Source organism: Python bivittatus, unplaced genomic scaffold (genome assembly GCF_059951505.1).
Source record: "Python bivittatus isolate LINGU-HERP-01145 unplaced genomic scaffold, Pbiv_v1 ctg000080_np1212, whole genome shotgun sequence".
Lineage (NCBI taxonomy): Eukaryota > Metazoa > Chordata > Lepidosauria > Squamata > Pythonidae > Python > Python bivittatus.
Genome location: NW_028277035.1, coordinates 54,833,302 through 54,886,813, shown reverse-complemented (window position 1 = coordinate 54,886,813; position 53,512 = coordinate 54,833,302). Strand labels below are relative to the sequence as shown.

Here is a 53,512-nt window from a genome sequence, read left to right as displayed (position 1 = left end):
TTTAAAAAACATACACAACTTCAAACCATTAAGATGATTTCATAGGGGAAATATGCTGTTAGAAAGAAATGTTTAAAAGATGAATGCACTTCATGTCCTGTAATCTATTGAATGATGTAGACTCAACGGTTCTCAAAGCGTGGTCTGAGGACCCCTGGGGTTCCCCAAGACCCTTTCAGGGGGTATGTGGAGCCAGTAGTTTAACATTTCTCAGTTTTAATTTCTAATACAGTACATATTGCTAGATATAACCCACATAAACAAAAGCTTTTTGGGGTCCTCAGTTATTTTTAAGAATGTAAAGGATTCCTAAGTCCAAAATGGTTGAGAACCAATACTGTAAATGAAGGCCTTTGCATATTCCCTTTTGAGAAGGGGTGCTTTTTTGATAAGAGATTCTAATCTGAACAATATTTTAGCAAATGTCAGCAGAGTTGTGTTCTGGCTGGAACTACATCAGATTTTGACTACTGAAGTCTCTTAGCAATTTACTATAAGATTTTGAGCTCTGAACTGTTGGAACACTACCAACTTGAAAAATCCTGAGATTGACATGCATCTGCCTTGATGTTTTCTATAACTTTTTAAAATAAATCTGACAGTAATCCTATACGAAGATACACTAGATCTAAAAATACCCTATAAAGTAGGAGAGAAAAGCTGTTGAAAGAACTGGTATGTTCTTTGCTTTTAGTATTTGTGTCTGGTTACAAAATCTTAATGTAGAGTTATAGCCATATAGAAGTCAAAACTAAAAATGTCCATTTCCAAGACTGGATGTGTAGGGTAGTAATCCTGCTATCAGTTGAAGTTTGGAAGCTGAAGATGTAATTTAAGAACTTGAAGAGGTAGCAGGAGGTGACTGAGAGAAGCTTGTTTTATCTTCCCTGAAATCTTATTGGCTCAAGTTTAAGCTAAAATTATTGCCCGCTTAAACTCTCAAGTAGAAGTCAAAGACATGTCAGTCAAGAGCAACAGTGTAGACTATTCCAGTGTTAGGAAAGTAATCTGAACTCAAAGCTACGTTCTATTTAAATATAAGTGGAAGGGCAATTTGTTCTTCAAATGAATTGAATCTTAAATTTGCAGCATGGTCTTGCATTTTGCCTCATTTGTCAATAAAGTAAAATTATCTCTAAAGTGATTATCAGTCAATGTGTACACAGGACAATGTATATTTTTCATACTAATAACCTAGATTATTCCTTCTGATCAACTGTGGAGGTTGGGAGTTCTCGAAAAGCAGTGTAACTTTGGATAGCCATAATCAAGTTTCTCTATCTTGCAGTTATCCTGAAGAAAACTATGATATACTAATTCAGGAATATGTAATAACCTTCGGCTCAGGGTTTCAGATGGCATATAGGCATGATGTGGACCCAATTTTCCTAGGTTTGGATGATTTCAAAGGGTGAAACAGATGCCTTAAGTCCCCACAAGGTTTAAATCATGCCGTTTACTCAATCTTACTAAAACAAAACCAAAAAAAGAGGCTGAAAACATTGGCTCTGCTTATTCTGCAAAAAGGATGCTGGCAAATCACATTCCACACCTGGGCTGTATCTTTTTTGCATCCTTTTTGCATTTCTTCAATAACATCTTTTAAAATCTTCAATTAAAATTTCAATAACATTTGAAGTTCTAAATCAGTGGTAAGGAAGCTGCATATGTTCAGCAGCATTTGAAGGACCACAAACGTGGAACAATATTTAATAAATTCTCTTAATAAATTACAGTAACAGCTGTTATAGTCTTCAAATAAGTGTCATGCTTGGGATGGGGCAAAAAGTGACACCAGTATCCATTGGCAAAGAAGCAATTATTGAATCTGCTTGGATATTTATCTACAATTCATCTACCAGTAGCTGACTTCTGAATAATGAGTTCGTGGCTAATTATCAAAGGTACCACCAAGGACTATTTTATGAGACTGAGTATCTGGCATTTAAAGATTCTTGTAAATATAAACACACAGCCATTGTCTGAGAGAATGAACCCACAACATACCCATAAAACTCCAAACATGCTCCTGGTAGAATGGGCTGCCTGCTCCTGTATTAGACAAGCAAGCTAGACAGAGGTACTAGGCTTCTTCATGGTACTTATACCATGCAGAGGCCTACAGGATTCATCTATTATTTCCCACATGCTTTCCCAGTATCTACACAATTCCATTTGTGACAGCACTTTACATGGTGAGGTGTTGAATCAATGTCTGTTGCTAGTAATAGACAGTAATGGCCTAAAAGGCTAATAGTTGCCTCAGCAAAAGGTAGCTGACTTTGGCTCATCTCAGAATGTAAGCAGGGTTGACCATGATTAATACTCTGATGGGGGACTACCTGGGAATTTTAGGGCTTTATGCTAAAGTGAGGGGGGGGGAAGATTCCAGAAAGCAATAGCAAATCACTTCTGTAATGCTGCCAAGAAAAGGAGAAGTTTCTGTGGTTACCAGGAATACAGGACAATGTTTTTAAGGGCTATTAAAGTTCAGTTAAGGCTGCTTCAATTTTGACACGGGCTACACTTTCCGTACAAGAGCAGATTCAAGACCCAGAGAGTTCTCTGTATGCAAATTAGTACATGCAGTTCAAGTAGTCTCTGTTCTGCTTAACTTCTACCACTTACTTCCACCCACTAGCTGGACAGAGCTGAGTCACATTTCTCCATGACCCGCTAACCTCCTATGTAGTACAGTATCTCTGAATGCTCTGTTTTTGAAGGCTGGACAGTGCTATTAATTGCTTCTACTAACAGGATTAGGATAAGAGAACATCTTAAATGACTGAACAGCTTCTTGATTTCCAGGAGAGTTTGGTAGTGCTTTGGATGTGAAGGCAAAAATGTATAGCATCCAGGAAAAGATGCAGCTGCTTGAAGGAGCTGCAAAACAGTGCTATGTGAGCAAACCTGCCTGCTCTCAAACTCTTTTGCTTCTGAATTTGAAATGCCGCATGGTCCTAATTTTCAGGCATTGTTCAGACAGTGCTAACTTCTAAAAGTCCTACATTAAATTAAATCGTGTGACAAAGCACCAGTATTTTAGCAATGCCTATAATGCCCATGTATAGATTTAACAGGTTTCTTAGTTCAATATTTGAACTTAGGCATATCGGAACCAAATTATTTCTGAAAGGCCACCCCTCACCTACTTGGAGCTAATTAACAAAGGAATTCTCTACTTATATACAAAATGAATATTGGTTATTGCCTCCAAGAAAATCAAGTAACTAGCACGAATTTTTTTACTGAATTTTCATTCTTAGATATCTCATTACTACAATTAATCTTAAATGGTGGCTACTTCATTGGATTAAAATGGGTACAATTTACAGGAGCCAGGAGAACTGCAGCACAGGTAGTGAAGCCAATGTTTAAATAACCATGCTGCTTATGAAATACATTAACGCTGCTCATGCCCAAATTTTAAAGAAAAGATCATTTTTATTTTAAAAATTGGTCATGTGCACTGTTACAAAGCTTTAGAAGATGGAATAATAGAGCTCATTATTTTTTGTTAACCACCCTGAAAACAGAGTCTGATAATATTAAGCCACACTGATATATTTGACATGGGTAATTAGATGTATTTTTCTTTTCTTTTATTAAGATGTTATGATGATCTTAAAAGACAACCTCCAATTACTTGGATCTATCTGAAATCTTAGAATAGCAAGCTTTTTTCAATAAAATGGGAGTAAATATTCTCTTAAACTAAAGAACATACTGCTCCCTTCTAATAGAAAAGTTCTTCTCTTCATGATTACATCTATCATTTTTATTCCAAGCACTCATTTTATGATGTCTCAACACTTGCTCTACAGTGACACTCATACTAGAATTTCACCAGGACCTCAGTCTCCATGGCACAATAATTCTAATATTGTGGTACAAAGTTACTGAAGAAACAAAGATCAAAATATGGAAGAGACACAGGAGAGATCTTGTGGCATTCTAGGGAGGAGGAGCAGCAGATTCAGCATCTGTGCCAGAAAGATGCATAAAAAGCTCTCCAATCTCGGATACATCATCACTGGCAACTGGTAGCGTCCTGTTTTCTCGGTCTTCAATAAAATCCCACAGACGAACAGAATTGAGGAACTAAAACAGAAGGCATGAGTTACTCTTACTAATATCTCTTATATTTAAGGCACTGTTTGGACCTATGACTACAGCTTTTTTTTACCCCCCTAAGGCAGCATCCCAACAGCATCCTCCCCCATTGGGATCACAGGAGCTGGATTTTTCACCCACAGCATGGTAGAATCAACTTCTTCAAGCAGGATGGAGGGGGCTGAGGATGTTTCTATCCCTATCTGTTGTAGATAAAACAGCATCCTCACTGCTGCGTGAGCTGCACTGGCTTCCAGTTGCTTTCCAGGTGCAATTCAAGGTGCTGGTTATCACCTTTAAAGCCTATGTGGCATGGAGTCAGATTACTGTGGGACCACCTCTCCCTGAGAGTATCTGCCCATCCTACTAGGTTAGATAAGGTGGGCGTGCTCCAGGTCCCCTCCCTTAAATATCGCCACCTGATGGGACCTCAGAGGTGTGACTTCTTGGTGGCTGTCCCAGCCCTTTGCAACAGCCTCCCACCTGAGATCAGAGGGATCCTTCCAGAGGGCTATGAAGACCTGGCTCTCCCTGCAAGCATTGGGCTAGGATGATGATTGAGCTGCAAGGATGCTTGGTCTGGCACCTGGGGGGGAAGGGTATTTTTGTTTCTAATCATGTTTTTAGGGATTGGTATGAGCTGCCTAGAGTCATTATACGGTAGTCCTTGACTTATGACTATTTGTTCAGCAACCGTTCGAAGTTACAACGGTGTTGAAAAAAGAGACTTACGACCAGTCCTTGAAGTTGCGTCCCAGCACTCCTGCAGTCACGTGATTACGATCTGGGTGCCTGGCAATACACTTATGACCAATTGCCAAGCGCCCTGTGATCACATGAGGGCCATCTGCAACCTTCCATGCTGGCTTCCCCAGAAAGTCAAAGAGGAAGTCAGCAGGGAAGATCACAAGTCACTGGGGTAAGCCTCCCCCAGCTCCTCTGTGCTCGTGCCAGCCACCTGGGCACTCTCCCTGTCCCATGCTGCATCCTTGCACACTCTCCCTGACCCACACCCCCACGCAGCCTTCCCAAGCTGCACACTGCCTCTCACACACCCCTGCGCAGCATCTCTCGCACATCCCCACAGACCCTGACCCATGCTGCACCCCCACGCACCCTCCCCTACCCATCCTACCCCCCCCATCCCCTTGTGTCCTCCCCCACCCAGCAGCAGTCACCTACCTGCCTGTGGGCCTGGGACTTGTAATTTCCTACTGGCTTCCCCACTGACTTTGGTTGTGCGAAGCCGGCAGGAAGTTGCCTCACCTAACGACCATGGGATTCAGTCAACGACAGCAACTGGGACTGCAGGGATTGCTGTCACTAAGCAAGGCGGTTACACTTAGAACTGCATCGCTCAGCAACAGAAATTTTGGTCCCAACTGCTGTTGTAAGTCGAGGACTACCTGTATGAGATAGGCAGCCATGTAAATCCTATAAATACATACATACATACATACAATCCTTAATTTAGATTTTTTTTCCTTCCTAAATTACCTCATTGCTCAGAGTAATTGGGTAATGTTAGCTCAGGACTCTATGAATCGCTATATAATTTTGATAGACATGTAGAAGAAAGCTTGAACCACTTCACAGATCATTCCACTTCATTTTCACTACCTGAATCTGGACCCTCCTATATGTTAAGTGTGTCCTTTATAACTAAATTATGTCCTGTTTCTTGACAGTGGACAATAACCTAATATAAGCTTATGTTTATTGTATGTCCCTTGCTGTATATAGGTAGTCCCCAGTTTAAGAATGAGTTGCATTCCCAAGGTCTGTCCTTCAGTCGAATTTGTATGTAAGTCATAACAGTATTATTGTATAATACTGCATAAGTAGTATTATGTAATTAACTCGAATCATTGTGTATTTAACTCGAATTTTACTATAATAGGCTCCGTCCTTAACTATGGGTTGTCTTTAAACCAGGCATTCTTAACCTGGGGACAACCTGTATTTATCTGCAAAATGTCTTTATCTACTTTTTCTATTTTAACGGAGGGCATTTATTCTTCTTTGGATTCTACAGAATTTTTTTAGAGACCTTTATTCTCTAAAATGACTCTCTGCTGTATGTTCCATTGTAAATATCTCTGCCACACAAGCTGTTTCTAAACCACTAGATCACTGGCTCTCATCTCAAGTAGCAGAGCAGATTGATCTGATAAATTCCAAAACTGGAATCAACCTGGCCATACCATTCTCTCTCCCAAATTAGTCACTTATTAACTAAAAGGGACAGGTCCATAAGATACACTGTCTCCTGGGGGGGGGGGGGGAGAGATAGTTTAGCACACCATATAGAATTTACCTAAAGATTTGGTTCTACCTATGTCACCATTTAGTGGAAAAACTGTGCTGAATTCTCATCGTAATTATTTTCCCATGTATAATAACTGATGTTATCAACTCTGCAAATCAAGAACATGGATGGGATGAAACAGACAGAGAGCACTTATGTAGGAACTTAAGACTCCACAACTGCATAATAAAAATCAATGATCACCAGGCACAAAGTACAAATCCACAGGTGCGGAAGCCAACAGCAGCATTACATGACTGATGGTAGCAAGTACTGCCACAATGCCAGTTGTGGATCCATACAGTTTTGACAAGTAATTTGAGGTTATAGCTAGGGACATAGGCAACAGCTATACTAATGCTAACATTAACAAATGTAGCAGTTCTCACTGGAAGAAAGTAAAACACAAAACTTCCTACATCCATGCCCAAAACTAATACATGTAGTCCTCTGTACAATGGCAGTTGGGACCCGGATTGCTGTTGCTAAGTGATGTGGTCATAAAGCACGACATCACGTGACCACATTGCTTAATGATGGCAACCCAGGCAGTCCTGGTTGCCATTGTAACCCCAAGATGCGCAGGTTGTTAAGCAGAAGCAGCAGGAGTCCCAGGTAGAGTGGGGGTGCCACAGGGGGTTGGGGAGGCCCTGGGATATCCAGCGCAGGCCGCGAGTTGGGGGAGGTGGTGCTGCAAGTCGGTGCGAGCACAGGGAGGCCAAGGGAAGGACTCAGGGCAGTGCACAGGAAAGCTGGGGGGAAGGGGACACTTCTGAGCTGCCCAGAGTCACCCTCTGGGGAAGATGGGTGGCATACAAATTTAATGAATAAATGAAATAAATACCAGAGCAACTTGCAACCTTCCCTGCCGGCTTCCCCAATGACTTGTGGGAAGCTGGCAGGGAAGGATGCAAATGGCGATTATGTGACTGCGAGATCCTGCAACCATTGTGTGAGCTGGTTGCCAAGTGCCCAAATCACAATCACGTGGCCATGGGGGGGCTGTGACAGCCAGAACCTTGAGGACAGATTGTAAGTACCACTCATTCAGCACCGTTGCAACTTCAAACGGTTGCTGAACGAGTGGTTGGTAAGCGAGGACTACCCGTATATAATTTTCAAAATTGTTTGGCACCACAATTGCTTGGCAAACAGTTCCACATATTCTTAAATTCAAGAGTTTTAAAATTATCAAGGCCAATTGGTTCTAAAATAGAAACAGCTAGATTGTCAAATGTAAGAACTGGGTTTATTGTGTGGGGATCACAGACAAAGTGTTCCTCCTATGCAAACTATTTAGTTTTGTTCAAAATGGTATCTGCTGCCTCAAACTTAAATAAATACACACACACACACACACACACACACACACACAGTTTTGTATCATCTTACCCGGACTGTCCCCTCAGAGCTGAGCTGCTTTCGTGGCTTTTCTGGCTCAGCCCGTCTTCCGTCTGGATAAGCATGGAGGTACAGACACTTCCCCCCAAATGGGCACGTCCCCTTTCCTTGCTCGAAATACTTGCAGGCTTTTCTCCTAGAATATGAGGGAGAAGAATGCATATCAGGATTACTCATATGGAGGCTGACAATTTAGTTTATTACTAGAAACTTAAGGAGTTTAGTGGCTCTAAACAGAAAGAAGCAAACCAAATACATAGGGAAAAGATTAATCTTAAAAGCAGCTGGGAGGCACATTTTTAGGATGATTTCAGAAATGTGAATTGAGATGACAAAAGTATAAAAAAAGCAAATCAGTATTTAAGACTTTGGGCTGTATTTGTGTGCTGGAATAAACATCAGCACCTTTTCTTCTCTCTCTCAAATATTAGCATAACCCATGTCAAACAATCTGTAGATGTACAAACAAAACAAAACCACTTCTTCTCTGATCACCACTGTCAAGTGAAATGTATCCAGATCTTTGTACCTGCTTGTTCCCTCTCTCTTCAATTTTATTCTATTGTTTTCAGCCCATTTCTCCAATATATCAAGATAATTTTGAATGTTATTTATGCCTTCTTGTGTATTAACCATCTCACCCAATTTTATGTAATCTGAAGTATGACAGACATTCCCTCCAGCTAGTCAACCACGGAGTTAATAAAGGCACTGAAAGGCCCATTTGTGGTACTTCCCTTGATTCCTCGATCCAGCACTTCTTGAGTATGATTTTCAAGCCAACATTTAACTGTCATTGCTACCCGGCCCTCCTATGATTAGCCTGCTAGTCAAAACATCATGGGGTACTTTGTCAAACTCTTTGCTGTAACTGAGATATATTAACTCTAGAGCATTCCTATGTTCTACTAAGGAAACAGACCAATAAAAAAAATGAGAATAGCTTGGTAAGGCGACTTCTTAGTTCTTAACTAACTACTAACCCTCATTGTTTTTAGGTACAGTGGTACCTCGGGATACGAACGCCTCTATGAATGAACTTTTCGGGTTACGACCAGCTCCGGCCGCAAAAATTTACCTCGACGTACGAACTCCGCCGGTCATTTTTCCGCCCTGACACGTGGTCCGCGGCCATTTTTCCGCCCCTGACACGTGGTCCGCGGCCGTTCTCCCGCCCTGCCGCGCCGCCCGGCCTTTTTCCCGCTGCGCCGTGCGGCGCCCAGCCGTTCTCCCGTTGCGTCGCGCCACGCCTGGCTGTTCTCCCGCCATGCCGCGCCTGGCCTTTTTCCCGCCGCGCTGCATGGCGCCCGGCCGTTCTCCCGCCCGATGCGTGTTCCGCGGACGCCAGAACGGATTAACGGTAATTACATTGAACCTTATGGGAAAATTTGCTTCGGGGTGCGACCAAATTCGGAGGGCAGAACGGATTAACCGGATTTACATTGAACCCTATGGGGAAATTTGCGTCGGGTTACGACCAACTCGGGATACACCCAGAGTCACAGAATGCATTAAGTTCATATCCCGAGGTACCACTGTATACTGAAAGCCAGTTTAGTGTGGTGGTTAAGGCATCAGGCTAGAAACTGGGAGACTCTGAGTTCTAGTCCTGCCTTAGCACAAAGCCAGCTGGGTGACCTTGGGCCAGTCACTCTCTCTCAGCCCCAGGAAGAAGGCAATGGCAAACCACTTCTGAAATCTTGCCAAGAAAACTGCAGGAACTTGTCCAGGCAGTTGCCAGAAGTTAACACTGAGTCGAAGGCGTCAAAAAAACAAAACAAAATCTACCACAACAACAGATTAATATTTTGACAATCTGCTCCAGAATCTTCTCAAGTATAGATGCCTGCATGACTGATCCTGCTCTCTCCCATTTTTGAAGATAGGGGTAATATTTATTCTCCAGTCATCTAGTACTCCATCCATTCTCAAAGATTTCTCAAAGATAGCATTAGTATACATTCATTTATAGCAAATTAAGGTGGTTAACTGTACTTCCCATTAATCAGGTGCTAAGGAGTACTATTCCGACAGAGAACTAATGATTGAGAGTCAACAAAATAAATTATAGCATGAGAGATCTGACAAGTATCAGAGTCAAAGATGTTAAGCATTTCATTTGATATAGTGCCAAGAAAAACAGAGGTGAAGGAAATTACATTCCCAATTAGGGTAGACACACAATTTGAATATTTTTCAGTTATTTCTTTGTAAGATAGAAATTCATAGGGTCTTTTTGTGTCTGTGTGCATGTGGATTTATTCCACAGGTTACCTGGAGACGATAAAGAGATTAGTCCTGAATACTTTTTCCTCTCTAATAATCAGTTTTAATATAGTCACACTTTAATTTCCATGGGAATGTATAAATTGTAGCCTTCAAACACAAACCACAGTAACCAAAGTCCAATTTGTGTGTTCTGATCAGCAGCTGCAGATTTCAGTTCTAGATTAATAGCACAGCTCCTGATGTGACTGATAAGCAAAACACTGCATAAATAGAGAGCAATGTAATGTAAACAACAAAAGCTCAGCTTTCTTAGAAACACATGTGCAACTTTTTAGAGACCGGCAGTGAAGGTCACAGAAATACAAATATGTCATTTTCTTAAACATACACTTTTAACCAAATGCTAGGTGGATTAGTATGGTATATACTGATGACTGGTTTTTCAAATAAAACCAAGCACAGTTGGGTGCAGTTTTTCATCAGCCCCACTTACAATTGCCTTGACCTACAAGAAAAAGCACTGATCAAAATATTGTTAGTTTCTAAAACCTACTCACGTTTTCATTCTGAATTTCCTACTTGTAGAACGTATTTGATGGTAACTTAAATAAAGCAATTAAAGATGTCCTAGCAAAAGAATATGATTAGAAAATACAGTTCTACATATATGCAAAAGAATATAGATTTGGCTTTAGGAAAGAAAAAGGGGGCAATGAACCATTAAGGGACAAGAACAGAGAAAGAAACTAATCCCTGTCTTGATTTTGTTTGGTATAAGATGGGGCATGGAGAAACTCTGGCAGGCTTTCAAGATACTCATATTCCCCCCTATTACAATGAAGAACACTCCTGGAATCCCTGATGCTTGTTTCTTGACCTGGCTTGACAACAATCTTGGAAGCCTCCCTATTGTCTCATCAGAGAGGCACTGGATCTCGCCTTCCAGATCTAGAATATGGTGACAGACCCTTGAGGCACCCTGCTGTCTGCAGAACAAGCGGTTGAGGCATTATTCCAGCATCAACAGCAGCAATATACATAGATAATGAACTGTCAAACACTGTGATACAGCTAGCACAGCATTTGGGTCAAGGCTTACCTTAGCTGGAAGCAGCCCCACAAGTTGCTGCATAGCCAATGTTGTTCTGGTCTTCTGGAAGTCTACCAGAGAAGTCTGCATAGGCTCAAGATCAGTCCCTGACTTTCAGAACTCAGTGTGAATTGTTCATGGCAGGCTGACCAATAGGATTTCCTACAGGTCAGACCAAGGTCACCTTTGTTCTTAGTCTGCTGAAAGAAGTGGCAGCCAGATGGGGCAGTCCTACTCACTGAGAGCAATGATGCATGATCAGACTATGGAACTTCATGCAAAGATTTAGAGATGCTTTTGATGACCACTAATCACTAACTGGGAGATCTGCAAGCTAAAACAAGGAAATTGCGAGTTTCGGAGCATGTGGCTAATTTTTAGTTACATGCAGATGTGCATTGAATGATCTTGCCCTAATTCAAGAGTTTCAGAAAGAGCTTTCTGATAAACTGAGGGATGAATTAGTAAGAAAGGGTACACCAGAGAATTTGGAAGAACTGTGTTAACTGATGGGTGATTGGAGGAGTTGAGGCACAGAGGGAATAACAGAGGGAGATTTTATGGCATTTTGTTACCCCCACCCCTATTGCCACCTTGGACTCCAGCACTGTAAAACCCATGCAAATAGGAGTGGTGAAGAGATTCTTGTCTGCAGTGAAGAAACACAGACCTTGGTTTATGTTTTTGCTGTGGAGCACTAGGACACCTAGCCATGGCTTGTCGTGCTAAAGTTCCTTCCTCTGAGTTGGCTGGAAAGTGCCACAGCAGTTGAGCCGTGAGTCATCTCATGAGAAAATGCCCAAATCACTCCATAGCCTCATCTTTAGGAAACTTCACAGGGTCTTCTCCCAAGAGCTCAGCAAGGAGGCCCCAGGCAATTAAAAATGGCTTAGATAACCAACAACAGGCAAGTGCATTTTATTATCCCTGTTACTCTACACACACCCATCAGTACAGAAATACAACTCTCTGCTCTTTTAGACTCTGGTTCAGCAGCCAATTTCATAGATAAGACTAACTATGGTTTGTTGAACTAGTCATCCTGCTGCTTCATACATAGTGTTAGGCTACCCATTATGGTTAACAAACCGCAAAAACCCAATGCCTTAGCATAATGCAGCAAAGAAATCTGTGTGTGTGTGTGTGGGTGCGCGCATGTAGTGGGAGAATTCTGCCAGAATTTGGAGGAAAAACAGAATTTTCCACACAAAGACACTAGGATCAGTTTGGAATTCTGCCAGGAATGTGTAGGATTTTTGATCTACAGGAAAACACTGGTTACCTACCAAATTAAATTACTATTTGCACAAAACGAGAGCAATTGTGGAGTAGTGGTTGAAATGTTGGGAGTATCACTGGGAAGACACGGGTTCAAGTCCACTCTCAGGCATGGGAGTTCACTGGATGACTCTGGGCCAGGAATACTGTCTAAGCCAAACGTACCTCACAGGGATGTTGAGGAAAAAGGGAAAGAGGGAGTGCAATGTAGGCTGCTTATGGTCCTGAACAAAAAGCGGGCTACAATACTAACTAATTAATTAAACTAGAGTTTACCTCCAAACCAGAATTGAAAGGGGAAAAAACCAAGGAGAAGAGCAACATTTTTGCTCAAGACTTCTCCATGTAGTACTAAACTGGCTTATTGTTATATTTCAGCTAGATCACTGATATGCTTTAAAAAACCACCACTGGAGGTCAGTGGAGACATAACACTGGCCTGAACTCATAATCTACTCATTCTCCACTGATCTCATAAACAAAGTATTTCGTTGTAATAAGTACTCCATATGCATGTGCAGAGCTGAGAAAACTAATTGACTATAGCTAAATTATACATAAAAGAAATCTTGATCAAGGTCAGGGCATTAACAAATGTTTTACAACTGGTCTTAAATGCTTGTAAGTATACTTACCCAACTCCCTGCTTAAATGCTTCAATTAGTTCATTCTTTTTTGTCTGATCTTCTACCCAGTACACACTGGGAATTACAAACTCTGATATCACACGGCATTCTGGACAGGACCTTGAGTAGCAAAAAGAAAAGCTGGTATTTTTCTTGTTGAAGAAGCTATTTTACCTAACTCAAAAGCAGAACGAAGAGCAAAAAACCCCAAAGGTTCTCTGAATACATTACCCTTGCACTTGTCATAATTTTTAAGACATCTACCATTTAATTTTATTGACCCTAAGCCTTCTCTTTATTAAGAAAAGTCCATCATATTTGTGCTTTTCAGATCTAATTTTTCATTCGAGAACTTCATTTTCCTAGAATCTTCAATGATTTACCCCTTTGTTGGTCTCCTTTGAAACTTTTTAGAAAAGTGGCAGGACTTGAACTTAAGAAATATAAACTTGTGCAAGTCCAAAATTAAAAACTCAGCTCAAACAACTGTCCATACTATATATAACATATATTTTTAAATAGTTTCAATGTATCCCACTATTGAAACAAGTACTTCAATAAAAGTCTAGTAAGCATGTAGACTTATTAGAAAAAGATGGCCAAAACATGAATCTGGTCTTGCAAATATGCTACCAAGGTAAAATTAACATGTTACTCCCCAAGTCAGCAAAGCCATTTTTTCACACACCTTTAGAGCTATAAGCTATAAGCACCTTGTATGCTCCCATTAAAACATCCTGAAACTATTCAGTGGAGTTATACCTTCAAAAGGGAATGTCAAAGGCTTAAGACCTCCAAACAAGAAAGCAATCAAGTACTGCTAAATGGGAATAGACTGAAGGTTAAAAGTTCCTTCTCACAGAATGTCATTTCATATCTACACAGTATTTTAACATTTATCAAGCACGATACTGAGGCAAGAGGCATAAACTTTGCATCTGCTTTAAGTACAGCAAGCCAAAAGAGTTGTATGCAGGAAGGATAGGAAGTGGCATTCAACTTTTCTCCCCCTATGCCAAGTGGTGATGTACAAACCTTTTTCCCACTATTTTATAATGGTATTTCAATTGCATCTAACTTGTAACAAGGGGACAAGAAAGGTTTCATGAAAACTCATAACTGCACAGCTCTTAAAAAAATGAAGCAGGATAATATCATCTACTGTATGTTGTAAGAAAAGCCAGTTCTCTAAAATGGATTAGGCTGGGGTGCATAAGGGATGACCTCTTGTAGTGGACTTCAACCTGGGCAATTCTTTTCATACTGATTTGATCTTCAGACCAAGTTTTCCAGATGAGACCTAAAAGCCTTCTTTGTTAATGGTGTCTTCAGCCAAGATTGTGATAAGCTTGTGTTCTAAAGCAACCTTTATATTTTTTATTCTATACACTCCATCTTGCAGAAGTTATAGTTTTCTTTCATGTATTTTGTTTGTTAAATCCTAAATGCATGTATCTTTAGGCTTTGGTGCAAATGCCAACTTTCAAATTTTCTTTATTATTTCTTTCACCAAGAGAAGACCCACCCCCGCGGGGGGAGGGGGAGCTCATTTCAACCACTACTTTACAGTTAACCACAAAACAAATTAGAAGCCACTATAACGTGATCTCTCTGAGTTCTTTCCACAGACTAAATTGCCTACTGAATTGGATGATAAGTGATATCTCTGGATTAGACATAAAGGCAGTTCTACTTAGCTCATGTGGCCTAGTCAAGCCTGGTGGTTACCAATGGGCACCACCATTTACCACTATTTTTTTCCAGGAAGAAACATAATTGACTATTAAGCTAAAGCTGAGAACAAATGTTTCTTGCCGATATTTCAATCTGTGAAACCAGAAAGATCTGAAATCTAGGAGCACCCCAAACTGCCTGTTTCTTTGCAAGGAGTGTATCCCATTCAGAGCAGATTTACCTCATTTCTGGAATTGGGAGCCTCTCACAATGGGGACATCTTTCTTGCTGAATTCAACTCTAATCTGTTATCTCTTATCCAGTCTATTACTGACTACAAGCAAGCTTTTGAGTGAGACATGCTACTACTTGAGGATGTTCTGGAGAGAGATTTGGGTGACATCAGTACAATAACTAGCAGCATCTAGTTCAAAATCTGCTGGGGAACTCCGTCAGTTTCATGTAAATACTGAAATAAAATGAAGATAAACCAGAACTCTGAGGGACATCATAGTTTCTCCTAACTAAAATCTGTCCAACAAAAAATGAACAGAATTACTGCAGACAGTAATCAGGTGATTCAGAAAGATACTGTGCTTAATAACATTAACAATGACCCAGAAATCAACCAGCACCAAACATCACAGTCTGTAAGTTGATGCCCAAAGGAAGATCATCCATCAGAAATCACAATCCCAAAGCCCACTCTAAAGCCAATTTGAAATGAGTCAAGATAATCTACTTCCTCTTGGACTGTCTGCAACTGAGAAATCCACCCTGTTATTTTTTTTATTGAATTTATGTGTCTTTCAGTGAAAGCCGTATAGAACTGTAAGCTAAAATATTTTCCCTAGTCAACTATCAGCTATTCTGTAATTTATTTAAGGCTTCAAGGACTGAAATATTTGAAAGGAAACATGTAATAAACTAAGTTATGAAAGAGCAGGCTGTTGAAACTTACTTTATGATGGGATTCTCAAACTGCTTGACGCCCCTCCACTGACGGATACAGGACAAACAGTATGTGTGACTGCAGTTAGAAAGGATTCCGAATCTTCTTTCGGAGGCTGATGGCTTGTCATACACCACTTCCATGCAGATACTGCACACCTTGTCCTGGCTTGCCTGAAAGGCAAAAGCTTTCTCCATCTCATGTTCAAAGCTAGCCATGCACATCTATACAGGAAAAGAAAAGGCCAAAACAGAGGAAAGGAGTTGTTACTCTAGATTTATAAAATAATATGCTTACATTAAAACATAACTAGTTCATTAAGGATAGTAAAGCTTAGTCTGAAGTAAGTAGACACGGGGTTGCTTAATAAGAGGGAAATGTTTCCTCTATATCTGAGAAAGAGCTGTGTCTCTGCATACTATTGAAGGCATTACGCTCTAGCACCTCAGTTTTATTAAAAAGAACCTTCGCTAATAAAAAAATGAATTACATAATACCAAATGACTTCATTAAAAACTAGCAGCCACTTTGTTCTTACAGAACATTGGGATATAACCCACCACCATAAACAATGTTGGCATTTAAAGCATTGGACAGAAAGAAACACGAAGACACGGATCCAAGAAGACAATCTGGATTTTAAAAGCAACTGAATGGAATTATGGGATAACAGACTGTACCTTTGTAAATTACCAAGCTTCATGAGCACAGATTTTTACACAATATGCTAAGCCACAAATCACAGCATGACACATGAACCCAGGTCAGTGTGCGTAGGGAGGTATGCATGTGTGAAGTTCCACAATGTGCAGCCAATACAACAGATTAACAAAGTTTGCCACAATAGGTCATAAACTGAACAGGAATGAATAATTTTTAACATTTGTAGCTGTTAACTTTAACTTAATATTGGTTAATACAGGGCCTGAAATGGGAAATTAAAAAGGAAGTAGGCTGATTGAAAAGCTGATACAAAGGGGAAAGCAGAAAAGTTTGGGAAGATTTAATTATATACATTTTTAAAAAAGGGAGATGCTAGTTCACTGCTTTGTTTATAAATTTAGCATCAGAGAAGAACCACCATTCAGGCAAATGATTGTATTTAGAACAGAATGATTCAACTAAGTAATTCCTCCTCTCCTGCTTTCATGTTATTCTGGAATAAATAAAAAAAATCTGTTTAAACTAATCACAGTTTACCATGATTTTCTATCTAATAAATTCATTTAAGTCATACTAGTGAGGAAAATGAGAAGGAATCTAGCCATATTTTATATAGGTTGCTTCTGTAATTTGTAGTTCAATTAACCATAGTTTTGCTTATCTGGGGTTAGTAAATATAAATCAGATCTTCTTATCCATGGTAAAGGGTTTGGTGTATACGTAGACCCCGGGTTAAGAACGCCCAGTTTAAGGACAACCCATAGTTAAGAATGAAGCCTATTGTAGCAACATTTGAGTTAAACACACAATGATTCCAGTTAAACACACAATGGTTCAAGTAAATAACACAATACTACTTCCAGCTTACATGTAAATTCAACTTAAGAACAGGCCTTGGGAATGGAACTCATTCTTAAACTGGGGAGTACCTGTGTCTGGGGGTTTTGGCATATGGTTCTGTCAAAAAGGTAATGAGGAAGATTTTTGAGATACCTTCTGTGTATTTTATGCATGTGCAAATAGGAAGGTGGGCTTTGGGGCATGTGTAAAGTATGTTTTACCAACATCTTATTAACTGCAGACTTGTATCTGCAGTTCTTAGGCTAAAGTAGAGCCCAAACAAATAATGAGGGCCACCTATATTTGATTCTATTTGCCACATTCCCTTGGGATTAATGTAGAGTCTGCATCTTAATGTTGAATATTAATTTATTTAAAACAAGACTACATAGATTCTTCCAATTATCCAAAGAGTTTTGCACAACACACAATTAAGAACAAATTCATTCTTCTAAAATATAAAATTAGAAGTTAGGGCAAAATGTAATTGGGCCCATATTTCTTTCTGATACTCTCTTGCTTCTAACAGGCTATTATAGATGATTTTATCAGAGACCTAAACTGCTTTTTCACTGGGGGAACCATAACATTAGGCTAGAGAGATCGTAGCTTGTTCACACCACCTTTTCACAACACCACCATTCCCCAAATTCAGATGTCATGATGTGCTGCAATCTCCTTGCAGGTCTGAAAGAGGAGGAGAGAAGCTATACAAACCTAAGGTTCATACAGCGATTTCTTATAATGGAAAATAATAACGTATTCTATTAGATTTGCAGTAAGCCTTTGACATTTAAGTAAAAAAGATCACCAAGTCCTTTGACATTTTGGCATGTTGTCTATTCAGCTGCTTTTGCTGGAAGATGTAGAAGATCCCACACTAGGAATGATTATGCCCTTGTGGGCAAGTTGAGTCTCCTGAGCCTGCTTTTCTTCAGTGTTAATTTCTTAAAGATATTTGAAGTGCTCTCCCCAATACACAGATTTCAGATCAAGCCTATAACCTGTGCTAAAAACCCTCCATAACATATAAAGCCATCATGTTTTGCGCAGCAGTGCAGTGCATAAAATCCATCAGAAATTGTAAAGAGCTAGTAAATCAGATGAGGACCAGTTCTGTACTTTTACATACACATAATTGTTCAGTCTCTGTCATTGTTATTGTACATTGACCTGATATTTTTGTCAGTTAAATAATGATCTGATCTGAAAATAACAGAACCGAGCTAGTTTTATTTCTGGTCATATTTACCTTCTCATGTGTCTTCCTCTGTTCTGGATCAAAGGGATGAAGTACTTGCAATCCACAGATTTCACACACTTGCCCATGGAGGTAGAGGCACCGGTCTCCAAACTGGCATATGCCAGCTGCTGCATAGGGACACAACTGTTCGTCGTACGCACATGAACTCCCAGGTTCAGCATCACCTTCAAGCCCGCTGCGGATAGCATCTAAATACGAATGGGGCTTTATTTCAGGTGTGTCAGCTGGAATACTGCAACATGCCAAGTCGCTTATTGTACTGGGCCTTGTCCTTTCTTCATTGGATCCACACAAGTCTTGGAAGAGGAGGGAATATTAGATCACATTAAAAAATAGATCATGATTCAAACAATGAAAGAGTGAGGAATCCCTCACTTTAAAGCAGGGGGAACTGGCAAGCATTTCTAAGCCTGAATGTTAACAGCAGCTGACGTGCTTCCATCAAACATGGAAAATCTGCTTTCAACTTCAAATCACAGAAATCACTATAATCTCCAGCTACATTCTACAATACCATGAAGATCTGGGTATTAGTCACCTAAAAAACAATGCAGCAGCAATATAGTATCTCAGTTTACAACAGTGCAGGAAAATCACTGCAGATTAACAAAATGCCAATAACAACAAACAGTGGAATGCATGTGAAAAAAGAGCTTGTTTCAAGGACCTTAGAGGTGAGGCTTGAGCAAGTTTTGGCCTCAACACAACAGTCTCCAACTGCAGTATTTACTATTCTCCCTACATGAGTAGCAGCCACCCAATCACAGAGAAAACATTGAGGAATGCAATGGGGTGGGGACTAGGGCTAAATCTATTTTCTGACTTCAGCCATTATGAATCAAGTCTGCTCTTAACTACACAATCTAACGCAGGATCTATTTCTTGGTCACTCCAGCAAGTGACAGAATATTGGACCTGATGTTTTTATTTATATTTATCCCATAAAACTTTCTGGATGTTATACATACATTTTAAAAAACGATTGCAATACAAACCACAGAAAGCAAGTCTTAAAACATTCAAAAGCAAAAGTCAGAGCCTATAAAATCCTACCAGGCTATTTAAAAGACTAGAAAAATAACAATTCTTCAACAGACATCAGGAAAGCTTCTAAGACAAGGCCACTTTATGTCCATGAGGCCTGCACTGGAAAGGCCTCCCCTTAATTGCCACCTGTCAGATCTCATTTGCCAGGAATAGTTAAGAAAAGGGCCTCTTCTCAAAATTTAGGCAGGTATGTATGGTATTAGACATCCCTCAGGTAATTTGATTCCAAGTTACCTAGTGTTTTAAAGACTGCACACCCTTCCGGACTTAGAAATAGCACTGAAGCCCATATAGCCAACAAAGCATCAATGTACTAGCTTTGAAACATCAAAGACTCAGTTAACAACCATACAGCCATTTTTGGATTAAGTTTATGGACTGTTTTCAGAACAGTCCTATGTATGTACAACACATTAGAATAATCCAGGCAGGAGGTTACAAGAACATGGATAACTGAAGCTTGGTTATTTCTGACCAAATATGCTGTTGGGTTACTACCTGAACCTGGCATAAAGCTTTCTTAACCAATATGGTGAACTATGCCTCTAATGGTTGGAATGCTGAGAACTGCCATATGTTTCCAAGGACTTGGTTCTACAGAGAGCTGGCGAAGAACGGTAATAAAGTATTTAGATGTGTCTCATATTTTCAAATGTCTGGTGAAGCAAATACTTTGGATGTATCCACCCTTGGCTTGAATACTGCACTTTTTTATTTGTATGATATATTTACCATTAGTGGCAAATGAAATATAAAGAGCATGAATATTGACACACAACAGAAGAAAACAGTCTACCACCATCTGCATCTGTCAATTTTCATAGTAGAACAGTTTATTTGGAAAACATAAGTCTATTTATTTTGAAACATCTGGAAAATAGGACATTAAGTATTTGTCAAGTCTAGCTAGATGGCTGGCCTTGGCTGACTTCAAAAAGCTAAGGAGGATTACGCTTGGTTAGTATTTTGATGAGAGGCCACCAGGAAATACCAGTGTTGCAGGTTAGACTGAAAAGTAAAAAAAAAAAAAAAAAATCTCAGAAGGCAACAATAAACAATTTCTGTATTGCTGTCAAGAAAACTATATGGACATGTCTGTAATGTAACCAGGAGTAGAACCTGATTCAAAGACTTTACCTTTTTAAGAACCAGTACAGGAAAGAAGATTCATTTTAAAAATGACCCATTCTTACTCACCTCTGTCCCTGAGCACTAAGGTTTTCTTTTCACGTTTTCCAGATTCATGTACTTTACTTTTGATAACAGCTGTATTTTGCTCTGATGGGGAGTTAAGCCTTTGGAATGGTGGTGCAGAAATGTAAAGTGGCCTAGAACCCACTGTGCCACCGGATGCAGAGGATCCCGGAGGTTTAATGTGATCATATCTTAAAAACAAATGGAAACAACAATAAAGTATAAATGCTACAGGCATTGGTGTCAGCATGCTTGCTGAACACAAAGATAATACTCTATTGTAAAATTTCTAACGATTCCAAAGATAGCAATACTTGCAATATGGATTTGTTTCACAGAATTGACCATCTGAAAACAGAAACTTAAATTATTCTAATCCTAAAAGAAAGATATTGAAGATAAAAGGAGTAAGAATTCATAGGCTTTTAGTTATTTCAATGCCTTAGTTATTATCTTTATATATGGCTTTAGTTATAATGTAAAAACCTTATCCTATGTCAACGTTGTATCAAAGTTCAATATAACATAACTGTAAAGCAATGTAATGATATATAATTAGAACTCCAAATGATTAAAAAAACTTCACCTATATAAGACCATGTTTAGTAGGTCCTCTACCGACACTCATTAAATTCAATAGGGATTATTGTCGTGTATTCCAGTTTAACAATCTTAATTCAATCTGCTGAATTTAATAAAATAAACTTCCATGCATGTACAGGGTTAAGACTTTAGGATGTGAATATATAGAAACTAAATCCGAATCTACTGATAGATCTCTGGGTATTTTACAGGATTTCTGACTTCCCAGTAGTTTAATGTATAATTTATACCTGACCCTGGATTTTGGAGTTCAAGTAAAAAAAAAATTAAAATTAAAATTAAACTACAAAGTCAAGAGTGTCTTTCCTCCTTTTAAAGCAACCACTTGGGGTCTGAACACTGCATTATATTAGCATACTTTGAGACTGATATCTTTTGCCACTTATATGGGACCAAGCCCTGATGAATTTAACTTATTTTGGAGTAGATATGCATATGATTGGAGTGCTAAACTTGCAAACTTCTAGAAAGCCATCTCACCAAAGACAAAACCTATTTATGGACCACATCTCTCCACAGTTTCTTTTAAAACAGCTATTCAAAGTCTAAAGCTGCTCTTCTAAAAGAGCCCTTCCCAGATTTCTTCAGTTCACAATCATCCCACAGCAAACACTGCTAGCAAGAAATTATGAGAATTGCACTGGCACTGGGTTGAGGAGTACACAAACAATAAACAGCTTCTTAAGTGTCTTTAGCATGATAAAATAACTGCAGGCTTTATCTTGAAAACCAACAACTCATACTTGCAGCGAGTTCCATAGGCACACTGTCCTTTCTGATAGAATTTGCAGATAGTAGATCGTTTGCTTGTAGACAAATCATGGGAAAACAGACACCTATTTCCTTCACGACATACTCCTTGTATAAAATACCTACAACAATATAAATGCAGAGTCACATACAGCAACAGATGTCAAATACATACTTTTTCTCTCAATATTTGTCAAGTCTGTGAGACAAATCTGCCAAGATTTCCTCCAGAAAGTTTAGAAAAGCAGAATGTGAAATATTTGTATATTTGAAATATACAAAAATCCTAAAATGACAGGTGGATTCTGAACTCTTGGCTCAAACCTGGTTAGACTGATTTCTCTAGGAATGTTATTTTATTGGTACTTTTAAAAGAACTTACAAAATATATTTTAAGATTTTGAATGCATGTTGGTAAATGTACATTCTACTGTACAGTTTATATCCTAAAAAGCTTACCCTGATTATCAATAACGAGGGACTTCGGGGCAAATCAGCAATCAACAAGATTACTATCATACTTCCATCCTGTCTCAAATTTCAATCTGTTATGCTAGGTAACTAAGAGAACCACCTGATACTGATTTGCAGAGATGCTTAGGTGTTTTCTGAGCCAGTTGCACGAAGGCCCCGGCCCTAAGCAACACTGTCCTTTAATAATCATTTAGGGAAAATCGGGTCTGGATCTTTAAAGCAAGGGGAAATCAGGCTCTCAATAACTTTCCCGGTTAAGGAGAAAGCTCTCCTACGTGTAATGGGCATTTTCAGGGGCTGGGGGAAGAAAGAGGTTGGGGGGAGGGAGCGTGAAAGGTCTGGGCTGGAGAGTAAGCGGAATAAGGACAGGAAGCCATCGGCGATCCAGCTCTCCGGCTTTTTCCTTCCTCTCGCGGCTTGGTCGGAGGTGGAGGAGATCGGCAAGGAGGGCGGGAAAGGAGCGGGAAGGCATCTCGGTCCCGTTCCGTCCCCCCGATTCCCCGTGGGCGGAGCGTCTCCAAACGCCCGTCCGTTTTTCGGGTTGGGGAGGAAGGCAGAGCGTTCATCCCGGACGGTGCAGTAACTGCTCCCTCTGACCTGCAGGTCACGTCCTTCGTGGTGCTCATGTCTCCTTTGGCGCCGCTCCTGCTTCGCGGTCCTCTCCCTGCGCGGCTCCTCGCATTTTGGTTCCGATGTAGCGCTGGGGAGGGGAGAGGAAGGGAAAGCTGTTTGGGAGCCCAACAAAGAGAGCCGGGCCTTTGCTACAGGAACTGGTTTCCGGCCGGAAGTTATGAGGTGAAGCACTCTACCATAGAGAAGGAGAGAGGTGCTTTCCTTCTCACCTGGGAGGGCGGGCAGTTGCCGATCCTTCACCAGAAAAGCCGTTTACGATAAATTAAAGGCCCGAAGGAGGCCAGCCGCCCCTTTCCCGACTGATAAATTTCAAGAAAGCTCGCGCCTTTTAATAAAAAATGTCAGTCGGGAAAGAGGCGGTCGGCCTCCTTCTGCTTTTTGGCTACCATAGACTAACGCGGGTCTCCGGGTATATTATACATTCAAGGGCGGGGCGTGGAGATCCTGAAGGCGGGACGTCGGCTGCGTGGCGGAAGCGAGATTGTGGGTTAGAGCGCCTCTCCAGTTTAAAATTCTGGAGTTGAGGGATCTGCGATTTTTGGGAGGTCTAGATAGTTCAAGTTGCCCATCTGGGACGGAGTAGGGGGGAAAAACACAAGCAGCAGGAGAGGATCTGGTTTTGGTTCTCTCATCTTTGAGGCGCGAAATAGACCTGCAATCTGCAAGGCCCACCTAGATATGTTTAGTTACAGTAGTGTGTTTAGGCTGCAGCAAAAAGAAAAATATCAGATGGTGTGAAATCGGAACATTAACGGATTTATCTTGACATACCTTGAAGTGTTGAGCTATATATATGCATCAGAGCTCAGCTTATGAGATGCATCTTAATTAGCAAGTCCCTCTTGTGTGTACTCTATGCACGCACAGGAAAATATAGAAGGAAAAAGGAAATGCAGGAAATATGATTATGCCAAAGCTTCAGTGTTGTATGTGGAATAACCCTGAGAATCATTCTGGCACTGATACAATAATTACGTTTTTAAGTTCTCCTTTAAATCAACCTACATTCTATATAACCCAAACTCTTCATGCTGGATTCTCCTTTTGTTGTTGCCTTGTAATATATATAAATTAAAAGGCAGGGCATAGAGATCAGGAAAGTGTTAGTCTCATGGCTGTAAAGGTCAGGACAGATGGTAGTTTATATTGCTTTGGAAGAGAAGCAGTTGAATGAACCCTCTGGTCTCATAAGTATCTCAGTATGTCAGGCAATAATTGGAAAATCAATATCTCCTCTAACTGGGATCTGAATATTCTTGATCTTATGCCATTTGTATCCATTTATAATAAATACATTTGTATTTGTGTATTATTTTGTGGAGATGCTGTTTAACCAATGCAGTATGCAGATGGTAGTTTATATTGGTCTCATAACAGTACCAGCTAACTAGAAATGGGGACAGCTTTTGGGAAATTTTGCGGTATTGGGTCCTTGTTTTCTCTGCTATCTGGCAGCTTATCACCAGTATGCAGTTGTTTCAGATCTGGAAATCTTAATAACTTTTATTTGGTCTTTTCTGTCTTTGTGTCTATGTTCCTACTGGACAACATTGTGAGTTGTCTGCAATGTCTTTTTTCCATTCATCCATTTGTCAAAATAGCCCTGTATTGTTCAAATTGGTAATAAAATAGCAGTAAAAGGAGATAGAGCCCCCATGCTTTAATAACAGCATGAAAGGCAGGCAATAAATTTAGGATGCTGATCTTTTCCTGCCAAAGACAAAACCAATATTTTCCAATTTGATCCCCTCCTGGTATTTTGGGGCTGCAGTTCCTCAGCCATGTCCAATTCTAGTTGCTTCTATTGATTAAATATAGGTTGGAAGGCAGGTTCATTTACTCAAGGTGGGAGTGAAATGCAGCCTTTGAATTCTCAGCCAGCATAGCCAACAGGAATAGTAGGGTCACATTTGGAGAGTTTTGGTTTTACGACCAAGTGAACTAGAAAAATAGAAAAAGTTTTACACTTTTGCCTGTGATGCAAAAGTCAGAAGAGCTGTGCTAGAAAGAGATGGTGGCAATTCTAAACTTGTTTATTCCTTACTTTAATCAAGGGAGAGATCTACAAAGATATATCTGTTTAACATTAATTAACAGAGGTTATTCTACAGACTAACATCAGACAAATGTGATGGTTTCTATTTATCAAACTAACTCAGTGCACAGGTACCAGATACAATTAATACAAAAAGTGTACAATATCTCTTTAAAAGAATGTCCAGGGAAAAGCTGTCCCTCCTGTAGCTTGTATCTCATTTGCTAATTTGATCCACAGTGCAGGAAGGATTGGTACTGGGAGCTGTCATTCTCAACTAATCTCTTCCCTCTTTCCCTGTCCAATTCTAGTTGCTTCTATTGATTAAATATAGGTTGGAAGGCAGGTTCATTTACTCAAGGCGGGAGTGAAATGCAGCCTTTGGACTCAGAGAAAGCCTTAATTAAGATCACCCACTGCGACAAAGACATTTTTGGCTTCTTTGTTCCTGAGAACTGCCCATTGTGTGGGCAGAGGCTGATTTACAAAAGTCTGGAAGAAGCACCTGTCAGTATCCCTAGCCCATTTGTTAATGGACACCGAGAAAGATGTTCTTTTTTACTGAAGCCCACTGCAGGAACATTTCTAAGGTATGGCTCTTCCTTGTTATTCTGTGGTTGGAAACAAGGCACATAGAAACTGCCTTCTATCATTACTGAATATAAGGTAAGCACCAATATATAAGAGGTGGAGTCTATACATGTGATTACTGGGAAAACTTTTTATTCAATTAGTAGCTTTTTAGAAATAATTACTCTTGCCAATCAAATAACATTTGTATCTCTAATTGTATTTGAACAGTGATTTAATGGCATTATATTGTATCCAGCTTATTTTTTTTTAACAACCCTTCAAATAAATGAAAAAAAAATTCTAACATTTAATGTCTTTTTCCAAAATGAAACATATTAAATGTCTTTTCAGAGATTATGATGGCGATTCTGACCTTCATGTTGGAATAACCAATACTAATGGTAAGAAAAATGTATAATTAACCTTTTAAATATGAAGTCTCTGTGTATTGTAAGTATATACTGTAAAGGACAGACAATTTGTATTTTCTATCCTGCAGAATAGCTTGGTTACATGCAATGCTGATAGCAGTATGAAATGGGCATTTTGAGGCAGTGTCACCTAGTGGGACCTAGGAAATGTGCCATCTCTGTCATTCTGCCTGTCTGATGGAACACCCTCCCCCAGAGATTTGATGACCCCAACACTGCTGGCCTTCCAGAAGGCCATAAAGACCTGGCTTTCCCCCCAGGCACTGTAGCCAGGATGTTTAGTGAAGCTTGGCATATGTGTGCTTGTTATGTAGGTAAGGAATTTTTACAGGGGCCTCATGTAATCTGTTTTTGATTGTGTATTGTGGAGAAAACCTATCTACGTGGTTGCTAAGAGTCAACATTGACTTGATGGTACATAATCATTGTGTTTTTCTGTTTGCTGGCCAAAATTCCATTGATTAGATGGGTGGCCATACAAATTTGTTAAATAAATAAATACGTGCCCTATCTACAGTTAGGAAGAGTATTTTCAAAGTTGCAACACAGGAAGAGAAAAGCTGTTTCCTTACTAATAAACTATGAATATCTGGAGCTCCTATTTCTTCCTAACTTTGATAGCACTCCCTTCCATTGGTAGCAGCATTGCAACTCAAAACTCCTTCCCTTCAGCTGAAACACAGTTCATTGTTGGCCAGATCTCTTTCCATTGTTGGAAAGTAGAGTTTTGCGGATTTTTCCCTGAAGCATTTTCCAGTTAGGAGGACCCATGTAGCTCACTACTTATCAGCAAGCAATTAAATAATAATTTTTAAAAGGTAGTTTGATTCTAGGGATGGTATGGGTTGTGGGCATGCAAACAGGGATAGTGGTAGCAATGAAAATCAGAACAGAAGTGAGTCTGGCTGCATACGCCCAGCCCTCTTTTCAAAGTGTCCAGTAACCTACCCCACTGAGAAAGAAGTGGGGAGACAGTGTGCCTTGGGGCTGGATATATTCAGTGGGAACTGGGAAACACCTGGGAGGATCACCCTTCTGTGCCTTGTGCCAAGTAAATTAATGAGCCCTTGGGGAAGATGAAGATTGGGGTAAATTTGGAAGCACAATATTTTTGAAACTATTAAATTCAAATGTTTGCTGAATCTCAAACCTTTGCAAAAGTTCAGTTTTGAGTGTTTTTAAGGGCTAGGATGCTTTTTGATCAAGAAACAGCGGAATGTTTACACATCTGTACTGACAACATGGCAATTAAGATGGTTCTCTGCGCCTCCATTCTTCAGGCCACTGGCCTCTTTTTACACATAGGATGCAGAGGCATTGGCTTCTTTCTGGAGTGTTAATGCTACTCTTTTGCCTTTCTTTCTCTCATTGCTTATTGACAGTATTAGTATCTGTTCTGTAGCAACCATTTCTGGGCCTCTTTCTCACTTTTCAAACTATTCTGCTTTCCTTCTATCATCTTTTCTCTTTACCTCGTCTATACAACAATTCCAATTAAAGAAAGAGGTTTCCTACTGAACATAGGCTTTATATACATGTAGATTTAGCCTACTCACTAAAACTCCACCAGTCTTTTTGTTTGCTGATAGTTATGTTGAATAATGTGACTAAATCTTTCAGGTTTGCCTTGCAAATTTGGCATGTTTACTATAAGCTATTGCCTGCAAGCCTACCCTCATCCTGCAATATGTAGGATAAGAGTAGATGTTGTGCACATAAGGGTGTACCTTGTAGGAGAAGGGCAGGCTTTCAGGACAAGCCTGAAAGATTTAGTTATGTCATTCAAAACAGGAAGATGGATAAAAGATGGCAAACTCTGAAAGGTTATTTTATGTTTAAAAAGCAAATTTAGCATTCAGTTGTTCTGTTTCTATTATCTGAATAATCCTTCCATTGTTCAAAATGATATATTTTAGTGCTTTTGAGACCCCAACAGTTTAGACAATTGGATGGTCAAAAAGTCACATTTGTTTATTTGTTCCACTATTCTACACTAGATTCTTACAACCAGGATTTTCAGACCACAGCTTTAGTACATGTCTGTAAAGGAAATGAAAATGTTACAAGAGCTAGTCACTAATGTATGATAATCAGGCCTTCCATATTACCATTACATACACAGCAATTTTGCCTTTCTGATTGCATCTGTTGCTTTATCTATAGGTTTGGTGTACAATTACAATGAAACTGGTATTACCATAGCTGAATATGGATGGGAACAATGTGTGAGCATTCCATTAGTGCAGCCTGATACGTATGGCCTCCTTAAACAATGGGATACTTACCTAGAACAATTTTCAGCAGCAGAAATTTGGCTTCCACACAGGTACGCAATTCAAACTAGTATTTGTGACTACTTGCAAAGATAGCAAAACTGCCATATTAAATTTTTGGACTTTGCTTTGGTTGTAACATATGAATCCGATGCAATCATTTGGAGAGAATAAACCTTTTCAGAACCTTTGTGTACATTACCTTATTTCAAGAAATAAAGGTAGTCCTCGGTTAGTGACTGCCTCATTCAGCAGCCATTTGAACTTATGATGGCACCGCAAAAGGTGTGCATTTACAATGGTCGCAGCGTCCTGTGGTCACATGATCACCATTTGCAACCTTCCCGGCTGGCTTCCGACAAACAAAGTCAATGGGGAAGCTGGCAGTAAGTTGCAAGTCATAGTCAGGTGACGTCATGCTTAACGATCATGGGTGATTCACTTAATGACCACAGCGGAACTGACTTAAGTCAGGAACAGTCACGTGATGTTTCACTCAATGACCATGTTGCTTAGTAATGGAGTTCCTGGTCCCAATTGTGGTCATTAAGTGAGGGCTACCTGTATTTAATTTGGTTAACCAAAGAGTTCTAAATTAATAGATTGTAATTAAGCCAGCTATGATAAAGCTTGGATAAACTGTTATTAGTTCTACAGCAAAAAGCAATTCCAATGTTCCACAATTTTTCTATATTTTAGAAATACAGGCTTCAGTTATCATTAGGTCAAATAAGGTAACTACCTCAGGCAGTGATGTTACCTGTTTGTTTGCTGAGATTTCTTCATTTTTCCAGAAGCACGGCCAATCACTTAAATTCTTCTCTGGCCGTGAAGTGAGTGGGACGCAAAGGGGTGTAGGGTCTCATTCTACTCAAGTCTTTTCTCCCATATGGTTTAGGACAGGAAAAGAAAACTAGTTTGGGAAGCAAATTGGAAGGATCTTTTCAAAATATATTTTTTAAAAATTGGAATCTGGTCCATTTTCTGAATAAATTTGACCTCCTTGACAATTGCAGAATTTTGTATAAAAGTTTAATTCCATAAAAATAGCCTGTGTAGAAAAAAAAAAAGGATGATATTTTGTTATAATCTGAGGAAGAGGAACTACATGACCTTCAAATGAGAAGAACCTTGGTGACCACCATGGGTATTGAAAAATGTCAGTCTGTGGAGTCCTTGAGGTTCTCTGAACTTGGTTCTTTTCTTGCAAACGTTTCATTACCTGGCTAGGTAACATCTTCAGTGCTAAAATGTAATGGAGTTTGCTCTCTATTTATATACTGTGGCATGCCTTGCCAGTGCTGGTGGCGGTGGGGATTTTGTTTTGCTCCTCTGGTAGTTCCTTGATTAGCATATGTTTACTGCTTGATTGTGTGTGTGGTGGTAACCTTTGCTTATCTGGGTGATGATTGCAAGTTTATCGGAAGACAACCCACACCAATCAAGTACTCCATTACCAAAGTAACAATCTGACCTCCCACAAGAGGAGCTGTGTAAGAACATTATTCAAGCGAGCAAATGCACTGCAGCAACCCAGAACAGCAGAAAAAGGAAAAAGACCACCTATACAACATTTTCTAACAAAATGGATAACTACACAACTTTATCAAAAAGTGCCTGACCACTTAACCTACTACAACACAAGCTACGCAAGCTATGAAAAGGATCACACTGCCATACATCAGAAACGTCTCATAAACCACCAACAGACTATTACAACCACATGGCATCTCCGTAGCACACAAACCAACAAAATCACTCCAAAATATCTTAAGTAAACCAAAAGATCCAGTAGCACAAGAAGAAAAACAGGAGTCATCTACAACATACAGTGTAAGGACTACAACAAACACTATGTAGGACAGACGGGCAGAAGGCTTGCAGAGCACATCCGCGAACACCAACTAGCAGTCAGAAGACATGATGAAAACTCCTTAATCTCACAACACATGGACAGACTGAACCATAGTTTTAACTGGGAAACTGTCAGCATTTTAGACCAAGCTAAATCCAAATATGCCAGAGAATCCTTGGAAGCCTCGTATTCAGACAAGGCAGCAATTAACAGTCACAGAGATTAACAGCATCTGCATACAATTCAAAAGAGACAAAAGACCAGAAGATCGCCTCACCAGCAATCATCACCCAGATAAGCAAAGGTTATATAACGTTTATAAATAGAGAGCAAACCCCATCCCATTTTAGCACCGAAGACGTTACCTAGCCGCGTAATGAAACGTTTGCAAGAAAAGAACCAAGCTCAGAGAACCCCAAGGACTCCACAGTTCAACCCTGAGCTACACATATTCGCCTCTATTGGTAAATGTCAGTCTTTTGATTTGAAGAAAATTGTAAACAGATTTGCTTTTTATCACAATAGGGGCACTGAGCTTTAATGATAATATAAACTAAGAACATAAACACACTTCAAAAATGATTTGGACTTTGCCTAAGTGCAGTGCTTTCCTACAATCAGTTAAGCAATCTGAATTTTTTCAGCCTTCCATGCAAGAAGCTACTAAGCTCACACTTCTTTGAATAATGTTCAAAGGATGCACAGCTCTAGTAAATAATGTATTGCAAAATTCTTGTATGACAATGTTATTTGCCACACTTTTTCTTATTTCTATATCTGTTCTATTTATAAGGCTGCCTATTTGCTACGCAACTCTGCTTCTGCAAACTAATTACTCCCCTTTAATTTATTTCAATTCTAGCTGAACATGATAAAAATTTGCAACTAAAAACCAGTGCCTGGGTTGCTTTTTTCCTCTCCCTTATTTAAACTGAATAACAGGGTTTTTGAATGTCTTTTTTGGTTAAAGAGCAGCATAGATATGTTAAATAAGTAAAGATTTGTTTGCAATTCTATTCCCATTGAGGCAATGTAATGTAAATGTACCAGAAATTTATAAAATATTTGGTAGTTACACAGGAGCTTTGTTCTTGTTACTTTGAGGCTCATTTCTCATTATTTATTTAATAGGTATGAAGAATGTTTCCATAATTGTTACACTTATGCACTAACATTTATTAATTGTGTGCTGAGTGCCCAAAAGCAACAGCAAATGAATAAAAATGAATTTACAGAGAAGTTTGTAATTCCGCGAACAAGAAAAGCTTCCAAATATATCACCATCTACAAGGAAATATGCAAGACTGGATTTTACGTTGTTGAGCATCCTGCTCCAAAAGGCAGTACTTCCACAAATGCCATTTCGCTTTAGAATGAAGCATTTATTGACAGTAAATGAAACTAAAATAATCAGGTTAAGACATAAGGCATTGTTCCTATCCTGTTGTAAGGAAAGTGGAAAACATAACTAACAAATTTAATTGGATGGAAATTGAAGAGAATAGTGAGAACTATTTCCTATTATTAATAAAACTGAAACACAATGTAATCTTTCTAATAACCTTTCTACCTGTCTAAATGATAATATTTAGCATTACCTTAATAAAGACATTGATATGAACCCTAAGAATCTATGAACACAAAAAAATATTCATGCTCATCATGAAGAAACAAAGGTGGATCCTTCTTTCTGTTGGAAGTGGAAGGCAATTTTTAGTAATTCCGCTTTCCCTACTCTAGACAGCATTATCTAGGAAAAACACTGAAATCTCTCCTCTTTCTGTGGGAATGTCCATGAATGGGGAAAATCGGGGGGGGGGAGTTCCTACCAACCTTAGGGGAAATTCCTACCAACAGAATTAAATTCAACATTCATGGCATTATCTACACTCATCAACCACATCAAGAAAAATGTACTTTTATTTGTGCCTAATGTTTAATACATTGTGGCAAAAATCTTGGTTGACAGAAGTAAAAAAAATATTGTATTTTTTTGGTTTAATTTTAATTGAACTAAGCCAGCTCCTACATACATATATAAGAATAAATCATTGTAGCAGGAAAAACCAATTTTATCTGTGGTGAAAACACAATTTCGGTAAGCAGTGGCGTCACTAGAACAACGTTCTGGAGCTAAGACTATAGTAGAAGTTAATTATCTCTACAAGTATTAGGCTAATAGTCACAGAACATGCTCAGCTGAGAAGAGACTTGTAATGTTTTTTCTGCTTATGTAAGACATTGTCAAATAATAACTGTCACCATCTATTTGAGTTTTTTAAAAATCAAACTTATAGTGCTGCGTATTATATACACTTAATATAAACATGCTAGAAGGAGGAATAGTTACAATTTAGTTTACTGCAACTCTATTACTCAATATTACTCAATTTTCTGATTCCAGTTTTCACAGCTCTTCTTGTTCACTGCGTTCACAGGATGAAACCCAGCGATTTAGAATTAATTCCTTTAAAAAGAGAGACACTGATTATAAAATATGTAAAGTATATAAATATGTTTACCAAATAATATTGTTAGCTAATGTATATTTTCCTATTAAAGAGATAGCTAAAAGGAGAAACTCTGCACTTGGATTGCTTCTACATAAGCGTTTAGTCCACACCAAGCTATAGCAAACCAGAGGCCTAAGACTATTAGTGGAAATGGTTCTTTCCTAATATTGTTTCCCTGTAGTCAATATATAATTATTGTTTCATCTTTAAATAAGGCAATAGTTCATCAATGTGAATACAGGCAATCCTCGTTATTCATGGGGTCCATTTTTGTGAATTGGCTTATTTGAGAAAATATTTTTGTCACCTCGAAATCAGTACTAACGGCACTGTCACACCTATTTGCGGATAGGCAGAGTGGCAAAATGTTGGAATTGCCTGATGTGTGCATTCCCATCTGAGGTTTCAGCATTTGCTAATTCAGTATTTGTTGCATTTTCACAGAATGTAACTATCGCAAATAATGAGAATTGCCTGTACTAGTTGCAATAGCACTTCGAGTATCATCTGGCTGACCTTCTAGATTTTTTAGGATCAACTTACTATCTGATGAATGTTTTACACAGCTGAGATCTAAAGTGTTATTTTTAGCATTGCACATATTATGAGATGAATTTTTTTTAACCTTTTCTCTTTGAACATATCATTCCAGTATTGTGAATGCTTCACAGGGTTCCTGTGATTTGATGGGGCTGCTTCATTTCAAGATAAGATAAGCTCAAATTCCCTTAGGATGAAAAACAGGATATTTTCCACCCAAACCACTATTTTCAAAGGGTTTTTTTTTTTTTTTTACTATACTAAAGCATCATTTCTGGCAATGCTCTTTCAAAGGCAATTACAAGCAGTTCTTGTTTAGTGACCACAACTGGGACTGGCAACTCTGTCATTAAGTGAAGCAGTTGCTAAGTGAAACTGTGATTGTGCTTATAATCTTACTTCAGCTTTCCTTTGCTTTACAGACCTGCAAAGGTTGTAAATGTGAGGACTGGTTGCAAAGTTACTTTTTCATCACCATCATAACTGTGAACGGTTGCTAAACAAGGCAGTCACTAAACAAGGATTACCTGTAACATATTGCTGGACAAATTAGTTTAATGTACTTGGATCCTCCATCATTCCTATTTCTTAGGAAGAAATGAAACTGTTGTGCAAACAAATGTGTGGTTGCATTTCAATCTCTTCTAACATATGTCTTTGGCTTTAGAGAATTGACAGAGTATAAATGACTCAGATAATTCTGATATACTAAGATAGATTTAATTGTATTGCAAATCCAGATATTATGCATTTGTTCTAAATTCCAAAAGCCAGGTATTATACTCCTAGGTCTATAGCATTAAATAAATAAATAAATAAATAGTTCAATGTTCATACCTGACAAAACATTAAATTGGGAAGAGATATACATACCTGAACTTTCATTCTTTTGAGACATTCAGGTGAAAGCATTTCTTTTTCATTCATATCAGATGGCTTAATCAAATAGCAGAACATGAGTTCCTGATGACAAATAAATTATGTTATCAAAATGTCAAGTAAATGTAAATATGCTACATTTTTTCTTCAAATTAAGATTAATTCACTCTTTATAATAGTAATGGGACAGACAGCATCTATTATTCTGAGTAAAAACAAGGGTAAAAGAGTCCTTATATAAGAGTGTGCTGAATACAAAGTCTTCTGGTTTTCAGAAAAGCACTGGAAGCTCTTTTGTTCACTTTACTGCTTCTGGGGAAGCTCCAAACCATTCAGTGATTTTCTAGAGCTAATTTTCAAAGGAAATTGAGGTGAGAAAAATGCTTGTGTGCAAACAGGTAACCTATAGGGATATGCAGCACTTTGGATTCAAAGGCAAAATATACTTTGAAGTGGGTGGGGATACAAATGTAGACCTGCCTGCAACTCCTGAAAGCAGCTGTGGCTTTCCATTGTAGCCCAGTCTCAAGAAAACATGCATTTGGTGGAAGGAGTTGTAGGCATGTATTATGTTTGTACTCGTGGGTCTTCCGAAGCACCATTTTCCCTTTGAATCTGAAGTGGTGCAAAGCCCTAAAAATTAGGATTCTGGGCCTTCAGAGATGACGCTCATCTATTGTTACTATAATTCAGTTGCTTCTTTCCAGCCATTTAGCCTTCCTAGAATGTACAGTGGGGCTTATCAACATTAATTCTAAAAAGTATATTAGGACAAACTAAATAAAAAGGTACTTGAAGTGTTCTGTAAAAGCACTTGGTAAGTAAGTATTAAAGGAAATTTCAATTACTAGAGAAACAGAATATGAATCACTCAAGACCCCAGAAAAGCTGGAAAGTTGAAATTTTGTATGCCAGTAGACCATTACTGTGAAAGTTTAGGCTTTTTTCACTCTTTTTTGAAATATGGGATCTAAAATCTGCTTCATATTAGTGATGGAAAATTAAAGATGGAAAAGAACAATCTTTTCTCTATGAAAGCAGCCTTAGAGTCAACCAGATCACATTTGTGGTTGTCTTCCAATTCACACAATGCAACATTTGTGGAAAAGATGATTTTCCAGTGATAACCAGAAACATACATATATATATATTCTCATTTATTGCAACATTTTTCGACTATATGCTTTACATAATCTCTCCCTCTGTCATTAAAGTTATGTGTTTCCCTTCATAGCATTTTTGGTGTACTTTAAAATGATTCTTCTTATTGGCTACCTTAGAAACATTTGCTGTAGTTCTGTTCAGTCCAGACAAAGATTTCCAGCTGAATGGTCTGTGCAGTGGTCCATCAAAATCTTCATTAACTAATTCGGCAATCACAGAATAGCTGTAAAATAACCCCCAAGATCTTTTTTTTAGGGTGATCAGTTAAAACATGTATTCAAAAACTACAACCAAATAATAATTTAAGTACTGATGGCTCCTTCAGCATAGGTGAAAGAACCAATTTAGCAAGCAACTGGGTATTAAATGCTTTTTTCATGAAGTTGGTAAGTTAGGGATATTTTTCCACGATATTCATTTAAAAAGGCAAGCAGACCATGTAGTTTAAGAGAAGGGTAAAATCCAATGTTATATTACAATGATGAAACTGCTTCTATCAGAGGCGTGAGCAAGTCATCCCCCCGCCCACTGCAGCCATATCCCCCTCTCCAAATCACCTCTGGTCAGCAGGGAGGATCCCCCAGAACAGGTATTTGTGAGGAGAGGGACCCATCACCACCCACTTTCATGATTTAAGTAGAAAGCTTCCATTAGTAGAAGAAACAACACGGTTTGCACTCATCAAAGCAGTGTTTAAAGACCACATGGATAGCTTTTAATAAAATGCATACTAATAATGTAAGTATGCCAAAATCAACATTAATATGCCCAGAACCACTTGGACTGAGATGGGCAGCTACAGAAATTGCATACATGTATGCATAAATAAATACATATTTTTCTTTATGTCTGAAATTCCAACTATTTGTTACTTGAATCTCTTATTTGAATCTCAGGGCATCTCCAGGGCTATTCTGTGGATAGCAGAACGTTCTAGTGTTGGATCAGTTATCTCAATGTCCTTATTGAAGATGGCCACTTATGGGCTTTCCTAATTTGAGGCTTCTCTCGGCCTTAGTTTTGGAAAAATGATATTCTGAATTATATCAAAGCAAATTAGAAACAAACATATGATCATGTTTTAAAATAGTATCAAAGTTAAACATAATACATAGTAAAATGAAAATTATATCCAAACCTTTATGCTATACCTGGCATGGTAAAAAGGAGGGCCTTTTCGATATAGCACTACAACAGGAATAAAATGAACATTCATTTACTAGAAATGTCATGCTTTTTGTTTTCAGTTATAGTGTAAGATTGTGGTAACCCATTATACAACTTTGAGAATCTAAACCATATAGTAAGATAAGCTTGTATTCTAATCACTGTTATAAGATGAATATACTCAAAATAAGTAGAAATCATACTTATTGAAAGTAAACTGATTTTTACTTAGTTTTATACTGTTTTATTGATGTGCAGTAAGAAAATACTACACATCAGCTGAACTGGCCACTTAATACATAAACATTCACAATCATATATTCAAAAAACAATAAAGCCCAACCTTATTCTTCCCCAATATTTGCCAACATTTTTCCCCAGACAGCACCAGGCCTAAAATGGGATTTTCAGTCTAAACACACACTTACAGGGAAGACTACAGCTGCCTTCACATGATATATTCCAGGAATATAACAGGCAGAATTAACTATACTCAAGACAATAGCCCATATTCCTAGGAGCAGAACATCAACCCCACTAAAGAATGACTGAATGTAAACAAAGAGGAACACTCACATAACACAACCAACTAATGCACTGTAGCATATGCTGCCAAATGATTGTTTAGCAGTATGTAAACAGAATGTTTAATAGCAGATAGGTATTAATGCATAAATAACATGCTTTAAAGTTCACATGTTTTGGAAAAAGTGGTCTACATTATCTTACTTAACTTGAAGATAAAACTCTATTATGTTGGGTATGAGAAAGGAAGTGATGAGAACAGACTGTTCTCAATACATCCCAATAAGGACTTAGGAATTAGGAAATTCCTGGGCTCATTCACCATGCTCACAAGCTTTGCAAAGAATTGGGAAAAACAAAACTAGAGCTCTATATTTAAAAATGAATTCAGTAATATTAATAATAAACATCAGCAGTAGATTTTAAATCTTGTTTTGCTTATAATAAAAAGCATTTCATACACACTGGATAGTAGAGTACCAATTAAACATTTAAGATTACAGCAGTACACACATATATTATTTAAACGAATCAATGGGAGGAAGACTGAAAAAAGGGGAAGTACTTAGTAAGCAAAATACCCTCTTTCTTTTGTGAAAGAGATACATTATTATATAAAGACCCAAAATTATTTAAGTTTGGATTTAACCAGATAAAACTATGTAAATAATTTAATCATGCATTTGCATGCTATGGGAGGTCAGCTATGCTGATACTTGCATTAAAATTCTTATTAAAACCCCACATGTGATTTTCTCTAACTTACTGCTACTTGAATCAACATATCGCTCCAAGGAAATGAAGATTATCTCATCAAAATGATTATGAGCTGACCTGGATGGCTCCATTTGGCCATCATAAAGAGGAGAATGCAGCAGCACCTACTAGCATACTGTTCCAATGCTGTCATTTCCTCATTCATCTGGAGCATAGAATTATGTTCTAGATGTACAAAATACCATGCATTCATTCATTCCAGACAGGATCTGGGAATTCACTACTTAACACTAATTCAGGACAATGTCTGAATTGAGGGTGGCAACAAAACCAGACAAGAACAGACAACATGCTGTGCATATACAGGTAGTCCTCCTTTAGCGACCATATCTGGGACCGGCAACTAGGTTAAGTGAAGGGGTCACTAAGTGAAACTGTGACTGTGCTTACAATCTTACTTCAGCTTTCCTGTGCTTTACAGACCTGTGAAGGTCATAAAGTTACATCTTCATCACTGTCATAACTGCAAACAGTCACTGTCCAAGGCAGTCACTAAATGAGGTCTACCTATAATGGGCTAATAATCATCATTCTCTCAGCCCAACCCAACCCACAGGGTTGCTTTTGTGGAGAAAATACAAGGCGGAAGCATTATGTATGTTACCTTGAGTAGTATAAAATAAAAGTGGGATATAAATATCATCACCATCAAGTGAATAGATGTTTTCTTGTACAAGTACTTCATTAGATGCTAATAATGAAAGAATACTACTTACACAAATCAGTTCCATATTTCAAGCCAACTTTAGGGACCCATCCTTTACTGCGGAAGTAATGATAAGCCATGTATGTAGCCTTAAAATTGGGTTGTCCTTTGCTAAAAAGGTCCCATAGCTTCAGGATAGATAAAGGTACCTGAAAAATACCACCATATGATTATTGTAAATGAATATATTCTACTATTATAGAAATGTCATAAACAGTGCTTTATTTTGCAAAATTATGAAAACACACAAAATAGAAGCCAAGTGTGAAATTTATTATCAAAAGCACACAATAGTAGCTTGGTAGGACTATTAACATTCCAGAATTATAAAAGATCAACAATAATTTCTGAAAAAACTGTCCTGTACACTTTCTTTTAAAAAAATAATTGCTCCATACTTGTATAGAAGTAGACTGGCCAGTTCTAAACAGAAATATTACTTCAGGAATATGCCCAAAAATTATTTACATGCACAAATAAGTAAAATTGTTTACATGCACAAATAAGTAAGATTTTTCCTTTATACTAAAGGAAAAATTAGCATCCCTTTTTAAAGTTGATACAAAGTGCCTTAAAAACAGTGTGCTTTATTATTTGCTAATAAGCAATACTCCAATTAACAGAAGTCTCACTCAGGAGTTACTACTGACAACGGGCATCAACTTACCTCATTGCAATAAATATTTAAACATCCCAGAGCATAGACCAAGAAAAAAGCCTAAAAATGACATCAAATAAAATTAGTTTGTGCATGTTTAAAGTATTAGAGTTCTGAGAAAGCATCCTTATATACAGTAGAGAGCTGAAAAGGAAATATATTTAAAGTTCCTACAATTATAGCATAATATTGACAATCTGATAAACAGAAAATGGTTTAGATATGATTATTTATATCTGAATAGGCAAGTATTGGATTATACAAAAGTATTTCTGCACAGTAATTACAATGCTGCAGACATTTTTCCTAAGCAAGTTAAACTGGGGGAAAAAAGGATATTCCTTCCTTTACTTATGTACTACCACAAAATGGAAGGAGTCCAGGGAGCAGTAGGCTTCCATAATGTATATTAGTGCTAAGCAACAGAAATACATTGCTAAAGGAGGAAATCAAGGTGAAATCTCAGGGAACAAATTCTGTGAAAAAGTATGAGGTGGTTAGAGACTTGGTGAGTCAACTTTGCTATCATGCAGCAGTTGGTGGCAAATGACATAGAAGATCTGTAACTCCAGCTAGTTGCTGCTTAAAAAGCCATCTTCCTACAATGGAAGGGCTTGCTAGACAATGACACTTTGCTGCTCCAGTTATGCATGCTTCCATTTAATCTCCCCAATCTAAAAATGTGCCTGGAAGTTTTCAGCTTAGACTTTGGAAAAAGAGACTTCCTTATAAGGCTTTTTCTCAATATATGCAGATACAAACCAAGAGAGAATGCAAAACTTACCTCTTCTAGACTGAGTTGCAGATATTCAAAAATCCTGAAAGGATTTCTTCTGCATACTAATTTTGTTTTTTTAATTAACTACAAGAAAGTAATAAAAGTTATAAAGAAGCAATCAAAACATCTCTGTAATTTACACAGTATCAGCTAAAGGTCAGCCATCATAAAGAACTATATCTTCTTTGTGCCATAAGACATCCTTTTGATCTTTTCACCTCTTCATTCCTAAATCCTCCAGCTCTTGCTGGTCATGACATTATAGCAGGTCTGCCGGCAAAGACATGATTTTCTGGATGTCCCTGTTCAGTCTCATTGGTGTTGCAACATGCTTCGGACAGGGCAGAGGAATTGCAATAGGACTCTAAGAAATTAGAATTGCAATTCCCAGATTAAGCTATTATTACAAAATAAATGGCACAGGTTTTTAAATGCATCTTGCTGGTATCTATCAACTGACTAGTTTCAGAGTCTCTTAATAAAACAGGATAAATGACATCTGTACAGCAAAATACCCAATTTAATAATTTTTAAATTGACTTTACTGTTCCCCAGTCAAGTTATACTTACATGCAGTTCCTCACTTGTTTCCTCTTCCAAACTCAGATTTGATTCTTCTTCTTGTATTAGTACAAGCTCATGCTTATATTCATTATTAATGAAACAATAAGATTCTGGTTCAATATAATTGTCTTCTCTGCAGCTGTCATATATATTGAGAGGACGCTGTTGTGCTGAATGAGTCTTAGTTACAATTTTAGAGTCTGTTATGTCTGATTCACTAGAGTCATATTTGACTAATGGATCACAAACTGAATCATCTTTAAAACACATTATGTTATTCCCATTAACTTCAGATGAAGTCATTAAAAGCTTTGGTTCTTCTTTATTGGCTTCCATTTTACGCGTTCCTTCACCTTGAAATCCATTACTTTCTCCAGTTTCTATTCTCAGATTAATTTGTTTAGTGTAATTTTGAATGATTGTATTAATTGTGGAGTCATCCATTCCCTGTTCTGACAGAAGATTTTTAGCCCATTCAATACAACATTGGTACCTGGAATAGAAGAAAACAGAAAGTATGAGCTTGTAGTATGCAGAAGTTTTATGTACAAACAATATAAAAGTATCTGCAAAACAAATGATCACTTCCCAAGTTTCACAAAAGTCTTAGGTATATTTAATTTATGTAATCATATATTCTATATCTGTAGCTACTCACAAAATAAACATATTTGATTATTTTTATATTGCAGAACACATGAAGACTATAGGTATGACCCACCTGTCCTGACAGATTTAGTGAGGACTGTCCCATGTAAGAGACCCACAGCCGCTGGGATTCTCAGTGGTACATAAATGTACTATAATCCATTCAAGCTTTTATGTTTTGATCAAGACAGAGTCTAGAGCTAAATGGCACTAGTTGAGGCAAAGTAGATTAAAAATTCACAAGTGTAACGTGTACATTATTGAATGGCGAGATCAGTAATTTCACTCTTTTTACTCATTCCTTTTATGATGATTGTTGTATTATTATTTATTTTATTTGCAAGCTACTCTTGCAACTTGAGCACCTGGAGGAAGAGCAACTTGCAAATAAGATAAAATAAATAATAATACAACAATATCAGACTAGAATTGTAGAGCTGAATCTGAATTCCAGCTTGAGTTCTAGGGTCTTAATTACATTTAGGATACAATTTTTTAGGAATATTTGAACATTCTTTTCTTTGAAATATTTATTTATTTATTAAACAAATTTATATAGCCGCCCAACTCATACACGGTGGCTCTGGGTGGCTTACAGAAATCAGACCCCAAATACAAAACCCATTACATCCCAAATGCAATAGACTAAAGGAAATATTTAATTTCACCACTTATTTGTATTAGTTGTTCAGAAACTCTTACATTGTCATTTAAGAAATTAAGATTTGGTAGTGTTAGAGAAAATGGCTGTATTGTGCATTATTCTCTCAGAGAGGTTGTATTTCCTTGAACGACTGCATACTTCTCCGCTTGTTCAAGTAAGCTTTTGCTGAAATACTGTTTTTTAACTAAAATGTGTCAGTCCTTCATGCTGAGACTGAATCTTACTATTTTAAATTCTAGCCAACCAATATTGAAAAAGTTATTTTACTGTGTAGTGTTATTGTTTATTATCATTCCTTTTTCTGCTGCTATCCAAACACATTGTTGATTTTGCCGTTTGTCAGCGAAGACAAATTCCTTGTATATACTGTATTTTATACTTTGCCATTAAAGTATTCTGTATTCTGTATTTTGCTGTTGCCCTCTTGAGGTCAAAGTGCCTTTAGTAACTTGATTGGACAAGTTGCTTCCCATCCAAGAAGACCAGCACTGTGGTTATGCTTATTTTGTCTGCTTCTTCCACAATCATTCCCACTGTACGTTTAGAGATTCAGCCACAATCCTAGTTTATTATAGATTCAAGCTGGGATGGACACAGAGACTCATGAAAGACTAAATGGCCAATACAATCTTCTGAATGTGGTTTTTTTTCAAACTGTATCTGTCATTTATCTTGTAATAGAGAATAGTACTGAGACCCAAGGCAAGGTTCTGGCAAGGCATGGTCAGTGCCAGTGCCATTAGATTCATAATGTCAGAAAAACTTTGGAGTGTATAATGCTGCAGTTTCTTCTTGACTGGGATATGAAGTATGCTTCAAAAAGATCTATTGATACCAGAAATGTTTGTTGATGGCTGCCACAGTAAACTCCAACACTTCCATTTTTAAATGCTTCTCTGAATTGTTTGCTCAGCCCTTTAAGATCCAAAATTGCTCTGATGCCTGTGTTCATCTTCTGAAAACTAAAAAGATGGAATAAACTCCATATCTGAGCCAGTGCATGGACGCTATTTTTACAATTCTGCTAACACAGGCCTAAATTTGAAGTTGTGATGTTTCAGCATATTTCTTGAACTTTTTTTACATTACTAAGAAACAACAGCAATGTGAGATGTGACTTTTATAAATAGCACATAAACTTGTTTCTGAACAGACAAGCAAACTCTGAGAAATAATTCTTTGAAGTAGTATCCCTTACCTACTGATTCACAGTAAACTCTGATCTGATCAAGAATTATAAAAAGTGTTCTCCCTTAGCTTTCTGGATTGCTTTGACATCACACAAAAATGTATCTTTTTTAACGCTTCTTAAACTTGGATAAGGAAGCATAATTTCAAGAAGAGAGGTTCTTTTGTGGCTCCTTTATAACTATCTGAGGATCTCTAACTGTGTGAGCAACTTGTTCTTGCTATCAAAGGTCAGACTGAAAGGGTCTGGAAGGTTTAAATATGTTCTTTTTTGCAACAGGCAAGGCTTTTTCCTACATACCTAAATATAGCAAGCAAGGATTACTCTAAATTTCAGGCTCCTATGAAGAGGGAACTCACCATTACTGCTTAAGTACCTGAATATATGTCCCATTCTCAGCCAAATGTTTTATCTCTAGATAAAAAGTCAGTGAGGAATGAAGCATAGACAAAATTTCTTAAGATCATTCTTCTTAAGAATAAAATGTATGTGTACGCGCGCTCTACTGAGTTATAAACAATGGGGTCTGATAACTCTACTGAGTTATAAACAATGGGGTAGCTGGTTCAATCTCCATTGCTGACCATTTATGGCAAGACCAGGAAATTGTCATCCATTCAAAAAGGCAAGTTTAAATGTGCAGCCAGCTTAATTGCTTCAGAAGGAACTGTAATCCCAAGGTGGAAAATCACCATTTAACTCTGGAAAGACATGGTTTGCTGAAATTATGGTTGCGAACCAGCCAGAATCATACTGTGACCACGCTTGACATACTTTCCTGTTAACTCTGAAGCAAGATTCAATATAAACTATTGGAACAGATGACTGCTAGTCTAATACTCAAAAGCCAAGTCAAATGAATAATTGCTTGATAATCCTTGGTTCAGAAAAACCTGCACATATTTAGATTTTCCCACTTTAATCACTCAATACTTGGAAAAATAATGGTAAAAGGAAGATTTAAGTAAGGAATCAAAGAAAGAGTACTTTGTTTCTTTAAAGTATCTAACAATGAGGCAACACTTGTTGATTAAACTGTTATTTTATAGCTAATAAGCAAGCTAAGCCTCAAACTCTAGACTAGACAAAGCAAAGAGAAGAACTTACTTTTTTGATGAAACTATTGGCATGTTTAACTTAGCATCTGCAATAAAACATATAATTATTGTTTTTGCATTCAAAGCATCAGAACATTAATAAAATAGTTTGGATACAGTTTCAGGAAATATATTTGTAATAAGATATTTACTGTATAATATTCAAAAAGCTTTATTATGAAAACCACATGGAATGCTGGGAGAGGGGTGGTATATAAATCTTGAAAATAAATATAGAACTATTCTAATCTTGAAAATAAATTTGAAAAGTATAGCTATCTCCCAATCTGCACAATCAGAGGACGCCAAGCAGCACTGTTGTGATACTGTGTAACTAAATGGCTACCACGTGCCTTTTTAATTTATCTGGGAAGAATCTGAGTTGATTACTCCTGAGGAAGTGGGCAGAGGTCCTCGGGGGTATCAGTTCTGCTACTTCTATGCTGGACTGGTGCCCCTCTTGGTTGGTTAAGATCTTCTGGGAGATGACATGCAGTTAGTGCCTCACTGCAGGATGGGGTGGGGCTGCCTCCCTTGAAGGAGGCATTGGTATGTCTCTTTCTCAAGAGGCCTTCCTTGGACCAACCATGTTGGGCAACTTTCGTCCATTCTCCAACCTTCCTGTTTTAGGGAAGATTATTATGAAGGTGGTAGGCCAGGTTATTTGTGATCCCAGAGAGTATCTACCGTTTCCACTAAGTCTGATAGGGTGGGCACGTCCAGATCCCTTTCCTTAAATGTTGTCATCTCATGGGACCTAGAAAGCGTGCCTTCTCTCTGGCAGCCCCTGCTCTGTGAAACACCCTTTCCCCTGAGATCTGCCAGCGCCCCCCCCGCCCGCCTTTTGGAAGGCCTTGAAGAGCTGGCTCTTCCCGCAAGTGTTGGGGTAAGGTGAAGCTGGAGCCCAGTACAGTTGAATGTGGATGTGCAGGCGAGTGTTGCCTTTGGGGTGCCAGGAGTTTTTGTTATAGTTTTTGAGGGGGGTTTTTTGGTTGTTGTTTTGTGATCCTGTCCAGGGTTATGGTACATAAGGTGGGCAACTGTATAAGTCTAATAAATACATACATACATACATATTCCAAATTACCTTTCCACTTAGCAGCCAATATAGGATCTGAAATACTATATTCTGGCCGACTTCTTGAAAGAATACCTTTTCCAAAAAATCCCTAGAAAACAAACAAAACCATGGTATCAACCATTTGATTTAGGAGAACATTCTTTGTTCAAACAGCAATATAGGATCAGTATCCAAGATTGATTAGTTTAATAGATTATACAAATAAAGTGAGCCAAAAATACCTTGCTATATAGCTGTTCTATATCTTCAGGATTCTTCACAATTACATTGTTATTTATAAATTCAGCCTGGCACATTTTATAAACTCTTCCATGACTGCCTTCTACGGAGGGTGAAACAGGGAATGGAGAATCATATGATTCATATACTTTTCTTTTCCTTCTTGGAGGATGAAAAATTGCTTCTGCCATTTTGTTTTATCTTTCTCTTTCAGTGAAAGTACCTAAAGGTAAATAGCATGAAGAAATATTTGATATATTTTGTTATACTCGCAATTATTAAATGTACTCTATGTACCACTAATGCCAAAACTCCTTCTCTTGAATTGATTAGATATACTGAAATCGATAGAACAAAAGCAAAAGATTGCCTACTCAGACGTTAGCGACAAAGTATTCTTCTATTTTGGTAATTAATTTAGTAATGATAATCCTAAATACCATCCTCTGACATACTTGTACAATCAAATCATCTTTTCTCCTTGCTGTATTTGCACTCAAGCTTTTCACTAGGCACTTGCAGGACTGACAAGAAAATCCAGTAAAATCTGTGGACATGTAGAAGGATCTTGATAAAAGCAAGCAAGTACCACATCTCAGAAATCAAAGTCAAACTGAATTTGCAAATACAGAAAAGTTTTGGCCCGTTGGATGCCCTTTTCTTTCCCCTCATACACCCACGAACAAAATAAGGAACCTTCTGCTTATCACATATTCAAAGAAAAGGGCTGTAGGGAAAGGGGCTGTACATGCAACTGTCTCACCTCATGTCAGACTATTTGTTCTCGTTCCAGGGTGCACTTTTGGAACCAAGGGTTGCACCTGGTGCTTTAGCACTACAGTGGGGACTGTTTTCAAAAGGAGGCAAATTCAGGACAAAAAAAAAAAAAGATAAATGAAGCAAATACTGAATTGGGTTTCAATTTAATATAATTAATATGATTATTCACTTTGTATTTAATAACTTTTCTCTTGGCACATTAAAAATTAGAGTTTGGTAGCAACTTTTACAGGGACTGTCAAGGTTGCAACCACAGCTTTCAGAAGCTATATTCACATTGTCCAAAGCTATCTACAGATAGTCCTCACTTAATGACTGCCCTTTTTAGTGACTGCTCAAAGTTACGATGGCACTGAAAATGTAACTTTATGACCAGTCCTCGCAGTCATGCGATTGAGATTCAGGCACTTCACAACTGGCAGGTGTTTATGACTATTGCAACATCCCACATCACCATTTGTGTGCTTCACAGCTGGATTCTGACAAGCAGAGTCAATGGAGAAGCCAGCAGTAAAATCACAAACTCCAGTCATGTGACATTGTGCTTAACAACCGTGGGTGATTCACTTAACAACCATGGCAGAAGTGAGGTCATAAGCCCGTTGCAATCACATATGACTGCATTGCTTAGTGATGGAGTTGCCAGTCCTGATTGTGGTTGTTAAGCGAGGACTATCTGTACTCTTTAACAGCTTGCAAAGTGTTTCCTAGGACCAAGGCTTAAAATAGTGGATATACCAGTGACTGAGCATGGACTTTTATGCATAATAATGGTATGGCTCTCTACTGAGTTATAGGCCCTTCCCAAAATACAAAAGAAAGTCTCTTTTGAATCAAATGTGGCTTCAAGGGACTTCATATCCCATCCACACTGGAACCTTTGCTAGTAATAAGCATTGCCTTCTTTTAGATGTTTTCCCACTTCCCACTCTAATCTCCAGCGTAGCCATTTGTAATGCTCTCTCCCATCCAAGTACTAACCAGGTTTGATCATGCTTAGCATTTCTGGAGGTGGGGAGGAATGGCCAGTGTCTGCTAGATGCTGCTTTCTGCTCTGGCACTTTTTATAACCTTTCACTCAAAAGCAAAATGGGAAAGGAAAAAAAAAACACTTGCACAAGTTCTTTTACACAGACCACAAGCCAACTGAGGTGAAAGTAATAACACCACACACACACACAAGCATGCATTTTTTCGTTCTCTTGTTTAGAACAGTTAAGAAAGAACCTTTATGGTTTCCAGCAGAGAACTTAATTCAAACAGTGATTATAAATGGGCTCCTGCAGGTACCTCCTACTCTTGGTAAATAAGGAAAGGAACTCCACACAGATTTCTCTGCAACAATGGAAGAAGAAAGAGCCTGTTATTTGTATTGTTGAAGGCTTTCACGGCCGGAATACGATGGCTGGTGTGGGTCTTCCGGGCTGTGTGGCCGTGTTCTGGAAGTTTTGTTTCCTAACGTTTCGCCAGCATCTGTGACCAGCGTTTTCAGAGGGCAGGAGCACAGACAGGAGCAGACTGGGCACAGAGAGAACTGCTCTTGTCTGTGCTCCTGCCCTCTGAAGATGCTGGTCACAGATGCTGGCGAAACGTTAGGAAACAAAACTTCCAGAACACGGCCACACAGCCCGGAAGACCCACACCAGCCTGTTATTTCTTAAAAGTTTTAAAAAATAACAGTTCCATGCATACGTCTAGGTCTGACACTCAGCCTTTATATGCCTTCTAAGGAGGGAAATCAGGCATGCAGTATATGAATTTGTTATTAGTTAATAATTTTAGAATCTCAAAGTACCTAATTGTTCTCACATTACTAATGTTAAAAACTAAAGGAATCTAATTAGGTTGCTATGAGCATTTTAAAAGAATACATCTGTACACTGTGTAGAAATTCAACTGTGCAAACACGGGAGTTCTTGTTTCTCTGATTTGCCCCCTATGTTCTTCACTTTAAAACAGGATTAAATATTTTTGAAGTAATTCAAGAAGAGGGGCTCCTTATCGATGATTTTCTGCAACCCATTTTTCAAAGGACTGCATTTACAACCAGACCAGAGAGAGGAGTCTTCGCTCCGCACATGGATGACTAGGTACTAAAACGCGGGACCGAAGGCTTTACGATTAGATGACTGACTGCAGCCCTTGCTCCCAGTTTCTGCTTTATGGACTCCTGCAGCTGACAGCGATTATAGCCCACCCGCAACCAGATTTCAAAGCGGTTTCTCAAGCAAGGGAACCCCGTTCCCTGCGCCGGACTCTTAGTCTTAAAGCGGAGCCGCTCCTCGTTCGTTCACCGCCCAGATAGCAAAGCGGCGCTTCTCTCGAAAGAGGCTGATGAGTTTGAAGCTCTGCGGGAACAGCCCGCCGAGTAGTGCGAGGCTGACCGAGGCGGGTTCCGCTTCGTTTGTCCCCTTCGCGGAGGGAGGATCCCGCTCAGTCGCTCCGCTTCCCACAGACGGCTCTCTTGACCGATCCAGTGAGCCCGCCCGGGCCCCGAGCTCGCGTTCACAAGACACCCGTGCCCAAGATTAAAGGAACTGTTCCGAAAGCCCCGTTGTCTGGGTTCGCGAGCTACGACCGAAGGCGGGGCTGGGCTCTGGAGTAAAACATGGCTCAGTGCACCCTGCAAACGCTGCCAAGGGTGCGTCAGAAGGAGTCTAGCGCAGGGTTAACCTTCAAAGGCGGCGTTTCTTCTGGCCACTTCCTTGGGACACCCGGCTGACTTTGCTGGGCTCTGAAGCTATACAGGTCGGGCCTAGTTAGTGCGTGGATAGAAGACCACTAGGGAATCCCAGGCCTGCAGTCGCGAATGGGAAGTCGGAAAACATCCCGGGGGAAGAGAGTGGCAAACCACTCCCACGCGATGGCCCAGAAAACAACAAGGAAACTTCTATGAAGTCGGCAGGACCCCGACCGGAAAGAAACCACCTGGCTCACTAAAGTCCCGACGTACTGTTAGAGCCGCAGGTCTTGATTTGACGACTGCTCTCATTTACGGTCTAGCATGGTTGCTGTGGCAACGGAGATGCACAGCAGAGGGCCGTTCGGATGATGGCATGGATTTACGGCTCGGTTGTGGAGGCAACAGGGAGGCGGCGGGCGAGAGAGAAAGCGCGTGACTGTGAAGGAACGTCAAATTTCGTCATCGCTGCTTGGGCGGTCACGTGCCTTTCGTGCGACTGACTCTGGGGAAGTGACGTCTGCCCTGCTCTGAGTCTACGGTAGTCGAGTTGGAGGTGTTGGAAGCCTGTTCGTTGCAGCGGTGCGTGGGGAGATTATTTTTGCGTATCTCTTCATAGCTCTTTACGAGATATTTCTTCCGCTGCAACAGTTTTCCAGCCAACTTTTTCCAAGACTTCGTTAAGAATGCCAATAATACATTCAACCATTTATATTACGTTGTTGTTACTTCCTAGAATCTTAATGTTATATCCTGTCTTTATCAGGAATAAATACAAATAGGTGTAAAAGAATTTTAAAATGTCGGAAAACGTAATAATGCATAATAAATTCGATGATTTTTTAGAAGTCTGAGGTGCATATCTGTAAATATTATTTCATATATATTACATATCGTGCCTTCGAGTCAGTGTTGACTCCTGGCTACTGCCTGCACTACTCCCTGCAGTTTTCTTGGCAACGTTTTCTGAAGTGATTTGTCCTTGCCTTTGGAGTCACTCTCTCTTTCCTGAGAGAGGGTGACTGGCCCAAGGTCACCCAGCTGGCTTTCATATCTTAAGGCAGGACTAGAACTCATGGTCTCCCTGTTTCTAGCCTGGTGCCTTAACCGCTATACCAAACTGTCTCTCAGACCAAATATTTGGAATATAATGAATATTTGAAATATAATGAATATAATGAAATAAAGGTAGTCCTTGCTATATAATCACAATTGGGACTGGAACTTTGGTTGCTAAGTGATGTGGTCATTAAGGTGAAACATCACATGACTGCATTGCTTAGCGACCAATCCCAGCAGTCCCAGTTGCCATCGTAACTGAATGCCCCGGTCGTTAGGTGAGGCAACTTCCTGCTGTTTTCCCACAATCAAGTCAGTGGGGAAGCCAACAGGAATTTGCAAGCCCCAGGCACTGCCAGGTGGGGGAGGGAGCAAAGGGGTGCATGGGTGTGTGTGGGAGGGGAGGGTCGGTGTGTGAGGGTGCAGTGTGGGTCAGATGTGTGAGGGAGCCCAAGCCACATTACACCCCTATGCACCAGACCCGCACCACACCCCCCGTGCACCTGACCATCCCACGTACCCCTATGCACCCCTTGCTCCCTCCCCCACCTGCTCTCTTCCCCATCCTCCCTGGCTGAAAATCCTGCTTGGATTTTTGGCATGAAGCTTTTTCAGGCAGCCCCCAAAGCTCCATTTGCTAAACACCCCCTGGGGGCTGCCTGAAAAATCTTTGTGCTAAAATCCAAGCAGGATTGTGGCACAGGGAGTTTAGCACATGGAGCTGCTCAGGAATGGTGTAGTAGGAAGAATATGAAGTTGTCTGAAAACTAACAGAATGTCATTGGATGTCAACATATTTCAGTCTAATTGAGTCCCACAAAGAGAACCCCAAGGACTCTACAGTTCAACCCTGAGCTACACATATTCACCTCTATGAGTCCCACAAAGTTGTTGTTCTTTCCGTATTAAAAAGCTATATATCATTAGCATTGGTATAGAAAGGCTGACTTTTCATATAAATCATGCTGTCGCTTATATAATATTGGTTTATTGCAATGATACTTTAATGGCATTTGTTTCTTTGCCAAAAAAAGGCTCATAAAGCAGAGATTATCTTAGGTGCTTTACATGCCATTAGGATTTAGCTTTGTTTCAAATTCCTGCCAGTTCCTCTAAAGACACCATTTTTTTTATATCTCTGTTCACCCACAAATTGGCTTGCTACAAAAAGGATTTGCATCATTTAATTCCTCCTGAGATGTTTTAACATAGAGTTAATAACATACTTGCATCTTATTGTAGCAATCAATACCATTCCACTATTATAAGTAGTGCATGCGATTTATACTCTGAAAGTGTGTGAATCTTTAAGAAGAAAAGAAGTAAAATGCCATATTCCTGAAAATCAAATAGAAATGAGATTGTAAACTATAAGTACTATAAAAAGAGCATTTGAATGTTAGGACATATCTTAAAAAAGATTTGCTTTATTAAAATATAATATCTTCCTCACATGTGATGCAAGAAACTTTCCCCAATCAAATGAAGTAAAACAGAAAATTTTACTTCCTAAGGTAGCCTTCCTCAACCTGGCCCCCTCCAAACTTTTGAAACACAACTTCCATCATCCCAGCCTGTAGGGGCACGTATCAAGTTGGGAGAAAGAGCAGAATCAGCCTGTCCTCATGGCTGGGAATTGCTGGAGATCATCTGCTTTAGCCTAATTTCAAGTGAGGAAGAAAGTTGGTGCAGGGGACCTGACAGCATAGAACCGATACTGTGTCAAAACTACTGCATTGGATGACCTGGTCAAAATCTATGTAGGAATTTTAGTATTTAAACAACCATTTTAAATGGTAACTGGAAGCTAATTAGCAGCCTGTGCTGTATTTTAGCATGACTGCTACATACTTGCGGATTAATTCCTGATAATAAATGGGCTGCTGCATTCTGAGTGAAATTCAACCTTGGAAAACTCTGAACATGTGCATTAAACAATGAATTCCAAAGCTTTTGTATAGTGCTATTTTTTTAAGGCTCAACTCATTCTGTTTTGTACCTTTTATCTTTTGAGCCAGCAAGGAAAAAGCAACCAATCAAATCCTACTACTCAGTGAAAGAACAAGTCCAATTTGTTTTGCCATTGTATTGTCAAGGTCTCACTCTTTTGAAAAGTAGGAATAGATGGAGCCACTAGATGTCCCCATTTCAGTAATTTTCACTGTTTACTCCTGATTTAAAATTAATCTTCCTGCAGAATAGTTCTACGGGAATGTTTTTATAGCCTGCTGAAAATGTCAACAGAAGGTGAGGCATGCCAAGTTAGTTATTAATGAATGACATTAAATCTCCCACAAAACTCCAAGACCAACCTCAATCTGATTTCACTTGTAAAACCAGCAATATCACATAAATGTTTTATTCTTAAGTTCATTATATACTTTAACTGTAGCTCGTTTCAGTGCCAGGATAACCCAGTGTTCTGATTCTGCAAATTGCAGGACATTTCTGAGAGAATCAAACCTCCTCACCACAACCTCCCACTGTAAGTGAAGATGAGAAGATGACTCTTATTATTTTTCCTTCAGAACAGCAGTCATCCAGAATATAATTACTAGACCCTAATCCCAAGAACTTTAACTATGGCTATTTCATGTGGGATTTGAGTTTCACATTTCACCTGTTCTGTAAAGAAGCTGGAGCAAGGATAATGCTTAATACGGGACAGGAGGATAATACAGGTTGCAGTACATCCGTTGTATTTCTCAATGTCTTTGGACCATTGTTGTCGTTAGCTGTTTGGCCTGAGCACTGCACATTTTGAGGTGGATACCCTTTAATGGTTGTGATCCCCAGAGACCATTGTTCTCATGATCATGGAGGGATGTAGCCTTTTCACAGGAAAGATAAAGTTTCACTAGAGTTCAATAGACTGATGACTTATTGTTCTTTTCAGAAGTTTGGACTGCGTATGTTTGAGCTTTATGCCTGACTATTCACAGCACAGCCTAATTAAAACAGACTAAAGTAGATATTTTTGATACAGCCTGTATTTGTGAAAGAAGAACATAACATTCCACTTCTATTTCTCTTTCTTTTCTCCAGACTTTACAGTGTTTACATGCCCAGAATTTAAAATATCGAATAAGAATATTATTTTTAAAAATTGTGGTCTCAAGAGGGATGTTATGACCCCTTAGGATGTCAAGGGCAATTTACACCAGAGATAGCAATTTTTATCAGGCTTGTTCAGAAAAAGCAGGAGCACTTTCAGAACTCACACTTTGCTTGGGCAACCTCACAGCAGGCTTGTACAAGCCAAGTGGAAAGCAAAGACGAGTAGTTTTGAGAAAGGGCTGGATCTGGAGGATCCAGATATCTGTGAAAACCATCCACCAGTAACAACAGTTTTATGATTGATTAATTAGTTGGTTGATTGTATGAATGAATGAAAATGAATGAATGAACGATTCAATTTTATTAACAAGGGGTAGCAAATTCATTTTTCATTTTAGGGGAGCTCTTAGTATTGCAGAGTTTGATAAACCCTGAATTAAGGTCTGGGATTAGAATTGGGG

At 38.8% G+C, this 53,512-nt stretch overlaps 3 protein-coding genes across 15 annotated transcripts; 1 reads left to right on the top strand and 2 right to left on the bottom strand.

The window, feature by feature from the left end:
- Positions 1-3,564: 3,564 nt before the first annotated feature.
- Positions 3,565-23,490, bottom strand: MKRN2 (makorin ring finger protein 2). 2 transcript variants are annotated; one of them, XM_025164986.2, is made up of 9 exons: positions 23,349-23,490; positions 23,104-23,206; positions 22,026-22,154; positions 20,683-20,870; positions 18,427-18,734; positions 15,681-15,895; positions 13,055-13,165; positions 7,814-7,958; positions 3,565-4,101 (listed from the first exon to the last, which is right to left on the bottom strand). In XM_025164986.2, the coding sequence occupies exons 2-9, from the start codon at positions 23,130-23,132 to the stop codon at positions 3,955-3,957; spliced, it is 1,272 nt and encodes a 423-aa protein (XP_025020754.1). In that variant the 5' UTR covers positions 23,133-23,206; positions 23,349-23,490; the 3' UTR covers positions 3,565-3,954. The 2 variants fall into 2 exon arrangements, with proteins under 2 accessions (XP_025020754.1, XP_007425634.1); XM_007425572.4 differs by lacking the exon at positions 23,349-23,490 and having other exon boundaries at positions 23,104-23,272.
- Positions 23,491-23,641: 151 nt separating this feature from the next.
- Positions 23,642-32,074, top strand: MKRN2OS (MKRN2 opposite strand). The gene is made up of 4 exons (XM_025164997.2): positions 23,642-25,764; positions 26,099-26,148; positions 28,342-28,504; positions 31,438-32,074. The coding sequence occupies exons 1-4, from the start codon at positions 25,547-25,549 to the stop codon at positions 31,676-31,678; spliced, it is 672 nt and encodes a 223-aa protein (XP_025020765.1). The 5' UTR covers positions 23,642-25,546; the 3' UTR covers positions 31,679-32,074.
- Positions 32,075-32,210: 136 nt separating this feature from the next.
- TSEN2 (tRNA splicing endonuclease subunit 2) lies at positions 32,211-49,340 on the bottom strand. 12 transcript variants are annotated; one of them, XM_007425568.4, is made up of 14 exons: positions 48,135-49,330; positions 47,483-47,590; positions 46,239-46,322; positions 45,478-45,698; positions 45,263-45,344; positions 44,186-44,222; positions 40,584-41,070; positions 40,020-40,097; positions 39,245-39,295; positions 38,588-38,726; positions 36,554-36,590; positions 35,514-35,625; positions 34,233-34,322; positions 32,211-32,773 (listed from the first exon to the last, which is right to left on the bottom strand). In XM_007425568.4, the coding sequence occupies exons 4-14, from the start codon at positions 45,664-45,666 to the stop codon at positions 32,714-32,716; spliced, it is 1,362 nt and encodes a 453-aa protein (XP_007425630.1). In that variant the 5' UTR covers positions 45,667-45,698; positions 46,239-46,322; positions 47,483-47,590; positions 48,135-49,330; the 3' UTR covers positions 32,211-32,713. The 12 variants fall into 12 exon arrangements, 11 of the variants coding, with proteins under 11 accessions (XP_007425630.1, XP_087990251.1, XP_087990253.1 ...); XM_088134125.1 differs by having other exon boundaries at positions 47,546-47,590; XM_088134127.1 differs by having other exon boundaries at positions 48,308-49,330.
- Positions 49,341-53,512: the final 4,172 nt, after the last annotated feature.

Coding starts and splice junctions, on each gene's coding strand:
- MKRN2 (XM_025164986.2), bottom strand. CDS start 23,132: ATGAGCACCACGAAGGACGTGACCTGCAG. Junction 20,871..22,025: donor GCCTATGGAACTCGCTGCAA/GTATGAGTTGTT, acceptor TTTGTTTTTAAG/ATATGATCACATTAAACCTC. Junction 13,166..15,680: donor TTTGAGAATCCCATCATAAA/GTAAGTTTCAAC, acceptor TTGCTACTCAAG/GTCCTGTCCAGAATGCCGTG.
- MKRN2OS (XM_025164997.2), top strand. CDS start 25,547: ATGCAGCCTTTGGACTCAGAGAAAGCCTTAATTAAGATCACCCACTGC. Junction 25,765..26,098: donor ACTGCAGGAACATTTCTAAG/GTATGGCTCTTC, acceptor ATGTCTTTTCAG/AGATTATGATGGCGATTCTG. Junction 26,149..28,341: donor TGGAATAACCAATACTAATG/GTAAGAAAAATG, acceptor CTTTATCTATAG/GTTTGGTGTACAATTACAAT.
- TSEN2 (XM_025164995.2), bottom strand. CDS start 45,666: ATGGCAGAAGCAATTTTTCATCCTCCAAGAAGGAAAAGAAAAGTATAT. Junction 44,223..45,262: donor ATTGGCTGCTAAGTGGAAAG/GTAATTTGGAAT, acceptor GTTTTATTGCAG/ATGCTAAGTTAAACATGCCA. Junction 35,626..36,553: donor CCTCCTTTTTACCATGCCAG/GTATAGCATAAA, acceptor GTTATTTTACAG/CTATTCTGTGATTGCCGAAT.